Below are 72,089 nucleotides of genomic sequence, written 5' to 3'. Positions count from 1 at the left end.
ACGCTCAATGCTTAAGTCAGTGTCAAGACACGAGCGCGCGTTTTCACCCTCTATGTGGCGCTTATCGCGACAATGCCGCGACGTGTGGCAAACCAACTCGCGTCCCTTATATAGACTTTTGTTTGGGATGGCACAATAGCGCTAGTCTCCCGTCACATCTTACACCTTCCCAGGAGCAGGGGAGGCCTTGGCCTGCCGTGCATACCGACAGTGGCTCGAGTACTCGCGTTAAGGCTGGTAGAGAGGCTATTAGTTGACCAGTCTAACCCTAGTTGCAAGCTCATTCTGTACTGGATGAGTACGGCGCGTCATGTGCTTACACCCGAACATTATCTCGGTCCACAGGCGGACGAACGTCTGTCATTTTACCGCGAGATGGACGAGGCAAACCCGACTCTCGACGCTGACTTGTCAGATGCTAATGTAGGCGACCTACAAGCCGTACGAATCAGCGAACTGGCTACCGTTGGCAGGGTTTCAGCTGATGAGCAACGAGAGACCGCTGTCCCCAAATAACGAGCATGGGCAGCTTGACGGTTGCCAAATGAAGTGCGAGATTTTGACTGGCTTAGACGCTGAGGCGTCCTAGGCAGGATAGAGCGCCTTGCCAGATGGGGTATTGCACCCAATAACCAGTGTGCCAACTTCGGTGCTCCTGATAGCCTCTCGCATGTTTTTTTTTCGAATGTGTAGTTGTGAAACAATGTGGCGGCTCGCCAATTTGATGATTGTAACGTCGGGATAAATCCCGGCGTCAGGCGCTGGCACCACACTTTCGAACACCTTGTGTTCACAGCGGTTCTGTTTGTGTGTGGTGTCGCAGTTGCTTTTCTGAAGCGCGCCGCACTCCCGCCTGCGCAATGTACCGAGTCTTGAGAGGCTGCGCCTAGTCATCTGGAAGTATCTGCCTGGAAAGTTAGAAACGGATGGCGAGGCGCTATTTCTGTGGATCTGGCACACGCGCTTTTATGTTGTAAGGGGGAGCTGACTTGATATTCCTGTCGTAATTTATTAGAACACCCCCCCCCCTTTGTATTGTTTTCCCCACTCTGGGGAATCATGTTGAGTTTATTATGTATAAGTACCCTTATAGTGTTTGTATAGTGCTTCGGTCTGCGAATAATGTGCGTTTTTGTATGTATGTATGTATGTATGTATGTATGTATGTATGTATGTATGTATGTATGTATGTATGTATGTATGTATGTATGTATGTATGTATGTATGTATGTATGTATGTATGTATGTATGTATGTATGTATGTATGTATGTACAAATAAATTCTCTTTGCGTGCCTTTACCTGACACACGTGCTTCTATATTGTACAGGGGTCAGAGTTGAGATGTCTGTCATACTTTGTTAGAACCATCCCCCTCCCCGGTTCAATTGTTTTCTGCTCTCTGAGATATTGAGGTTGTTATGCATACACGTAACCTATAATGTTTTGTATAGTGCTTTGGTCCGTAAGGAATGTGCGTTTTCGTATGTATGTATGTATGTATGCAAGCAATACTGAAATGATAAATCAACATGATTAAAGTAGGATAAAGCTTCTGGATGGTCTTGGTCTGCTAGATGCGTAACCAAACTCTTAGCAGATAACTTTAACATACTGCTGTATTTATTTGTTATCATAAAAACTCTATTCAGTTGCAGTAATGAAATGCACAACGAATAATAAAAGCAAAGCGCTTAAAGAGTTTTCTTGCCGTTACATTGCTACTCAAACCTGTTTTTCGCACTAGCGCGTGTTTTTGAGTGTAGCATAAAGAGGCTGTTTAGACGGTGTTTTAATATGAGGTTAACAATTCCTCGCTATGTTGCCCAACCACTTTAGGTTACGTACCTCGAATCATGAGGAAGTGTATTGCCCTATAAGATTTAATCATCTGTCATTACGTTTCTCATTGTAATTCCTTTTGAGCTTGTCTTCTGCGGGTATTGGTGAACACAGAATAACTATTAATATCTGATTGTTGCTAGTATCGCATCTTCCGCTGTCCTCCCATGTATGTACTACAGTGCGTGTGTGGTATATACAAGTGGAAGACAATAAATTCGCTCTACTCATCAGGTCCTACCAAACGGTAGCAGGCTTTAAAGACAGCGGTCGACTGCGACCTGCCTGACCTCAATATTTTTGAGGTGCGCGCAATGCAAGTCAGCGAGATGGTTGCCTCCTCGCGTCTAAACCGCGACGACCAGCTCGCACTGCCGTCAACAATTGGCGTCGATGGGCGATGAGCCATGTGCCTTCCGAGGTCCGCTATTTCGAGTGGCGCCGGCGATGAGGCGTGTTACCCACGCGAAAACGCCTCGTCATGTGGCATGTCGTGCCGAATGGCCAATGCCCAAACTGCGGCCGCACGGAAAACATGAGACACTCTTCGAATGTCCAGTCGCGCTGGTCATGTGGCGCTAAGTGAAAAGAATGTTCTCTGCAGACGGTGGCCCTGGCGCCAGGCCACCAAGCAGATGTTTTGCGCGGCTAGTAGTCGCCTGTGTATATTTTGTGCTGTGGAAGAGGCGTCGCCTTGCTGAAGTCCGTAGACAACCAGCCAGGGCCATGTACCCAGCGTTGAAGTGACTGCGTCCTCTATTCTGGAAGTACCTCTCTGATCAACTGGACAGAGATGGAGAGGCGCTGTTTCTGCAGCGCTGGCACACCCGTTTCTTCGTCGTTCGGAACAGCAGGCTTGTTATGCCAGCTTTTCCATACTAACCCCTCCCCCACCCCCCTTTGTTACGTACCTCGAATCATGAGTAATTGTATTGCCATATAAGATTTAATCATCTATCATTAAGTCTCTCATAGTAATTCCTTTTGAGCTTGTGTTCTCTAGGTATTGATGAACACGAAATAACTGTTAATATGTGATTGTTGCTAGTATCGCACCTTTCGTTGTCCTCCCATGTATGTACTATAGTGCGTGTGTGTGTATATATAAGTACCAATGTGTGTGGAAGACCAGAAATTCCCTCTACTTTCCATGTGCACTGATACTCAAAACGTTTTTTAGCGTAGCATAAAGAGGCAGTTTAGGCGGTGTTTTAATATATGCTCATAAATTTGTTGCTCTACAGAACTCAACAAGGTTGACGACTGGGCAAGTTGGTAAGAGTTCACTTAGAGCTCGTATTTAACCAGCCTTTGGCTGGCTAAATATGAGCTCTACAGAATATACTTTGCATTTGCACTGATACTCAAACAGGCTTTTTGCACTAGTGCATGTGTTTTAGAGTAGCATCAAGAGGCAGTTTAGGTGGCTTTTTCATGTCTGCTTAACAATTTGTTGCTCTCCAGGACTATCTTTGCCTGAAGTACTTAAGCAATCATGAAATGATAAGGCAGCCTGATTGAAGTAGGATATAGTGATATAGCCTTTTAATGCTGTGCCAGATGCCTAACTAAAATTTTGGCAGATATTTTTAGACTTCATCATATTTATTTTTTCGATAGAAGCTGTATGCAGAAGACGTAAAGAAAAGTACTGGGGAATAACCACTGCAAAAAGCTTAAAGCCATTTCTTACCATTGCACTGATATTCAAAACTGTTTTTCACTAGCGCGTGTTTTCGACCGTGGCAACAAGAGGCCGTTTAGGCAGTGCTTTCATATCTGCTTAACAATTTGTTGATTTGCCGCGCTAGTTTTCTAGTATAATATGGAAATAAAACTTTTGATAAAGACCTTTATATTGAAATTGGATTGTTCGAATTTTGTAATGTACATCAATTGTATAATTTTGCAAAATTGTAAAATATTGTTTACCGTGCTAAGATTGTACAGCATTGCGGAATCCTACTGAATTGTAATGTGCTAGACCTATAGCTAGCACATCTGTGTCTTTATCAGTTCAGGAACGTTTTGTATGTTAGTGGAAATTGTTTTGTGGAAATAAAACCTATCTTTGTAATTACATGTCTGAAGTCCTTAGGCAAAGCGGAAGTGATAGGTAGCATGAATGAAGTAGGATATAATTATACCGGTTGGAACAATTGCAAATTTGAACACCTTCTTGGTTTCTGTGCACAACTGTACTGATCTGTCGGAATAGTCAAATGATAAGGCAGCGTGATTAGTGCTGCCTATAGTTTTTATTTTTTATTTATCTCTTGTTTAGTTCTCATAGTGACAAATTAGAGAAGTGTGGTTAAGTCTAGGTAAGAATGGTTGTGCTAGAGTTCGAATTAGGGGGCAATTTTGTAAAGAAAATGCCGGAATGTATCTACAGGCTGCATTTCAGCTTTTGGTCATCAGTGTTTCGTCCCTCGAGGCATAGGGACGTTCCAGTTGCATGGTTATTATAAGATGATTTTCATTAATTCTCGTGCGTCGTTGTAGAAAGTCCTACAAAGAAATATTAGGTGTGATTATGCTTTTTATATTATTGCCTCCGATAAAGACATTGCGAATGTATACGATCGTTGGGCTTCTCTGAGAAAACTAGTCCTATTAGGCCAATGACGTGCCCACCGCAATTCAGTTTGAGTAGGGTAAGAAGGCCAATTGTCAAAGAGTAGACAATATTCCACTAATTCGATACTGGTGCTTGAACGACTTTTGTTTTGCTTTTGCATATCCCCTTCTATACTGCCACCTAATTTACCATATTGCTACCAATATGAGTATTGTTATTAACAGACCGCAAGCCACTGCCAGATCAGCTTGCATTTATCACCACTTAGACCCACTGTCAACAGTTATTAATTATATATATTATTCATGCGCCACTCGCTGGCACGTACTCTCAGATACAGTTGGAGCGTGTAGGGGTAGCTGTTTCTATCCGAAATTAGACGCCCTTCACTTGTGCAACAATCTTAGCTGGAACCGAACTGCCTGTAGTAAGACAGAGAAGTGGCCGTTTATTTCCCTGCTTTCACCGACTCATGCAAAAAAAAAATGGTTAAAGTTAGCAAAGAAAATAAACTTTATACAGCAGGGCCCAATACAGAGTAATTTACACTAATACTTATAAAACACTTACATTAAGCTCCCTAAAAGCAAGCCATGAAACGAAAGCGGCTCTAATACAAAGAGCAAAATTGGTCCCCGCTCATTGTTGCAGACCGTCGTCCGGAGAATTGCGCTGTTGTCCTCCCGTACGCTCGCGCCGCTGCCTTGCAGAAACGCGGGTTGAACTCAGGAAACGAGCAGTAGCACTTGACTCACTACAACACGAGCTGGCATCTCCGCTGGTATGTCATAGCTGTCTCAGAGTAATGAGATGAGGGGTATGCCATGTGCACGTGAAAAGCAGTCATTTCCTAGGTTCTGTAACCATCTACGCGAAGCAGCACGCGCTTCCCTCCCACCGGCTTAAAAAAGATGTGCTCCGAATTCCTGACAACGACATGTCGATGTAACCAGCATGAACAATGGCCGTTACTTTGTCACCTGAGTGCTCCTGTGCGGTCCTGCGCGGTGGTACCGGAGCACACGATTACAGCAAAGTTTCTTCACAACCTGCAGCTTGTTTATGCCAACAGAACATGCGCCAGTACGCAGTATTCCTGCAGTGGGATAATACAGGCATAGCACAGAAAGACTACCAATTATTAAGTACACACATTGTTATTGCTACTACTGTCATCATTATGAATAAATTTAGCATCATTATTACCGATACCGCTATTATTGTCACTTTCTGCAAATGCATTGCAACTCTTATCCCTGCTTTCTAATGTACCGTCCTTCATCGCTACTCTCCTCGTTATAGCTAATTGCCGTACTAATTCCATCGCTACTATCAAGCATATGCTAGAAAAGAAATTACTTATATCACGCGCCTGGCGCGCAATGCTGGTTTCCGCGTTAGGTTGGTGATCGAGGTATAGTGGTTTGATACCTGTTGGATAGTTTCTTTCTTATGGGTAAATTTGTGCACACATTTCACTTCCGTCCACTTCAACTATGAGCCAAAAAAGTTTGGTTTGGTTTACGGGATTTAAACCATCAAAGCGACACAGCCTACGGGAGGCGCCATTCTGAAGGGCTCCGAAAATTTCTACTCGCGCGTTTTTCAAGCGTGCACTGACTTCACGCAGAATACGGGTGTCTTGTTTTTTGCCTCAACCAAAAAGCGGCCGCTATTCGATGCCTCATGTTTCGGGACAGCAGTCGAAGTGCCCTAACAACTTCAGTTGCCACTGAGGAGCGCCCAGAAGAATCTTGCGCCTTTAAATAACAAAACATTAATATCGGGATCGCAGAATAGAAAGTAGATTATGTTTTTAGGAAAAAGTTCTTTGTTTTCACCTTTTTACAGGTTCAGGCCACATTCCAACCGCATATCTATTTAGGATACCTAACTATTTTTCATTCTGGAATGGGTACCTTTTACTGATAATGAAGTCCAGAAGGAGCTCTATTCCTTGCAAACACACTTGCTTAGCTTCCTACTCCCTCTCACCACAGGTGAAAGATGAGATGACAACACAACAACAACAACACTTAACAACACAATCCGCTATCTAAAACGGTTTTCCGTATGAAGCTCCAGACCATATACTATGATGCAAAACTAATCTAGATGTTTGTTATTGATAACATTGTTACACTTTGTCTTCGTCTTCGCTTAACATATGTTACGCGAAGACGAAGACAAAGTGTAACAATGGTAATAACTTGTTTGAAATCAGCAAGATATCTTGTTCCCTTACCTTAAGAAATTTGTCTCACTTCGCAGTAATTATACTTTCTAAATCGTGGATAACTGATGCCTGTGACGTTTTGTAATGAAACAATAGACAATATGTTCAGAGAAAATAGGAGGTGCTAAGGTGTTCCTCTGTGTCTTTTTATTAGCGATAAACTTTGTTGTCAAAATATCGGTTACCTAAATACTATTACGGGAGGCTATGGAGTACGGTGTGTAAGAAATGATAACTTTCTTATTTCTTTATTATATCGTCCACGTTTTCTGCATCACGCGAATTCTCGATGATATGGAGCAGCTATACAAGTATGGAATTGCAATAATTACTGCGCGTTTAGGCGGCGATATGGAACACGGATATGGAACAAAACACTCCAGTTAAAATAGGCTGTTAGTTCGCGAACAATATATGCTAGTCAACGTAAGTACTGAACCAGATTCTATTACATTTTCATCAGTTCTGTATCAATAGTAATGTTTATCCCGAATGTTTAGTGTCTGCAGGAATGATGCGTACAGCGCTCACTAATCAGCTTCCGCCTTATGTAACGTGTAGTCAGAAATTCACGTTGACTTATAAGAAAGAACATATAAGCACCAATCTAATCAGTGTATTTTTGCACTAAGACGTAATTAATTTCGGACGCAAATCCTGTCTGAAACTACGAGTAAGATGTTTCACGTGGTATTGGGAATGAAGCATTCAGTTGTTGAAGAATATATTTACGTCCATTTGTAAGCGCGGCTTCCCACATATAGTGCAAACAACAAAAAGGCTCGAAACAGTTGAATGACTTCAGCTACGCTGGAAATGAGTTCTGAAAATTTGTTTTTGATACTGCGAAAACCAGTGAATAAAACATTCTTCCCGTCTCTAAATATAAGCGTTATAAATTAAGTTCTATGCTGAAAAAAGTCTGGAATACTTACTGGAACAATACGTTGGATGGCGGAAGCCATCAGTAAAATTATGTATTAAACTGAGAAAACCGCTAAATCATGCATCGAAGAATGCACTTTAGCTTTGTCGGTTGATGGGGTCATGTAATCCGAGAGAGAAGTGGCGAATTATTTCAAAGAATTTCAATTATTTCGAAGAATTTTATTGTTACAATTCTAGACAGTGCACATGACCACACTGAAATTTAAAACATTTGAAGCTCTATGGTTCATAACATTTTTTTACTCGTTTTCATCAATGTAATTGCAGTTTTAGGTCTTAGAAAATGAGAAATAGTGAAGATACATATATTTAAACATATTCATTTTTTCATGCACTCGCCATACGCCAACTTACATATTCAACTCAGTCTTATGCCCTACACTAACCTGCATATTCAATCTCTCTAGGAGATCTCGAATTTTCCTCACGGCAAAAAAGAAAGCTAAAGTGGTCCAGGTCCACAAAAGTACGGGAAATATTCTTGCCAATTACAGGCCAGTGCATATTCTCCCAGTTGTCTATAAGGGTTTAAAAAAAGTATTATGTTGTTACTAGTGGAAATCACGCAAAGATGGGTAACACCACTCTGAAATCGATGGGCACCGCTTAGCCGCACAACTCAACAGTGAGCGACGTCTTCGACCACACAACCAGACACTTCTTTCTTCACTTGCTGAATGCCAGCATGATACACCCTATTACATTCCCCCCGCAGCAGGAGCACATCCCAGTGCGTTCTAGGTAAACGAAGCAGGGCGTGAATAATATGACTAGAGTCGTGTCAAATGCACAATGTCGGAAGCTTGTGATGCAGAAGACTTCGGGTTCATTGGTTCGATTTATTATGTGACGTCGGTGACTCGGCGCAAGATACGGTAGGGGCCTGTGTAGCGGGGTAGAAGTTTTTCGGTTACCTGCCGTCGTTGCCCATTACGCTAAAGCCTGACGCGGATGACAGCGATGCTAAACGCAGTAGCGAGTTTCGTTTACTGGCGCTACTGCGGCCAGGCGACGCAAATCGGGTGCTTCACGTTAGTGGGGAGCAGTACCGATTGTTTGATGACTGCTCTGCGCAAGTAGTAGATTTTTTCTGGTATTTCAGCAGGACGGGATCATGGGGCGATAATGAGGACACCTCGCAGGCCAGTGACTCTACGCGCAGTGGATTAAATTGTGACTGGCCTCACTGCAATGAAAGCACAGCGGGCAGTTGTTGAACATCCTCCAGGCGTCGCATTTCCTATAGCTGCAAGGCCATTTGTAGGCTTGGAGAGCTGTGGCCACAGAGCGAGGTTCAGAAGGAGCTTGTTCACGTCTTAGGCAGTTTGGAGGGTCGCGTTGGGGTTCAGGATGCAGTGCGGCAGCGGCAGCGGCCTAGTTAACGGCTTGGTATTGTTGAATTGTATTTGTCAACGTATGCAATTCCCAAGCATCTGCTGCACTTCATCAAGGACAATGTCCGTGATGAAGTGCACGCAGGGCTGTTGGGACAAAAGGTAAACATAGGCGTACGTAAGGTCCCGCAAGAAATGTATAATGGTCGCCATATCCAGGGAAGCTGCGCTGAGTTGTATAGAGCCAATTCTACCGCCGAAGCCAGGCGTTGAGGGTCAATAATGTCTTAAACGGGGTTAGTTCATTTTTGGTATTAATTAAAGGAGGGGGCTAACTTGACAAAACAAACAAAAGGAATGAAAAAAAATTACACGACACTGCGCTTTGTGTCTCGTGTCGTGTAATTATTTGATTCCGCTTGGTTAATTAAAGACTGTTACGCACGAATGAGGTCTGATATTAAAAAAGCTTTTCATTCACCGTATTTTGAGGTTGACTGTTTCCTGTGGTAAATTATTTTGTGAATTACCATTCACTGACATGAATGAAAACGATGATTGTCTTGCTTTTCTGTTCAATAAATTGCATGGTTATGAACTTGCCGCTCATTCACGCGTTTTTCTTTTCGCGAGTTACCTCATTTTTCTTGGGCGTTAGTCATTATTTATAAGCTCTGAAATTGAAGAATACAGTCCCGTGGAAGGCATTTTAGCTATCAAACAGTAGTTACGGCATCCCGAGCAAACATTTGAAGTTTGCTTCTATTCTCTTCTCATTTCTTATCTCGTGCAGCATGTGCATTTTCGCACATAATAAAAACCGTTAATTTTCTCCGCGAAATAAGTGAAACAAATTAAAGACCGAAAATTGCTGCCTAAATATTTGGCGCAGCTTGACAAGTATGCGTTCGCTTTTAGTCTGTTTTTTTCTCCAGTTTCTGTGTAATATTTTTTTTTTATATTTATCTTATGAATACTGCATGTTGTATTAAAGACGGCCCGCCTTGATTTCGTGGCAAATATATGTTTCTGTGCCTAGAAGCTTTAAGCTGAGTCTGTACTTGTAATTAGATCGTGTGGTAATTTTTGCTCTCGGCTTCTTTTGTTAAGACATGTTAAACCCAAAATGCTTAGTACTTAGACGCTAAGGTTACTTTCTTAGATCCCAATATGATTTGTTTAATTGTTACAGCCGTGCAGTACGTTCGGTAGAGTGGGGTCAAAGGGTAATATGGGAGGTTTCGCAGCAGTCACATACACTGTTACGTTTAATGAAATTTCGTAATTACAAAAATTACGCTGCTGTGACGAGTTTTGTTTAATTTCCTCTGGATTCGGCGATACGTTTCGCGCGGCTGTGACGTCGTTATTATGCATGGCACCACGATGTTGCAAAGCTGACATTCAGAAGGTTGCAAAGGCAGTGAATTGATGCTAGTTTTTTTACCCTTTCGCCTGTTCTTGCAGTATTAGGTCTTAAACACGTGAGTGGAATATTCCAAGTTAACATGCCACGCTTTTTAGTTCCTTTAGTGCTTTCAAGGCGCCATCCAGCACAGTTCAGGCAATGCTTTATAAACAAAAGAAAACTTCGTAAGTAAAGTGCATCAGAACCCTGCGTTTCCTGGTTTCCGGTAAGAAGTGAGCATAAATCCTGGCGCCGCGCGCAAACACGATGCCGATACTGTACCATGCACAGCGTACCACCTTACTCGGCAGCAAAAAACATGACACGTGGTGGCAGTGTGCGCTCCGTTGTTGCGAAATTGAGCGAACATAACAGCATTGGTCAAGGCCGCTAGTAAACACGTCTCATAACTCACGCAAATCGACGTATGTTTTGCAATAGGCATTTGGGCCGTTTACAGACCGTAAATGTGCCGTTAAGTTAAGAGTAAAAATCATCCTCAATTGCATTCCCGCTACCACCTGTATAAGCTTGGTTCTTCTTAGGGTAAAATGTTACCCCAGACCTTTCGTTCTAAATCGAGCCTCGGTAGGCAGCATGTTAGAGGACAAGTCATTTGCTCTGGTTTGGGTGGGTTCGGGCTGGGGGGGGGGGGGGGGCGGGGGAGTGGTTCCTGGACGACTACAAAAACCTACAAGTGCTTCGCGCAAAGCAGATACAATCTCTGAACATTTATTGCAGTTGTGTCGACTTTATGTTGTTCCCAGGATGGGGCAAGCTGGTTAAAAAACAACTTCACTGACACATGATAGTGATTGGTGAAAATTGGAATGTCCGAGGAAAACCTCATCACGTCGCAACTATTTATGCGAGTAGAGAGGACCACAGGAAAATAAAACCTGTCGAGTCGGCTTATGAGCGAGCCGCTTCGCCATGTGGCAACGAACTCGTCATTATATATTGCAGCCTATGCTTCCCAGAAATCAAATAGGCGTATACGCTCCTTTAGTGGGCGAGCTCCGAAGTATGATATTCACTGTTTTCGGCCACTGATGTCTGTGTACGGGTCCCCCGAACCACGACAACCCCGAAAAGAAAACTAGTGTAAATGCTGGACAAGAAATTATCAGGAAAACGAAAACTCACAGGAAAATGAATTCGTTCGAAAACATTTAATATGTTCACAGTTAACAGTTGAAATCGCAACGTTAACAGTTTAAATCAACTGTTAACGATAGTCCATCGTATCCAAAGTGACAGTGAGTCCTTTTATGAAAAACAGGCGACTAGAACAGAATTTCGACTGCACACATAAAAGAATCTGCTAACGTAAAAAAGGCACAAACACTAAAATCGGAACTAAACAATTGAACCTCTCAAGGGCAACTGAAATTCCACTCTCGAAGAAAAAGAAGATCAACGTTGCGTGCCCTGCAAAGTTCATGATCTCCCCCATGCTTGCTTGGCTTCTAAGCCACCGGAACATTCATACAGAAGATGTACTGCCCCTGTTGTAAGAATGGCCACGACTAATATTTTAAAACGAAAGAAAAGGAAAAAAATAACTGCCATTGTGACTACTGGGAGTTGTACCTTGACTTTATCAGAGCACTGGGGAGATTGTGGGGTACCGCTCTCTGAGGAGCTGTCAGTGTCCCACGAAGCAGGACGTATTCGTTTCGTAGCCTGCTGTCCATTGTCCGGTGTGCTATCACCGTTGATCGGACCGGTGACCTTGTGAAGTGGGTTTTGCAGGTTCATCCTACCTCTTGGCTGGCAGGTCTGCTCATTCAGGAACTCGCCATAATCGACAGCATTGGCGGGTGTGGTCTACTGTTTGAAGGTCCTTGTCTTGGGTTAGAGTTCCCAGAGCTTGAGATGGCTGCGTCCTCATTGAGAGGCAAGCTGGGTTCACGTGCTAACAAGAGCATATCTACAAAATTGTGTGAAGATTCGCGCATCTCATTGGGGAAGGTATAAAAAGAAGAGACACCAAATTGCGTGGCATTCCGTTTCTCATTCCGCAACTCCACCATCGAGCTTGCGTTTGTTGTTACGGTGTCGGTATTTGAGCCGGTCAGAGTGTCTTTTCTCGGTAGCGGAGCTGGAGCTGGCGCCACACAATCTCAGGAGTGCATTGTTTACTTGTAGCTGCTGCCGCAATGACTTCGATTGTGCCCAATCGGTTGTGGCATGGTCCCCTGCACACCCTTGGCACGGTTCTGCTCATCCTTCTGTGTTGTGGCAGAAGACGTTGCAGCGTGAACAGCGGCGTGTCGCGATCTCCTTTCCAATGTGGCCTTCAAAGAGACTCCTCGAGATACTATCTGCGCCCCTAGGTAGTCGCAGATTACTTTGAAACCTTGGACAAACAAGTTTGGGACGGGCTTATTCGTCACCACTTTAGGTACTCGGATACCAGTGCCGATACCTGTTCGACCCTTGAAGGCTAGTTTATGAATTGTACGTTTCCATGGAATCAGGGCGCCACTTCGGGCGATACATCTCCTACCCGCAGTTACACTGTCACGGCTGACAAATGTTTATGGACATTCGTTCACTAGAGGTACAGAAACAACGTTCACCAAAATAGGGCCTCGGTTCTGCATACTGAAATTAGCACTGCTCTAGCAGCATCAGCTGAAACCTTTACACCTCCCACATGATGGAGGAAGTTGACTGCGGGAGAACCGGTTATGACTTCTAGAGCGTCTGAAGAAGCAGTGAGCCATGTTTGGTGGTGTGGCGAATGATATGCAGATGCTGCTCTGCAGACCTGGAACCTAGGGTGTTCGACGCGCACGGCCACCGCCACTACTCCGTGGCGTGAATCGACATCCTTTCAGGGGGTTTATGCCACCAACGCGAGATGAAGCGCCACATTTGCTCTCAGTCCGTGTTCCGCCTGCATAAGTTGCACGTGCGGCGCGGCGTCGTCATAAATGGTATATTGAGAAATACTATGGTATATTTTGTTTTTCGTGGCTCTTGGATCGAATCTTAAAGTTCTTGCGAAATATCCTCCTCTTATAACATTTCACATGCTTTGCTGTAATTCGTTTTAAGGTTCGCTTTCATCTTTCATAACACTGCCATTTATATAAATGATGCATGGTGCCAACCTGGGTGCAAACAATTATTAAGTTAGGTACCTGACTTTCTACAGCTGGTTGCAACCCAGATTTGAAAGAGTGCCCAATTATTATTCAGTTAGGTATCTGACATTTTACAGCTGGTTGCAATCCAACTGTAAAAGAGTACATGCCCATCAAGCACGGCAGAGACCCACAAACTATTCGAGCTCACCTATTGTGAAGGCGCTGCATCCAATCGCCTAGCACATGCCAGCCACCTACATTGTCGCCTCGACATCATTAAACTCTCTATGCATCAATGCCGCAAACCACATTATTGTTGGTTACAGCAGCGTCATTGCAGTATCCTAACGAAGGTTGCTATAGGAAGATTCTTGTATATTATTTCAATGTATATTTTACTAACTACAAGATGCTTGAAGTGAATGGGTTTCGGCAACGACGCGTATGCTGCCTATTTTGTGCCATGCTTTTCCATTTAAGCAATCAGGCGACAATGTAGGTGGCTGGCATGTGCTAGGCGATTGGATGCAGCGCCTTCACAATAGGTGAGCTCGAATAGTTTGTGGGTCTCTGCCGTGCTTGATGGGCATGTACTCTTTTACAGTTGGATTGCAACCAGCTGTAAAATGTAGTAGGGTCTTGTAGTATTGTCTGTGTTTTGATGTTAGTTTTTACAGATATCATACGTCAAAAAGCGGAAACGGCCATTTCTTATCACAAAGGTTACATTTAGGTGTGGTTGACGGATTTGTGATATCGATAGTGTGGAAAGAAGTAGTTGTTCTATTAGCCAGCCCACACTTTGCAGCCAGGCACTGTTCCCCTCTCAGCCCTATCTCTGAACCCGCGTATGCCTAGCCAACCCAAACCAAGTGCCTCTAAAGCGTTTCTCTGTTCATTGCTTACTTACCCAGGGGTCACTCATCGATGTTATATTACTATAAAATGCACGCTTTTTGAGTAAGCAGTAGAGAATTGGTCGTTGTGCAGGGCGAACCTGCAGCTTGTATATCATTGTTGGAAATAGTGTTGGTCAGTTTTTATAGTATATAGTGTGTATATGAGTATGTAACCTCAGTTTTTGGAGTTTCAATAAACTTATCTTCAATGTCTTTGCCTGAAGTACTTATACAGTAATGAAAAGATAAGTCAAAGTAATTGAACTAGGATATAGTCTCTTAATCATGTGCTGGATTCCTAACTAAACTTTCGGTGAAAATGTTATAAAGTTTATCTTATTTATTTTTTTACGATAGACGCTGCATGCAGTGGGCGGAATGAAATGTACTGGCGAATAACGTACTACTGCTAGAGGCTTAAAGCAATTTCATGCCATCAAATCATACAAAACTATTTTTGAACTAGCGTGTGCTACTGTACGCGGCATGAAGAGGCAGTTGTGGCGGTGCTTTCGTATCTACTTAATCATTTCCCCTCTCTCCAGACTGCTTCCGCAATTGGTGAACTGCACGGCCGGATTAGCGTTGCCGTTACTCTGCCCGACAAAAACCAGATCATCGAGCATCAAGGCGGGCCCTGGATTCCGCCCACCGGATCGTCCAGGGGGTCCGCCTGTCAGCAACCCGCCCAGGCACCACTGCGTTTCGCCGTGGGAGCCAGGGCTCCGCTCCGCCATCTTGATGGCGTACGCCACCCCGCCTCCGAAAGCGAATTGCTTCATTTTAGAAGCACCAGAGGGCAGCACGGTCGACGAAATCATCGATGCCCTTGAATCCGAGAGCGGCGTAGCCGGAGACAAGTCCCTCCAACATATCGGAGGAGCCAAGTTCGCTTTAGCGGCGTCTTCTGATAGCGCAACATCGAAGATCAAGACCAAAGGAAGCATTCTCATCAACGGTGTTTCAGTCCCAATAGCAAGTGTTGGCCGCGAAATCGTCCACATGTCTATTTTCCGAGTGCCTCTGTCGGTGGCCGATGCAACGATTGATGCAGTGATTTCAGCGTACGGTAACGTCCAGAATGTACACGAACCGGTCTTTAAAGAACGCCCCGGCGTTGGCACAGGAATCAGAGTAGTCAAAAAAGAAATGAAGGAGCCCATCCCCAATTTCCTTTCAGTTCAAGGTCGCACGGTGATTTGTGATTATCGGGGCGTTCAGAAGGTGTGTTCCAAGTGCCGCCTGTCAGGCCACATCGGAAGAGACTGCCACACTCCCCGCTGTTCAAGATGCGGTATTTTCGGACATGCCACGGAGGGGTGCGAAGAACCGTACCGCAGGTGCGGTGGACATCACGCAACTGTTGACTGCGTGAGGGCCAAGGTCTTTTGCGGCAGCAGCGGCCTCCGAGGAACACAGAGCGCGCCCTCCAGCAGTAGAGCGACCAGAAGTCACACCGGGGGATGACTCAGTAGCAGCTTCCGACACGGAAGAACTCACCATAGCCGAGAAAACCGACGATGAAGTTTCTGGCATCAATAAGGGCACCATAGGTTCGCTACAAGACTTCCCAGAACTTCCTTCCACATCATCTGACGAGTCGAGCGGAGACGCCAGCCGGGGTATAGAGCAGCCGGGTGACGCCGCTTCAACATCCAGTGACTCAACATTCCACTCCAGTGCAAGCAACACTTCGCACCTCACCGAGTTTCAACGTAACCCGGTTGCACGTGGCTCCCAAGCGACAGGAGGCGACGGCTCGACGGGTCGACACAGGATGCCACAAAGTGTTCCATAGAACATTCGAGTGAACAGACTTGTGACTGACTCTCGGAAAATAGACTTTAAAAACCCACTCAACCTCCTCGTCGGATCACTCACGGGTGACAGCCTCATGGAGCGCGACCACCAGACTGTGAAAAGGGGACATCCCGAGTCGGCAGACAGTGACGACTCGCCCAACTCGAGCAAGCCCAACAAAATTCCCAGTGCCCAGGCGCAGTCTGGGCACAACTGTCCATAGATAACAGTCTTTTATGTCCTTTTTTTTCCCTCCTTAGTTCAGAATATCCGTGTGCGCACTTTCATAATAACAATGGCAGCAATTCATCTTTTAACTCTGAATGCTCAGGGCTTAAGGAACCTGAACAAACAGAGGGAGATTGTAAACTTTGCCCGTGCTCGCAATGTGGATATTCTTTTCTTACAAGAGTGCAATTTTAGTTGTCCATATGATGTTCAATCTTTTTGTGATCGCTTTTGTGTTCATACTTTTTTACACTTACTGATTCACATATGTCTGGTGTTGGAGTTGTTTTCCTTAAACCACATTTTCGTCGTGGTGCCCACTGCGTATGTGGTTTCGATGGTCGCACCTTGGCTGTAGATTTCAATGTGCAAGGCAGACGTGTGCGCGCACTTGTGGTTTATGCTCCATCCCAGCGATCTTCCACCTCTGAGTTTTTCGATTCTTTGGATACTTTTTTGTTGGACAATTATCCCACCTTCATAGTTGGTGATTTCAACTGTGTTGAAGACCCTTACAGGGATGTTAGCGGTAGGAGACAAGGTAGGCCCTATAGCGGGGCCCAAGCCTCAAAACAACTGGTACATAATTTCAAACTGAGAGATGCCTGGATAGAGTTGCACGGTGAAACGTTCGTTGCCACATGGCAACGAGGCAGGAATAAGAGTCGGCTAGACCGCTTTTACTTCCCAGAGAATCTCATTAATTATGTCACTAGTTGTGAAGTCCTTACGTTCCCACCCGATGTCCCGCGCATCTCCGACCATTACCCAGTTTTAGTGACACTCCACTTCAATCACCCTGTCCCACCTAGGGACCAGTCGAAAATGGACATGACATTAGCCCACGACCCTCAAAGTGCAGCTTCCTTGAAAGAAGCCTTAGCAGGAACGTGCAGCCACGCTCCTCAACCGAGTAGCTGGGACGCTCTAAAGACCATACGGCGAACGGAGCTCATTAAAGCAGGTCGAAATAGGAGGGCACGTTTAACTGCCGAAATAAATGATACACTTCGCAGGGCATGCATTGTGCGACGGGGCGTGCCCCTCACGTTCACAATGCATGGCTATCTGAACCAATTGCAAGCCCGCTATGAACTCTTACTTCGACTGAACTCCCGAACCGCGGCGCAGAAATACATCAATGGAAGACCGATCGCAGACCCTTCTGTACTGCGCAGTCTTCGCTGTGGCTCGTTAGAATGTCGAGAGGTGATTCCTTTCGTTCAGTTGCCGCACGGAACAGAGTCTGATCATGCTGATGACATTGAAGCCGTTTTTAGCACGCACTTTACGCACTTATTTACAACAGAGTGCAGAGATTCTGCGAGCCAAAGTACAACCATAAGCGATTTTTGCACAGGCATAGCCCGCATTCCTGATGAGAGTCGAGATAGTCTGTGTGGCCCAGTCACCCTAGAGCAGCTGAACTTTACGCTCCAAGGGATGAATGCCTCTGCTGCCGCAGACCCTGACGGGCTACCACCTAATTTCTACAAAACTTTCTTCACCGAAATACACGCCCACCTGCTATCAATGCTTAATGGACTCCTTACTGATGGGCTTCGGCCAGAATCCTTTCGTGAAAGCAAAGTTATGCTCCTCCTGAAAAGTGGAGGCGTACCATTCGACCCGAAAGAATGGAGGCCCATTTCATTACTCAATTCAGATTATAAAATACTTGCCGCCATACGGGCGAATCGCATATCATCCTGTCTCCCCGAACTGATAAGCAATGTCCAGACATGTTGTGTGCCGGAGCGTACAATTTTTTCTTCTTTAGCTCTAACCCGTGACATCTTCACGTATGCCACACGCACGCAGGTCTCGGGCGTCTTTGTTTTCCTAGACCAAGAAAAAGCGTTCGATCAGGGTAGAGCGAAACTATCTGTTTGAAGTACTAGAATGTTTTGGATTCCCTGCGGATCTGATCAATGTCCTAAGACTCCTGTACACAGACTTGGAAGCCAGTCTCGTGATTAACAATCGAATCACTGAACCCGTCCCCGTGAGCCACGGCATTCGACAAGGATGCCCATTGTCCTCGATCCCGTTTGTCCTTTGCATAGAACCCTTGCTCCACCGGATACAATGTTGCCAGTCAATACGGGGCTTTCCCCTCTCAGGTAACGGCGAGATCAAGGTTGCATCATATGCGGATGACGTATCCCTGTTCATCAGAGATATTGAGTTACAGGGCCTTCCTGCAGCTCTTCCACACATATAGGCACCTGTCGGGAGCGCGTCTCAACCCAGCTAAAAGCCAAGATCTCAGGTTTGGGTCTTTTAGGGGTGACTTCCCAGACGGAGTGCAGTTTGTAGATGGTGTCAAAGTCCTGGGCGTCCCGTTTTTGGCGTCCGGAGAAGTAGCCCGCACCACCTGGAAGGAAATAAAACTCAAAGCTGAAAAGCGAACAGAAATAGCCAAAACCTTTCACCTATTGTTCTCAGAGCGCGCATACCTGATCAAAACTTCCATCATAGCATCTCTTTTCTATGTTGCCAAGGTCGCACGTCCTCCTGTCGAGTCCTTCAGAGTTTAGCCACCCTGTGTGGCTCACTTTTCTCGGATGGCCATGCGGAAAGCGTGGCAAGAGTTTTTGTTCGACTCCCTACCAACATGGGAGGCTTCAGCATCCCAGATCTTGATGTCATCTGTCGTGCATTGGCTTTGAAAATCGTGTGGGACCTGATTTCTGACACAATGTATCGAGGCAGCGAGCTGTCCTCATACCTAATGGGTATGTCGCATCGTTTCTTTGATCTTCCTGTTCGGAAGGGCCCGGCGGCCGAGAGACCGCCACCCTTATACATGTATGTAATTAACTTATTGCATTTCTTTAATAACACGATGCCTGAATGTGACTCTAGAGAAATGACTGCGAGCGAGCTTTGTGAAGGTGTAGAGCTCCAAGCTCTTGACGATGACCAATGCAGGAAAATGCGCAAAAGAAGGCGGATAAATCGCACCGTGTTTCCCTCCCAGCAGATGTAAGCTTTACTTGGCTCCGTGAATGGAAAGCGCTACCTACGGCCGATCGTCTTGCGGCGTGAGGCGTGGCGCCCTCCGCCTCATGCCCGCAATGGGGTCGAACCGAAACTTTAAATCACGCCGTCTACGAATGTCAGGTTGCGCGCATTTTTTGGCGCCTTGCAACCCGCATTTTTCAGACACACATTCAGTGGCAAAGCCGTCACCGAGATGCCTTTGCCGAACTCATGTGCATTGGCGCTTTCCTACTTTGGAAGCGGAGAGGATATGCGCGTCTGCGGGGACGCCCGCAGAGAGCCATATTCCCTCTGCTCCACCGTTTCAGAACTCTTTTACTGAGGCATCTAAATGAAGAACTTGTAATGCTCGGGGAGGAGGCCTTCCTCCTGCATTGGTCAACGCGCTTCATTTCCATTGTTAATGGAAAAGTGACCGCGTCCATCCTTCCTTACTAGGAAGGTGGACGAGTGTTTGCGTGTATTTTGTCTACTTGCATATCCTCTCCTTGCGTTGTACGCAAGATGCTGCATAATGTCAGCATGTGTAAAACATCAGAAGGATGTAATAACCAAATAGCACATTTGTATGCCGAATGCTCATTGCATTCTTGTAACATTTTTGTAAGTGCCCTTTATTGCTGTGTCAAAAGACCATCATGAAGCCTTGTCCTGTAGCAGAACCTTCAGTACCAATAAAATTCTCTTAAACACACGTCTGCTGTTAAGCATTAGCTACGATTAATAGGTACTAACAGTGAGGAGCGCTTGCTGTGCCAGACTTTGCTGGGGAGGCTGCTGCGCACCAAAGTGTTCCTACATTCCCCACGAAGGACCCGCCTGTCCGGCGCCACGTTCCTATCACGGCTGCCCGGGCTTTGGAACGCGTCACGGAACGAAAAACCCCGGCACTGCGCCCGTCCAAGGGGCAGTGCTTCACATTCACGATGTCGGAACTTGTTCCGACAGACAGCCTCATCGACACTATCGAGGAGGTTTTTGGAGTAGGGGCTGCAGTACCTGCAGCACCTTGGAGGTCTTCGTTTCGTGGGTGCGGTGTCCTTCATGGCGCAAGCGAGTAAAATGGTGACGAGAGGCGTCCTGCGTCTCACCGGAAAAGAAATGCCGCTGGAGCAGATGGCAGCTCCAGTGGTTTATGTGATGGTTTACCGTCTTTCCCCGTGCGTCAGCGACGGGGCTTTCGCTGCGGCGCTTTCCCCGTACGGAAAAGTCCGATCCGTCTCAAAAGTAGCGTTCTAGTCTCGAAGCCACGTCCGGAACGAGACGCGGCTGGTCAAGTTGGAAATGACGCCGTCACCCCCCAACTTCCTGGTGGTAACTGGGACCCGCGTGATGCTGGAGTAATGAGGAACGAAACGCGTGTGTTCCAGGTGCGGCGTTGAGGGCCACATTGGCGCTACTTCTTCGGCGGGGCGTTGCGGTTGTTGCAGTCCTGATGGCCATGATAGTGCGAGTTGCCGCTCTGCGTGCAAGCGCTTTGGCGGCGAACATCCAACGGTGGATTGTGTTCTACAGCGCTCTTATGCAGCGGCTGCCAAGTCGTTCTCGGAGCCTGGCGTACAACACGAAAAGGCCGCGAACCTGGAGCTGTCCGGCGACACCCAGGAGCCCAGCAGGGAAGCAGAGAAGGATGACGATGAGGCCTTGACGACCACGTCTGAGGCCCTCTCTGACGGGGCAACCACGGAGCCCTCCCCCGATAGCGAGCCTGTGACGGAGGTGACAACCTCTCAGAGCAACTCCGAGACTTCCTCAGACGTACCTGGCTCTGACTCCCGAGCATTGGAGTCGCAACCTTTGGCGGGCCAGCACACGCAAGGCGACAAGCTGCAGACGACGCCCGCTCCACATGTGAAGTCGGCAAATCTGGAGGCTCTAGTGAACGCTCCGCGCCTCCTGCACTCGGCGGCTTCCGCCCCCGTCCCCCAAGTAAAGGCCGGAATACATGCAGCGCTTTTTTCCACGATTTTCGCGCGTTGAAAACTGCCGCGCCGACGCGACGCCCAGCTCGAGATACATGGAACGTCGAAGCGGCGCGAGCGCCGCCGCGGATGACTCGATGCGAAAGCAAATACATTAGCGAGCGGAAATAACCGCAGAGCGAGGTACGTGAGAGAAGCGACGCTGTCCCTTGTGTTAAAATCGCGATAGGGCGCACTCCAACGCTACTGTGCTAAAAGTAGAAAGCGTACACAGGTCGTACAAGGATTGGGCTCGCTCGAATGAACGAAGATACCTTGGAATGCCCTCTCGGATACCAGCGGCATGGTTTTCTTTTTTCATTATAAATTTCGCTTCAGGAAGAAAACAAATACCTTACGATTCGAGAGTATGTCGTATACTCACAAAAAAGCGACGTTCCGTGCTCGATTAAGCGTTTATTTTTACGATAATCACATTTCTGCGGCCAAACTGCCGCACACCTCGTCAGCCATGGCGGCCATGTTGACAGCGGCCGCTCAAACCGGATATGATAGCTTTCCGCGCTCCTATTGGCTCGCGTCGGCAGTAGCTTCCGGTTCGAGAGGACTCCTCCTCCGAGGAAACCTCCGTATATTTATTCTTCCAGCCAATATGTCGCCGGTCCTGCATTCTGGCCGCCGACATGCTGCTGCCCCGCATCATAGTCCCCCCTTCAATACCCATGGAGTCTCTTACACGGATGCCTCTTATGTGGCTCCTCGCGGGTCCGAAAGCCAGGTCTTCTTTCATCCTCGTCTATCTACCAGCAACAATACCAGCTGAACTAAGCGTAGCTACGGTATTGCTTTCGCAATCACCAGGCTTAACCAAGCTAAGCCCTCAGCAAAATTTTTATTGCGAAAGCAATACTGCTTGCACTTTAATGTCGTGGCGCCTCCTCACACAGCTGCGCGCCACGTGACCGTGTGACGTCACGACAGACCGAGAGACGGAGCTCCGGCTCGCGCCATCGATGGTGGAGGTGAGGCTTTAAAAGAGCCGGAGCGGTGACGTCACGCCGTTGCCACGTGACCGCGTGACGTCACGACAGACCGAGAGACGGGGACACAGCTAGCCCCATCGATGGCGGAGGTGAGGCTTCACAGGCCGGCTGCGCCGCTGCCGAGAGAAAGCGCTCGCTAGAGCGGGATAAAATGGGGGGCTGCAGCTGCGCTCTGCTCAGTGCGCTATGTCGATGAGGTGAACAAGGCGGGGCTGGAACGATCTGCTGTGGCCAAGTGACGATGCCGTGCCGAAGGAACAGACGAAGAGCCGGAAGAAGTTTACACATACAGGACCGAATCCTGACAAGGCGCTACGCACAGAGTTTGAACGCTTGGAGAAACATCGGTTGTACACGGCATTTAATCGGTGTGAACAACTTGTGTTGAACAGTGAGATTACAGTGGTCACCCTAAATGTGAGATCACTAGTTACACACAAAGCCATAGCTATGGACACACTACTAATGTCTGACCTGTGCTAATCTACTGAAACCGGGTGTTGTGAGATTAACCTACCCCCTGTGCCTGGGTTTAACTGTGTTGGTGGGGCCAGGAGAGACGGCAAAACGAGAAATTCCGGTGCAGCAATATATGTGCGACAGCCACTACAAGCTTCTGTAGTAACCTCGCCGGTGCCGACAGACCGAGGAGAATCACTGTGTACAGCTACATGCTTTGGACCTAGTTAAAGATCTTACAAGAGTCCCTCAATTCATCCAAGCACTTGACAAGAAGTACTGTCTCCAGTTATACCCGTTGCAGCCAAAGACTACCACCAATAGAGTAGCAGTCTAGATTTAGTAATGCATAGGCATTCCGACGACTACGTCATCACCGATGTACAGACCAAAAGCTATTTCTTCACGGATCATCAAAGCGTATTCATCGGATTAAATAAAGCAAACTTATAGTAGACCCATGTTGTGTCCAGAGTGAATCCATGCAGAATACATACGGGGCAACCATGTCCAAACTACCAGCTGAACCAAAGCGTTGCTTTCAAAAATTTTCCAGGCTCTAAAAGAACAGAACCAGTTGTTAGAGGCGCAAGTTGAGGCACTGCAGGAACAAATCATCGCGATAGGCAAAATTTCACAGCCAATGGAGACCGAAATGGCGGTAGCGGAGGTACCGCAGAAGGAACAGAAAAAGACCCCTAGGGACAGTCCTCATGCAGCAAAAAAGAAAAGAGGTCCCGAGCCGCATCTCGAAACCCGCGTCCAAGGATTGGAAAAGTGATTCGCTAAAAAAGAAGACGACAAAATTTTCCAACAACAAGTTATGACCGCGTTACAACGCCTGAACAGTGCTATGGCAGAGATGCGGGTCGAAATGGCTAGGAGAGACGAGAGAATTCAGTTGGTTTGCCAAAAGATTCATAACATTAAAAATGGCTCTGCATCACTGTAGAAATACCATTTGGCAGTGGAACTGCAGGGGCTTCAGTCGCAAACGCGCGGTTTTGGAAACTTTTTTGACCAACATTGACAAACCCGAAGTAATCTCATTGCAGGAGTGCAGTACGCACGCTAGGCTAGCGAGTAACAAATCATACGCGGGACGAGATGACAACACGCGAGTGGTCACCCTTGTCAAAAGGAATGTAACGGTGCTGCAGCATAATACCGGGACAACAAATGTTGACCATATACTAATCGAGATAATCCCACAAAAAAGAAAATTCAAAAGTCTATTCATCCTCAATGTATATAGCCCGCCTTAACCAAAACGTCAATGCAACTTCAATGAGCTATTTGCCAAAACGCGAGTGATCGCGAAAGGAGGACCCCTGTTGATAGTAGGGGACTTTAACGCGCATCACATGGCATGGGGGTATAGATACACGCAGGTAAAAGGACGCGAACTATGGAACAGCATTCAGCAGAATGGCTTATTGCTTCTGACGGATCCCCTGAAACCAACCCTCCAGGGTAACAGCGTTTCGATAGACACATCTCCGGACTTAACTCTAACCGGAGGCTGCATTTACGCCACGTGGTGCAACACAGGTGAAAATTTAGGCAGCGACCATAAAATTATAGAAATCATAGTAGATAACGGCCCACCGGTTGTCCGCACCAAAAAGGCAACGTTGGTGAACTGGGAGGCTTTCCGAAATGGTCGCACAGGTGACGAGGAAGGCACAAGTAACATTGACGATTGGAATAAAAAGGTCATTCAGTCGGTCAACGAAGCAACGGAGGAGGTGGAGGTTGGCGAAGACATTGAAGGAGTAGACCGTCACATGGTCAGGCTCTGGCGTAAGAAGAAGGATCTAGAAACGAGACTCACACAGAAAAGTGGGAATAGGAACTTGCGCAGAGAATTGGCAGTGCTTAAGAAAGAAATTGAAGAATATGCGCTCGTTTTAACGAAGTAAAACTGGGGCAGCATTTGTGAAAAACTGGACAGGAATATCGGGAAGGCAAGTACGTGGCACTTACTTCGGCATCTTCTAGATCCCGACAAATCTAAACTGGAGGCCAGGCAGCAAATTCACAGGCTAATACATACCTTTGATGAGACCGCGGCTACTCTCATAGCCCAAGTCCGAGACTGGTATTTGAACTGTGCAGACGGTATAGGCCAAGAAATGCCTGATTACAAGGGCCAAGAAAACCCGGAGCTAGATAGCCCTATAACGGTTGCCGAAGTCCGGACAGAAATAAATAGACTGAGAACAAAGACTGCTGCAGGTCCAGACAGAGTCAACAATCGAATGCTAAGAAACTTGGACGACGCGTCGATCCGACACCTCGCAGCATTCATGCAGGTGTGTTGGGAGGCCGGTCGGCTGCCGGCGACATGGAAGGCCGCAAACCTCGTATTCCTCCCGAAGCCGCGAAAGCGGCCGGGTTTCGAACACTTGCGTCCGATCTCGCTCACGTCATGCGTGGTGAAACTAATGGAGCATGTTGTTCAGGCCCGGCTGAACCGGTTTTTGGAGGAAACGATATCTATCCGAACACGATGATAGGATTTAGACCGAATTTGACCGCATGCGATGTCATGCTGCAGCTAAAAGAACAGATCATACACAATTAAACAGTAGACACCAGGTAGATCGTTAGTCTAGACGTGTCAAAAGCTTTTGACAACGTGAAGCACTCGGCTATTCTGCAGAATCTCAGTGCATTAGATGTTGGAGTTCGCACGTACAACTACATACGCGACTTCATCAGCCACAGAACGGCAACTATCAGTATGGGGGGACACACAGTAGAAGGTATTCGAGTGGGAAACAAAGCCACACCACAGGGATCGGTGTTGTCCCCGACGCTGTTTAATATCGCCATGATTGGTCTCCCCGCAAAACTAGAGGAAATTCAAGGGCTACACCATACATTATATGCAGATGACCTGACTCTGTGGATGTGCAGCGGCAGTGACGGTGAAATTGATCAGACACTCCAGCGGGCAATCGAAGTTATAGAAAGATACTTAGAACCGATCGGGCTCAGATGTTCGGCCGAGAAATCGGAAGCGCTCGTTCTCACGTCAATGCGATCGCCCCATCGTCGGCGTATAAAGCAGGATAACCCTGAAATAACACTCAGGATCAACGGTAACGTTATACCAACGGTGGCAACCATTAGAGTTCTGGGATTACGAATTCAGGCCAACGGCAGGAACTCGGAAATGATACAGAGGCTAGACGCTAGAATCAGTCAAACCTGTAGACTCCTGAAGCGGATCGCAAACAAACATGCGGGCATGAAAGAAGCTAACCTCCTTAGGATAGTCTACGTGGCGCCGTATTTACGGCTTCACAAGGCAAAAAAGGAGAAACTTGCCGTTCTCATTCGTAAAGGGATAAAAACGGCACTAGGTTTACCACCCAACACATCGACAAACAAGATTATGAGACTAGGGGTCTCCAACACCCTCGAAGAGCTCATTGAAGCTGCAAGGACTTCACAATACCAGAGACTGTTGCGCAGTCGTACTGGTCGGAGCATTTTGGAAAAACTGGGGTATGAGCCGCAAGCATGCTCCAGACGTACAGAAAAAGTACCTAGACAGGTTAGGGACAAATTAAAAATACCTCCGCTCCCCAAAAACATGCACGCCGTTTACCATGAGAGCCGGAGGAGCGATAGAGCAACAGCGCTGCAAGTCCGTTTTGAGGGAAGACAGGACGTCTTATATACAGATGCCGCACAATGCGCGAACGGTAGGGGACGTGTTTCAGTAGCAACTAGAGAAGACGGGGGCTCGGTAGTTTGCTGCAGCACCCGAAATTCGACCACAACGGAGGCGGAAGAGGTGGCCATCGCGCTAGCTCTAACACAACAACAGGTCCAAATTATAGATACAGACTCGAAATCAGCGATTAGAAACTTTGACGCAGGCTGCATTTCGGCCATAGCAGCAAGAGTGTTGGCCAGTGGTTCATCACCGGCAGAGCAGGTCGCGCTCATTTGGACACCGGCGCACCAGGGATTGAGGGGGACCGAGAATGCGCACGTACTGGCCCGAGGATTAGCTACATTCCGGGATCCCAGTGACGACTTATGCGCAACCCCGTACCCCTTGCGCGATGAGGAGCCCCTGCAGTTCGACGATGACCTTAACACCTACCAAGATATCCTAAATCATTACACATTAGGCAGATCAGCACTACCAAAAGCGTGTAAGCAACTCAACGAAAGCGAGGAGGTTATGTGGCGTAAACTACAGACTGGAGTGTTCCCGAACCCCCAGCTTTACAGCAAGTGGCACCCAGAAATTTTTAGCCCCAGGTGCAAACGTTGCGATGGCATAGCGGACATGATCCATATGATATGGACGTGTCCTAGATTTGGAGAACCTGACCGAGCAGATGGGTCCTCGGAGGCACTACTTCTCAAGCAGGACAAAAAAGGGCAACGAGAAGTCATCCGTTTTGCCCTGGCCGCTGCTAAGATCCAAGGGATCCAGGTCGACGGCTGAGGGGGAGGACATGGTTGGGAAAGAGCTTCGCCTCGGATCCTCACCAACCTTTTGACGACTGCAATAAATGTTATTTCTCTCTCTGAGTCTCGTCTCAGCTGCCGTAGAGGACGGACGTGTTTTCATGCACTCCGCTCTTCGCGCCCGCTCGAGGACCGTTACGCACCACGTAGGCAGCTCTTCACCTGCCGCAATTTTATTGGACAGTGCTCCCGGACTGGCCGAAGCCGATTTGTGTGCAGGTGGGTCATCCACCGACCACTCTAGTGGACTTTTGAATCGCCAGGTGTACGGGAACGCTAGGTTGTGTTAAGCCTAGCGTCCCCCGACGCGTCGCGGTGGCTCCACGCGCGCCCGTTCAGCCACAAAGGATGGAGTACCACGTCGACGGTGAATATATTTCACCGGAACAGCCCTCGGAAAAGGGCTGGGAACGAGTTCTGGGACACCATGAGAAATACAGCCACATTGGACGCAGGAAATCCTCCCGCGGCCGGAACGCGGGAAGCAGAGATGCCGAGATGGACCCGTCAAAAGTCAACGTGGCCAAAGGCGAGTCCGAAATTTCCTCCGCTGGCAGCAAGCCACCTCTTCGCCCTCGCAGCGCAGCCCTTCCCCGCCTTCCGGCAGACTACCACAAAGTAGTCGTAAGGCCAAGAGGCTTCGAGCTTCAGGCTTACAGCCCCCGGGCAGTCCACCAGGCAATCGCCGCATCAGTGAATCTCGACCCTATATTGGTGCTGAGGGAAGATTGTGTTTGAGTGAACCCTTAGAACAACACGATCACTGTCTCCACCAAGGATCCCAACCGCATGAGAAGCTATCGCCACTTGCAGTCCGTCAAACTGGAAGGCAAGGAATTTCCAACTATGGCATATGTTCCGTCACCCGACGAGTCGTCCAGAGGCATTATCTACGGAGCCTATCACCCGGGAGAGACGCCCGATGAAGTACTGGACGCTGTAGTAAGTCGCAACCCGGACTTGCCAATAATTTCTGTACGAAGAATTGGAAAAGCTCGTTCAGTTTTAATTACATTCGCCGGAAAACATGTTCCCTATGAATTTTACTACGGTTCAGCATTGTTACACTGCTATAAATTCCGAGAACAAGTCGAAACATGCCTGAATTGCCGCACAATGGGGCATCGCGCTGACGTCTGCAGCAAGCCGCCGCAGCAGCTGTGTCATAGCTGTGGTGAACAACACCCGCCCCCGAGCCCTGGCCAGCCCCTTCAGTGCACTCCTAAGTGCATCGTGTGTGGGGGCGCTCATGCAACAGGGAGCAAGAAGTGCAAGTACCGCTACGTGGATCAAGTCAAGCCCTCAGCGCCGAAGAATCCGAATTCCAAGGTCGGACAACGACGTGAGTCAAGACCAAGGCAACGTCAAAACAAGAACAGTGGACAAGGAGAGCAGTACAGCACCCGTGATCGTTCCAGCTCATTTCCACCTCTCCGCGAAAGGTCGCAGTCCACACCCCGAGGAAGAAGTAACAGCAAGGGACACGAAGACACCAAGCCGGATAACAGGTGGGCTGGCGTGCCGGGGTCTCCCAGGATAAAAGCCAGAAGCAGGAAAAAGGTAAAATTGACTCTCCTTTGGATGAAATTCTTCAGGCTATTCGTAACATAAATAAGCGCCTAGATGCTATGGATCAGCGGATAGCAGCCAATCAGGCCACCATTGCAAATTCACTCCCCAATCCGCCTAAATTTTCAACCGGTAACCCGCGTCCTACGACCATGGACGAACAAATCATGGACACTACGGGCAGCAGCAATGCGCTCAAACGCTCCGCTACCTCTGATAGGGAACCCCAAGCAAAAAAGATGGCGGAATCCCCTTCAGACAAGGACCTCCCATCTAATCCTTTAACAATGCAAAAAGTCGATGCCAATTGTAAACGCTACGTCAAAGAGCTTGAAGATAAAGTTGAAATCATGTTTCGAAACTTCCATTGGCAAATCATGAAACGATTAGAATCCATTCTACCCCTCCACACCTCGCCCCCGGCACAGGTTACTCAACCCACACATGTTATTCAACCCCCCCCCCCCGCCTAATATTAAAAACCATTAACCAAAATGGCTCCGCGAAGCCGGGAAATTGAGGTATGGCAGCGGAACTGCAGGGGGTATCGAAACAAAAAAGCCAACATGCAGTTCCATATTCAAGCCCTCCAAAAACCTCCAGACGTTATTGCCCTGCAAGAAACAAACGCAATCGTAAAATTACCAGGCTATAAGGTTTTCCAATCTCCGATAGATGAACGCAGAGGGCGACTGCCTGCCACTGCAACTCTCATTCAGAGAAATATGGTAGCGATACAACACAACATAGACGGAACAACAGTACCTCATACACTCATCGAAATCCTTCCGCAGGGTAAGGAAAACATAAGCTGTTTTGTCCTCAATGTATACAGCTCGCCCAAAGACAAAGGCACCGAGATCCCAGGTCTCTTTCAGAAGGTCGTTAGAGCAGCAGGGAGAGCTCAACTTCTAATCGCCGGTGACTTTAACGCCCAACATACCGCATGGGGATACAGAAAATGCAGTACCAAAGAAACCAAAATTTGGATTGCAGCACAAAACCTTGGCCTCTCTTTTCTCAATGACGCGCAAATTGCCACAAGAATAGGTAATAGTGTCAGTATCGATACATCTCCAGATCTCACGCTATCTAAAAACATTGCGATATTCGGTGGTGCAACACGGGTGTCCCACTTGGCAGTGACCATTATATTATCTCAACCGCTTTCCAAATCGAAGCCAACAAGCCCCCCAAAACGACCATCAAAATTACGGATTGGGACAAATTTCGCAAAATTCGGGAGCAAACCGCTTCAACCGATATCTCTAACTAGGAGAAATGGATCTCTGATCTTACCTCAGATGTAGAACATGCCACTTCATTGGCACCTGCGTCTGCAGAGCAACGTACCACGGACAATAAATTACTCCACATGTGGAAAGCGCATGCCAGCCTTCTTAGACGCTGGAAAACACAGCGCAACAACAGGACACTACGTGTAAAAATTGCTCACTTAGAAAGGAAGATTGAGCAGTACTCTCTTGAATTAGAAAAGCAACAGTGGGACCAAATCTGCGACAGCATGAATGGACAGCTAGGCACCAAAAAGACGTGGCTCCTACTTAGGCATCTTCTAGACCCCAGTAACCCTAAATTGGCTCAAAAAGACCAATTGGCTCGACTTGTACACCAGTATCCGGGTACACAGGACGCACTCATTAATGAACTCCAGCAACGATATGTAAACACCACAGACAATGGACCGCTGCCAGACTACATTGGGTTGGATAATGCGTACCTCGACAGGGACATCGAGGATGCAGAAGTCTGGCAAACGCTGGGTCAACTGCGCACAGGCACAGCACCTGGAACGGACGGAATAACCAATAAGGTTCTCCGAAATCTGGACCCTAAGTCGATCCTCGTCCTAACTGAATTCCTTAACCATCATTGGCAATCAGGCACCCTCCCACAAAGCTGGAAACATGCCAAAATTACTTTCATACTTAAACATGGCAAAAAGCTAGTGCTGGAACATTTGAGGCCCATCTCCCTGACCTCTTGCCTGGGAAAACTATTTGAGCACATTATCCTTACTCCAGAACTACGTTGAGGACAACGGTCTCCTCCCGTACACAATGATTGGTTTCAGGGCAAACTTATCTACCCAGGATGTTATGATTCGTCTCAAAAGGGATATAATCGACAGGGACAAAAACAAACATACCAGAGCCGTCCTGGGCCTTGACTTAAACAAGGCCTTTGACAACGTCTCACACAGAATCATCATTGATAATCTAAGCAGTATTAATCCAGGCATCAGAACATACAATTATATCAAATCATTTTTGTTTAAACGTACAGCCGTCATAACACTAGGAAACATAACATCCGCCCCAATAACGTTAGGAACACAAGGTACACCGCAAGGCTCGGTCCTTTCCCCATTTCTCTTCAATTTGGCACTCATCCGCCTCCCAGGTATGCTAGCCGAAATTCCAAATTTGCACCACACCTTCTATGCTGATGATATCACCCTCTGGACCAATAAAGGTAACGAGGGCGAAATCGAGGACTCTTCAATTGGCAGTTGACCAGGTAGAAAATTACGCCGCACAAGCAGGACTCACTTGCTCAAAGCCTAGATCTGAACTCCTCGTCATTCGAGGTAAGGGGAGAGGTAGGCGAGCACATCAAGATTCTATTCTCATTAGTGTTAAGGTTAACGGACAACCCATAACAGAAGTCCAGATACTGAGGGTGTTGGGCCTCTTCATCCAGAGTAATGGCAACAATGCGGAGACGATTAACAGGTATTCTGCCACTACCCATCAGACAATCCGTCTGATTAAACGAATCGCCAACATGAGAAGGGGCATGAAAGAGAAAGACCTGTGCAGATTAGTGAAGGCATTTGTTATCAGTCGCTTCACCTACTCAGTACCCTACCTACAGCTTTATGCCGCAGAGAAGACCAAGCTGGAGTGCCTCACCAGACAAGCATTCAAAGCGGCACTAGGGCTTCCTCATTGCACATCTACAGAAAAATTTCTTCAACTCGGCATTCACAACACACTCTAGGAACTTTGCGCGGCCCACATCACCGCACAGATGGCGCGGCTGACAAAAACTAATACAGGCAGGAGCATCCTTGGCGCACTGGACGCAAATTCAGAGCCAGAAATAGATGAACCGAGAGATCTACCCACACCAATCAGGAAGCGGCTCACCATTAAGCCTCTGTCCAAAAACATGCATCCTATACACCACGAGGGTAGGAGGATGGCCAGGGCCCTGGCTCTTCATAAGACTCATAAGCACCAACCGGGTGTTATCTACGTTGATGCGGCTGAGTATGCAGTTCCAAAAAGAGCATTTGCAGTGGCAGGGGTTACGGGAACACACGCTACATTCTCGGCCTCCCTGCGTGTACGCACATCCGCAATGGCTGAGGAGGCAGCTATCGCTTTAGCCATTACAAATTCAGAGGCAGATATTATCATCAGCGACTGCAAGGCTGCCATATACAATTTCGCCCGAGGTAGAATTGCACAATCTACTCTAAATATTCTTAATAAGATTCCCTTCCCAGATAGGGACATTGAATTGATTTGGGTACCGGCACATTCTCGCAACCCTGGAAACGAGGCGGCTCACCAGACAGCCCGAGGTTTAGTCGGCCGGGCGGTGACCACCTCCGCTCTTGGGACAGCCAAGGATAATCTTATATCATTTCATGATTTAACAAACCACTTCCGCCTTGAACGAAGGAAGTTTCCGCCCCCGCACAAGCGTCTAAGCAAAGAACACGAAATTACCTGGAGGAGACTCCAAACAAACTCCTTTCCAAACCCGGTAGTTCTCTCACATAATTTCCCCAGCCAATTTTCTCCCGACTGCACACTGTGCGATGAAAGAGCTACCCTCAACCATATACTCTAGGGATGAAAGGAGGACCCCCCACCTCCAGAATTAGGAGAAATCCTGCATCCAGATGACTGGGAGACCCTGCTGCGCAGCTCGGACCCGTGCATACAAGACCGGATCCTCAAGCGCGCCAACGAGGTCGCTAACAGGCTTGACCTGCTGGCCATCTAGTAGGGCAATATAACTCGGCCCGGCCCTATATAACTATCCGGCTAAATAAAGGTTTCTTCTCTCTCTTTCTCTAATTCTCTCTCTCTCCAGGCTTAAGCAAGCTAAGCGACAACCTATTTTTTCTTCTCAATTTTCTCTTCTGTGAGCACGAGGCAGCGGAGGTGGCTCAGCTACAGAGCCAGTAGCAGGCCTGTGCATTTTCGTTTCCTTCTTCCTACAGCCACAACCGCTCTCGCCACCGCTTCGGCAGTGGACAACGTCTGTTATTATGGCGCGCGTCTTTCTCTCCCTCTTCCTTTTCTTTTTTTTCAGTTTTCCCTTCTTTCTCCCTCCCAAGTACTGATCGAGCCCAATGCTGCTTAGCTTCGGTGGGAGACAGAAGAGAAAAGAGAGAAGGAAGTGCTGTTGTTGTGGCTGTAGAAGGAAAATAAAATGCACAGGCCTGCTGCTCAGTAGCTGAGCCACCTCCGCTGCCGCGTGCAGACATGAGAGATTGGTTGGTAAGTTTAAAGGAAGGGAAATGCGCAGTATCTGTCACACTTGCTCGGTAGACACCTGAACCGCGCCGTTTGGGAAGGGAGGACGGTGGGAGTGATAGCGGAAAAAGAGAAAGTGGAGCCGTAGTGGAGGGCTACGGAGTAATTTCGACCACCTTGCGCTGACATCGCGCAGCACACGGACGCCACTTCATTTCGCCTCCATCGAAGAGCAGCCGCCGTGGTCGGGTTGGAACGCGGGAGATCTGGCACAGCGGTCGGGCGTCTTACCACTGCACCAACCCGGCGGGGCTGACCTACCTGATTTATTAAAAAAACTTATTTATTTTATAGGAAGGGAAAGGCGTGGTAACTGTCTCACTTGTTTTCTGTGGACACCGCAACCGCGCCGTAAGGAAAGGGAGGAAGGTGGGAGTGAAAGTGTAAAGAGAGAAAGAGGAGCCGTAGTGGCGGGCTACGGAGTAATTTCGACCACCTGGGGATCAACATGCCCTGACATCGCACAGCACACGGACGCCTCTTCGTTTCGCCTCCTTCCAAACTCAGCCGCCGATGTCGGGCTCGAACCCGGGTACTTCGGCACAGTAATCGGGCGTCTTACCACTGCACCACCCCGGCGGGATGACCTACCTGTCCCAGGCCCATCAGGGGACCAGGAGGAGAAGAAAAGGGATAGGGAGAGAAAGACGCGCGCGGCAGCAACAGCTGTCGAGTACCCGGGTTCGAACCCGACCTCGACGGCTGCGTTTCGATGGAGGCGAAACGAAGAAGCGTCTGTGTGCTGTGGGATCTCAGCGCACGTTAAAGATTCCCAGGTGGTCGAAAATACTCCGCAGCCCTCCACTACGACTCCTATTTCTTTCTTTTCGCTTTCACTCCCACCTTCCTCCAGTCTCTAAAGGCTCGGTTGAGGTGTCCGCAGAAAACAAGGAGACAGTTACCGTGCCTTCCCCTTCCTATTAATCAATCAATCAATCTCGTCTGTCTGCACGAGGCAGAGGAGATGGCTCAGCTACAGAGCCACTATCAGGCCGTGTGTATTCTTTTCCTTCTTCCTACAGCCACAACCCCTTTGCCCATTGTGGGGTTCCTAGCCGTCATTGCACCCGCCACGTTTCGGTGGTGGACGACGGCTGTTGTTGCGGCGCGCGTCTTCCCCCCCCCCCCCCCTTCCTTTTATTTCTTCTTTATTTTTTCTTCTTTCTGCACGAGGCAGCGGAGGTGGCTCAGTTACAGAGCCAATAGCAAGCCCGTGCATTTTTTTTTTCTTCTACCTACAGCCACAACAACATTTTTACGCATTAGTACTCTCCTGATTGGGCTGGTACATGTAGGTCCCCACCGATTGCGGCGGGAGCTTGCCTGCCACCGAATGTTTATCTGTTGTAGGCCGTCATTGCACCCGCCGTGGGGGACGGCTGTTGTTGCGGCGCGCGTCTTTCTCTTCCTTTTCTTTCTTCTCCATTTTCTCTTCGGTCTGCACGAGACAGCGGAGGCGGCTCGGCGACTGAGCCAGTAGCAGGCCCATGCATTTTCTTTTTCTTCTTCCTACAACCACAACATTTTATATCTGCTTAACAATTAGTTGCTTTTGCATTATTTTTACCTGAAGTACTTAACCCCATGCGGTCGAAATATCCGGAGTCCTCCACTATGGCGTCTCTTATAGCCTGAGTTGCTTTGGGGCGTTAAACCCTGCAAACCTTAAGCAATAACTGATATGACAAGGTAACATGACTGAACTAGGGTATAGCCTCTGGATGCTGTGCTGAATGTCGAACTAAAAATTTGGTGGGAAATTTTTAAACTTATTGTGTTTATTTTCTACGATAGAAGTTTTATGCAGTGGGAGAAATGCAATATAATGGCAAATAAAAACTGCTAGTGACAAAGCTATTTCTTGCCATTGCACTAATCCTTAAAACTACTACCTAGACAAGTGCATGTTTTTGAGCGTGACATAAAGAGGCGGTTCAGGCGGTGTTTTATATCTGCTTAACAATCTGTTGCTTTGCATGTACCTATGCGTTAATGAACGTAATGCAATAGAAGTAGGATATAGCCTCTAAATGGTGCGCTAGATGTGGAAATAAAATGTTGGCAGAAAATCCATAAATTTTTCGTGTTTATGTTTTACGATAGAAGCTGTTTGCTGTAGTCATAAATAAATGTACTGGCGAATAACCGCTGGAAGAAGCTTAAACCTTTCTTGCCAGTCATGGATCTGCAGAGAACGCTCAAGCCGAAAGCACGAACCAGACGCCAGCCGTACACAGACGGACGCACATTTATTAGACCCACACACACATACTAACACGCAAACAAAATTACCAAGAACTAACGTAACATCCAAAGACTATACTGATAGACGAAATGCTTCAAACTAAGAGAAGGCGGTCCCTTTTCGACCTTACATTTCGAAGCGGGCAACGCGTTTCGTGGATCCACGTAATGACGTCGGCGATGAGGCGGCGTTAGGCTTGCAATGTTTCGTTGGCCGCAACGGACAACCTTCCATTGAAGCGTGGGCTGAAACAACGTTGGCGCTCTCGGCGGCGTTGAGGTGAACCACCTGGGCGATTCAGGTGGACGGGTGGTACGAGCTTTGGAGGTGCCCCTAGACGTAGCAGATGGCTGAGTAGTCGCTCACTCCCCGGAAACAGTTCGAGAATAGCAGGGAGTCTACGGTGCAGTGCCGTACATCATGATGCTTCCGGTACAGTAGCCGGCGTTGCTCACTCCCAGCCAAGGCGTCCCTCACTTCCTGGAGCCTTCCCTCATCTGGCTTCCACCCCAATGCCTCCCCATATCGCGCCTTTATATAACCTCCGCATTGTTACATGTCAGCCTTATCGTCGTCTTCAGCGTCTTCTGTTCACCAGTCAGCGCTTGCCATGTCACCGACTATTTCTTCTTAATCCTTCATTGGTCCACGTAATCCTTTTCGCCATCGTCGTCATCTTTGCTTTCGCAAAAGGCCTCTGTATTTGGCCTCTTACATGTGACAAGGGCCACCATCTGAAGAGTTTTTCCTTAAATACTGCTTACAGTTTCGCTGCCGTTACGATTTTCAGCAAACCGGATATTTTCTCCAGCCTGTCCGGACTCAGCACTTACAACACCAGAGTTGTCTTGAACGGGCCCGAAGCACACCACAGACACAATACATCAAAATTGTCATTGTCTTCATAGAGTGCAATCACAATACTGTCGTTGTCTCTACAATGTCCTTAACAAACATATCAACGCGCACAGCGCATTTCATTGCATAAACAGACATCAACAAACCGGGAAAAGAAGCACACGAAAAACGTAACTCTAGTCTAAATAATCCTGTTCGGCTCTACTCATGAAATCTGCGCCAATGTTGTCTGTGCCTTTAATATACTCCACATGAAATTCGTACTCTGGAAAGGTTAGGCTCCACCTCATGACTTTGATTTTTGATTTGTTTGATTTATAGAAAGGGAAACGCGCAGTAAGTTTTCTGCAGACACCTCAACCGTGCCGTAAGGGAAGGGAGGAAGGTGGGAGTGGAAGTGGAAGTGGAAAGGGAGAAAGAGGAGCCCTATTGGAGGGCTACGGAGTATTTTCGGGCGTCTTACCTCTGCACCACCCCGGCGGGGCCCTCATGACTTTGCTATTGTTCATTTTGGATTTGGTTAGATATTCGAGCGCCTGATGATCAGTTTGAATTCGAAAGTGTCTCCCGTAAAGATGAATATCAAATTTCCTCCCTTTCCTTACGGCGCGGTTCAGGTGTCCACAGAGCAAGTGTGACAGATACTGCGCCTTTCCCTTCCTATGAACCAACCTAAACCAACCTAAAAATTTCTTCACTGCCCATGCCACCGCCAAACATTCCTTTTTAATGGTGGAGTAGTGGCGTTCACAAGCAGGTAATCTTTTACTAGCAAAGAATACCGGATGTAATTTGTGATTCTCTTCTTGCAAGAGCACTGCTCCCAATGCTCTGTCGAACATGTCAGTGCGAAGAACGAACTCTCTAAGTTCAGAGCAAGCAGAACAGGCGGCTTTGCCATATTCTGTTTTAAAGTCACGAAGGCGTATTTGTGTTCAGGTGTCAAATTCAGCTTATTACAGACACCCTGCCTAGTGAGCTCTACAAGTGGATAAAATATGTGAGCATAATTCGCAATAAACTTCCTGTAGTACCCAGGTTAGGATTAAGAGATAGCCAGCGCGCAGGGTGGGTCAGAGAAATAACTCAAGTTACTGACATCCTAGTGGAAATAAAGAAAAAGAAATGGGCATGGGCAGGACATGTACTGAGAAGAGAGGATAACCGATGGTCGCTTAGGGTAACAAACTGAATTCCAAGGGAAGGAAAGCGTACCAGGGTGCAGCAGAAAGTTATGTGGGCTGATGAGGTTAAGAAGTTCGCAGGGGTCAAGTGGAAGCAGCTAGCACAGAACCGGGTTAATTGGAAAAATATGGGAGAGGCTTTCGCCCTGCAGTGGGTATAGTCAGGCTGATGATGAGCACCCAGTTAAACCAACAAACGACAGTACATCTTTCTTAGTACTAGGTGTCTGTGCTGCTTGTACTGTCCCCAATACATCGTCCTTCGACGTGATGCGGCCCATCCCTAGCTTGTGCCCGAGAAAAAAGATAGCTCAAAGCCTATTTCGCAATTTGTCGCTTTTACCGTCAGCCTGGCTTCTGTCAAAGAGCCTCTCTAGCGTAACTACGTGTTCTTGCCATGTATCGGTTGCCACCAGGATATCATCTATATAATTTTCCACATTTTCGAGCCCACCCAAAATGTTCCTCATCAATTTCGTGAAAAAAGCCTTGTCAGTCTTCAATCCAAAGGGCATGAACTTAAAGAGAAACAATGCCGCTGCACAAAAGAACGTTGTTTTCTATTCGGTTATTCCTCCATCGGATTTGCCAATACCCTTTAGCTAAATCAAGTTTAGAAAAAACGTTTTGTTGGCTACCTTAGCGAACACCACGTCTGCTTTTGGAATAGGTTCAGCATCGAGTACTGTAATTAAGCCGAAGAAAGTCCACACAAAATCTTTTGATGCCATCGTTTTTCTTCTGTGTCACTCGGTAGGGTCCTTTCCATTGCATTAGTAACTTGTTGCTTTCCGTGGGCAGTAGGATCAGAACTCTGTCTTCTGGAGTGAGATTCCTACTGGTGCCTTCCCTGTCATAGTATCCTTTATAGCGTTCTCGCGCCCTCTCGAAACCTTGATGTGTCATCCTACATGTCTCCTCCAGCTTGTCTCCCACGTCAAGCACATATGTGTATATCGTCTTAAATTCTGCAATCTCTTTATTTGCCTACAGATCCTTTAGTATTGTCAAGGGACCCCTAACGGTTCTCCCATCCAACATCTCGGAGGGAGCGATACCAAGATTAGCTTGCGGTACTTCGCGGTAAGCAAATAAAAGAGATGGAAGGTATCTATTCCAATCGGTTGGTATTTCCTAAAACATTTTCTTAATCATATTTTTTTGAGTGTGCCATTGAATTGCTCTAATAGACCATTACACATGGGGTGGTATGACGTTGTTAGTAAATGTCTTATAGACAGAAAGCGGTGAAGCTGTTTCATCCAGTCCAACCAGAAGTTTGATCCACCATCACTTAAAATCTTGTTGGGAATCCCATAGCGAGCGAACTTCTTCGAAAAACATTTAGCAACTTAGATACTGTCGATAATTTTCAATGGAACGTCGTCAGGATAACGAGTAGCCATGTGGACCAATGTAAGCCATATCGATTGCCTTTAGAAGATCTTGGAGACATTGGCCCCACTATGTCAATAGCCACACTTTGAAACGGTAGGCCGATAAATGGCATCTTGCCCAGTGGTGCGGGTCTATAACGCTACTCGTTAGGATTGTGCGTTGGCAAACATCACACGACCTAGCAAAGCGTTTAACGTCGCTTTGGACGCCTGGCCAAAAGAATTCCTCGGTGATTCTGGACATCGTCTTCTGAACCCTTGGTGTCTGGCCATGATGGTGTCAGTCCTAAGTGTAAACCGTCACTGGCAACTCTTTTTGTAACACACGCTGTTGGACATGCTTTCCTGAGCAAAATATGCATTTCTTGTGAAGAAGACCGTCTAGCAATTGAAACTAAAACGAGGTAAGACTCCGTCTCCTTTTCTGCCTTTCCCCTACTATCTCGAAGCAGGCTTGGAAATTCGAATCTTTTCTTAGCTTAATTGCCTTTTCTCCCGGTGTTACTTTCAGACAAATCGCAACGGTAGTAGAGAGCGGCCGCTGCGTCGCTCTGGCTGTCTCTAGCCCTCGTGTCTCTACTGCCGACGAAAACTTGGCTACACCATCCCCTTGCTAGCCAGTCGTGCGCCTTAGCTCGTTTTAGTGCTACCCAACACCGATCATCATTCACTCCGGATCAGGGTCATTGACGCTTCTTGCACCCGGAATGTTTCCCGAAATGCGATCGTAGATTGGTTGCTCTACGCATTTTGCCAATAGCTCTCCGGTATAATAAGGGTTGACACTAGAATCCTGGCTCCCGGTAGGCACCTAATTGTGCTATCCACCAGGGTGACAGCGGACGCTTCCCTTGCTAGTTCTTCATCCGTCACTACGCTTCTCCGAAATAAATCTGTATTGGCTCCACTGTCAAGTACAAATGAATGACGGTTCCCTATTTGTCCGCCAAGCACTGGTATTTCTGTTTTCGACCTAGGCGTTCAACTCTCCACTTCATGGCTCAGTGGCGTTTGCTTCTCTTTGAGCTGTGAAACTTAAGCTGGTGTGATTTTTTTCTTTGCATCTACAACACATGCTGCTCGGTCCTGCGTTCCAAATCGGCATTCTTCCACAGTATGCCCTCTCCTGTTGCATATTCGATACACAACCTGCGTCCTCCGGGCCGCACTACTAGATCTAGTCAGCCGCACATTGTCCCACCTAGTTTCAGAGGAATCATCTGATTAAAACGCCCAGCCAAAGGGTCTTGGTTTTGCGGAATTTAATTCTGAAGCGTCCTGGTTTTCTTCCTTCCCCTAACCCTTATTCCTGAGACCTTGAGCTTCGAGAAATTGGTCTGCATTCTCGGCGATCGCTTCTAATTAACATAATTTTTTTTCTTTCAGGATTAGCGCTATGTTTGGTCTGCAGCATACTAGGAACTGCTTTGTCACTATTTTGTCATGCACGCCTTCAAAACTCTTTTCTGTGTTCGACATATCAAACCGCCTGTAAACGTTTGGTTTGGTTTCATTTGTGGGGTTTAACGTCCAAGGCAACTCAGGCTATGAGAGACGCCGTAGTGGAGGACTTCGAAAATTTCGACCACCTGGGGTTCTTTAACATGCACTGACATTGCACAGCACACGGGCGCCTTACTTTTGGCTTCCATCGAAAAGTTGGCGAGCAGACAAGAAAGCTGTAGAATCCTCTGGTTTCGCGGTGCAGAATCTCCCGCGAAACCCCTCTGCTGTTAGTCTGAATCTTTAGAGAAGTGCCTTCTTGACTATCATAATGCATGGATTCAGACGCAGGCATTCTAACAAATACATTGAGCGCTTCCCTGACTAAACACATACTCAACGCGGTTGCCCAATCACAGCGCTCCCAACCTTGTCCTAAAGATTTCTACTCGAATCTGCAGATAGGCTTCCAAGGCATCTCTTGTGTCATCAAAAGGAATCTTCTTCGGACAAACTCGTCAATCTAGGCGCTCCTATTCCTACCTCGGAGCCCCGACCGGCATCCGTGCTCCCCTCGCGTTCTCCAATCAACTGCTGCTGTTTCCACAGCGAAAATCCCTTCTCTCGTTCAATTCTTATTTCACGTTCCTCTGACGCCCGACTACTGTGCTGGACTACCCGGGAGCGAACACGACCTCGGCGGCTGCGTTTCGATGGAGGCGAAAAGAGGCGTCCGTGTGCTGTGCGATGTCAGCGCACGTTAAAGATCTCCAGGTGGCCGAAATTACTCCGTAGCCCTCCACTATGGCTCCTCTTTCTCTATTTCCACTTTTACTCCCAACCACCTTCCTCCCTTTCCTTATGGCGCGGTTGTGTCAACAGAAAACAAGTGAGACAGTTACCGCGCCTTTCCCTATATGTAAATCAATCTGCTTCCTTCGCTTCTATGTCTATGTATAACTTTATTAGGGAGCCGGCAAACGACGGGTTGAAGCGTCGCGACGCTGGCCAAGCGTTTACCCGGGGTTAAGCCCTACTCTGCACTACCTCATTTGACCCGTTTGTGGTGGGTGTGAGGCTTGTGCTTCTTAACTCACGCGCTACTCGTCTAACATCGCGTTTCTCTGCTTCCCTCGGTCCCGACGGAGTGGTGCAGTGGTAAGACCCTACTGTATAATGGGCGACCTGCGCATGCGGCGCTGCGCCAGCGCCGGCGATTTGCTTTTGCTTGTGTGTTTTTTTTAGTATTCCAAACCGCCACCGCAAACAGTGGCGCTCGTGCTCACCCCCCCCCCCCCCCCCCCTGTGGCCGACCGCATGTGTTTCAGCGAGAGCACGTGAAGAGAGGAACGCACGTGCGTGTCGATTAGTGCCTGGCGGTCACTTTGTCTGGCCATATTTTGGTTGCAAGAACTTATTTGAGTCATTCCCATGCCCCGCCGGGGTGGTGCAGTGGTAAGACGCCCGACTACTGTGCCGGAGTACCCGGGCTCGATCCCGACCTCGGCGGCTGCGTTTCGATGGAGGCGAAACGAAGAGGCGTCCGTGTGCTGTGCGATGTCAGCGCACGTTAAAGATCCCCAGGTGGTCCAAATTACTCCGTAGCCCTCCACTACGGGTCCTCTTTCTCTCTATCCACTTTCTCTCCCACCTTCCTCCCTTCCCTTACGGCGCGGTTCAGGTGTCCACAGCTACAAGTGTGACAGATACTGCGCCTTTCCTTTCCTGTGAACCAATCAATCAATCAATCAATCTCAGCCCCGTGGAGGCCGGCTGTCGCGTTTGCGGCGTTTTCACGCGCGATGGTATACTGTTGCGTGCCGCTGTGCAAGTCGAGTGGCCGGGCATCAAGTGGAATTTCATTCCATGAGTTCCCTGTGACTGACATTCGCAACCAGTGGCTGAGAAACATCTTCACTTCACTTCACTTCACTTTATTTCCTTAAAGGCAAGGCGAAGGTAAGCCACTAAGCTGCACCTAGCTTTGAAACATGCTTTTAATGAGCATTTCAAGCGACGTCTCCCGCCGAGTGGCGATCTAGCTTCCGAGCGCTCATGCCACAACTTACTGTAGGCCGTGGCTCATGCGCTCCAATAGTCGAGTTTGCGTTGCATTGAGTGGTACTGAGAACATACCCGAATTAAGTAATGTATGCCTATTTCCACGATGTCCCTCTTTTTTTTTCTCAGGGCCAGGGAAACAGCCCTGGGTGCCAAATGACCGAAGCAAGGTCTGTAGCTTTCACTTCAGGCCCGAAAATTATCGGGAAGGAGTGAAGCTGCGGATTTTAAAACCCAATGCCATTCCAACGGTTTTTCCGGCATTTCCTACATACTTGCAGCCGTTACAAAAACAGACGCGACGCCCGCTGAAACGGAAATTGCCTCCATCAGCTCCTTCTGTGAGCAAGTCTGATGGGCTTGCGAAAAAAAGCAGGTAAATACAAATATTTTGTCGCACTTTTTGTATCTGTCTAGCTGTAAAAACAGCATAAAATATGCTTAACTGTATAGCTGTCTGTTGCAGCTGTTGTAATAAAACTCGTTTGTTTGCTGCATTTCAGGCAAATGAGTGTATGCTTGACACAGCTGCAGCAGAAGAACTAACCAGTGATGATGGGAACAGCGGTGCTGTAGCTGTTCACAAATCTGGGAGTTCTGGATCTGCAGAACAACCTCTGCCAGGAGCTTTAATGGAGCCTTCTGAAATGTCTTTGCTAGACCCAATCCAAGAAGTCTCCTCTGGCCAGTTTTTGCTTCCCACCTTTCAGTTAGCTCCAGAAGAAGCACCGATAAGTGGCCTATTGTCATCAAAGCCGGCAGCTAAGGGAACACAAACAAGGCTCTCGGTTTCACGAGTTGCAAAATTGTTCAGGCAGGTGGCAACCCTCCCAAGAAAATGCAGACGGCTTGTAGAGAAAAATGCAAAGCTTCAAGAGGAGCTCTCATTGCTCAGGCATGAAAAGAGAAAAACTGAGGGAGTAATGAAGAAAATGAACTTCACGGTTCTTCAGGTACGGTATCTGTTATTGGATTATCAATCAAAATTACTGTTGATTGAAATTTTGCCTTTCACAATCTTGGACTCTTTCAGGAAAGCGTGCAGCAAAATGATGCAAGAGCCCTTTTCATTCAAGAGCAGCTGGTTTTTTTGACTTGTCAAAAGGCCGATGGCAGGAAGAAACTATACGCCAGTGTGTACTCTGGCATGCCAAATCTCCGTCGTGTTACCAGCTGCTGAGAGAGTCTGGCGTGCTGAAATTACCTTGCAGGTCGACACTGAAAAGGTACATCGGTGCTTGCACAGGAGAGGTAGTCTCTTCACATATAAAGCAGCGGCTCCAAGTAGAAGCAAAACTGCACTCAGATTAAGTAATATACTCTGCTGCACATCAAGAAATCATTTATGTATGTTTTTACATTACTCTCTGCAGGCACGATGTGGTTCCCTTATCATGGATGAGATGTCTATTAAACAGGCTACTATATACCAAAAGCAATCAGATGTTGTCCACGGTCTGGTCAACTTGGGAGGTGCTGAAGTTGATTGCAACCTAGAAGATGAATTGGCAACCCACCTCCTATGTTTTATTTTCGTTGGTCTATCCACTCATTACAGGTATGTTGAGCTTTTAGCTGTGCTAAAAGATATAAAATTCATGATGTCTATCAAATTTGCACCTATTATATTCTTTTGCAGAATGCCGGTTGGGTATTATTTTACGAAGGCCCTAACTGGAAGACAACTAGAGATGCTTGCCCTTAAAGTAATGGCATCTGTCGAAGAGGCAGGCTTTCAGGTGGTGAGGCTAGTTGGAGACAATCATCAGGCAAACTGCAAATTTTTTTCTAGCTTGTCAGGTGGCCCTATCAAGCCTGTCATAACGTGAGTGGTCATTCACTGTTGCCTTATGTAATGCATGTGTTGCTGTGAATATTTGTGCTAAGTCTTCTGTCATGTTTGCATTCTGGTGATTGTGTATGGGATTTATAATGTTGCTTTAAGGTGACATAATAGTCATTACGAACATTTTTCTAGGCATCCTCTAGATGAAAGCCGGCAGCTCTACTTGTCATTTGACTGCTGTCATATCCTAAAAAATATCAGGTCGCAGTTTCTTGATGAAAAGAGAATTTTCCAAAACAAAGGGAAGCTGATCCTGCCAGATTACTTAAGGTAACAAACAATGCTTTTTTGCTTTGTAAAGTTTGTAGTATTATGCTAACCCTTTACTTTTTCGCAGGTTGCTCCACAAGGTGCAAGAGCGGCAGGGTGCTTTTAAAATGGTGCGGGGCCTGACAAAGAAGCACCTCTGGCCAAGTAACTTCGAGAAAATTAATGTCAGTAGAGCTATTGACCTTTTCTCCCCACAGGTAAAATATGCATTGATTAATTTTCTTGTGTGAACGTTGTATATACCAGTGTAAATATAAATGGCAGTCACAGTCTGTAGGACAGCTTAAAAGCTATAAACTGTTTGCATCTCTTTAATATTTCCAGTTTTAGCTTATCCAACCTTCAGAAGTCAGCTTAGATGCTCACTACTGTTTTTTTTTTCTTTGTTTTTTTAAGGTCATTTCAGTCCTAAGGTTTCTGCAGCAGCATGGACATCGCCTTGGCGCTCCTGGGTTTTAGGGTTGCTTGCCCACAGTAGTATTCATGGAGATAGTTTACAAATGGTTTTCAGTGCACAGCACCAAGAGCACCCCATTTTACACCGTCAGCAGGGATGCTTGGAGGATGCCCTTCTACAGCGCAAGTGATGAAAGGTATATGCACTACGGTTGAAATATCTAAAAGCAATTATCTTTCAAAAGTCTCAATTTGCAAAAATGCTGGTATACTTGAAGAAAGCATCCACATAAAAAGTGCATGCGAAACCTAATACTCATGTTCTCTTTTTAAAACCCTTTTGTAATTTTTTTTCCATACTGCAAACAAAAAAAAATAACTCGGTGCCACTTTCTTGCATCATGAATCATTTTTTTTTTACTTGCAGGCTTCTAAGGCTGGAGGCAGAATGCCTAGATTATTTTGCCTCGTGGAAGCAAGGTACCATTCACAAGCTGGACTTTCTCACTGCAGAAACTCACGAGGCACTACCCATAACAACAGCATCCACTGTTATGTGCACACAACACCTGCTAAATGCAAGATTTCACTTTGTGCTGACAGGGAAGTTTTCCAGTGATGACGTAGAGTCGCTGTTTTCTGCTATTAGGCAGCTAAATGGCAGCAATGACCAAACTGATGCCTACACAGCATTGTCGGCGCTGCAGAAGATTTTGGTCACTGGCATCATTCATTCGTCAGCCAGTGGCAATGTCGGAAGTGTGGTGGGAAAGCTAGGGGCAGCATCACATCGGCCTGCTCATACATTGAGCAAGGCCACTGCAGGAAAGGACATTAGAAAGCTTTTGCTCCCCTACCTGTCTGCATTGGAACGATACCCAAGTATACATTTTGTCCTCATCAATACATTGTGGAGCAAACGATGAAAACATAGCTAAGAATTTACTTGTAACGGTTTGCATGTTTGTAAAACAGCATAACAGTGAAGCATATATGTTTTGACCATGGTTTTGACCGAAATTCCAAAAGTGCACAATGTGCTATTAGGCATTTTCTGAAACATGTCTCAAGTAGCTTTTTATTTAACTACATGTTGACCTGCAGTCAATGCCAAGGTCACTGTAACGTACACTTATTCAACAAAATCACTAACCAGTTTACCGTTTCTTGTAACTGCTATCAAGCCTGTTATTACCTATTTCTTACACCAAGCCACACTTTATTCTCAGGTCTGCCGCAGCAGAGCTTGAGGTCAAGCACTTTAGCTCTGATTGCTGGCTTTTTGGTGAGGGCAGTACAAGACAGCATTGAATGCATGGGATGCATTGATAAGCTATGTGCCCCAACTTCCATTTCAACAACAACTGCCCTGATTGCAGGAATCGACAGGGGAGGGCTCTCCTACCCCACTTTGGCCTTTGTGGGTTTTGTTTCCCTTCTGGAGGGAGCTGCCTCTAAAGCAGCTGAAGTACTGATGAAAGGGCCACAGCCTCTAAAGAAGTTCAGAGAAGTTGTGCTTCCTTGCATTGTTAAAAATCCGTTGTTCATGTGCCCTGTCAACTTCACAGAGGCCCACAGAATGGAACTCGCCAGTCTTGTAGAAGAAGTTCATGAGGGCCTTCTTAACCAATTTTGCGGGACTTCTCACCGAGGGCAACGCAATAAGGAAGATGTTGATTAAGAAGCCTGTCTCGCGAAAAGTTCTAAAAGTATGATGTGCCACAATAAAGTGCCCTTGACATTTTTCAGGCTGAGACTCGTCATCATTTCTTAAAGCGGCGTAAATAAATGCGCCAATAACAGCACATTTTAGGATTACTGCATGGGCTGGAATTAAAACTACTTACGTTATGCCACGCTCTCAACGGCACCTCATTTCAGTGAACGTGCCGAACGCAGCAAAGGAACGCGTACTGCGTTCATTGCGTCCCGCTCGGGACGAGCGAAACCAACGGGAGAATATAGTGCGGGGCGCTCAGGCCTCGGCTAACATAGAAAGTGCGTACTAGACTATATTGCCAGCACAACATTAACCAGCTTTCCACCAGACAATGAGAAAAAAAAGTTCAAAGTGATTATACCGTTTCAATCATAGCAGCGCGCCGTGCCCTCAAAGTCTTCAAATTTCATTGCACTGCATAGCGAATATAGCAAATGTTTGGGGTTTTCGCGTGTATCGCCGCGCATTTTTCTAGCCGAACCCTATCTATAATGAGAAATGGCGATTTAACTGCAGCTCCAGCGCAAATTTTTGCCATCATTGCCGTACTCCTGAAGGCAGAGCCGGAGCCGCCAGAGCGTTGCTGTGAGGGTGAGCACTGGCGACCTCTACCGGCACGCTTGGTCCCTATTCAAGTATCACGTGGTATTTCCTCGGCCGCGCGCTGCCGTAGGCGACCGCGGGATGCGCAGGTCGCCCATTATATAGTAGGTCGTGGGTAAGACGCCCGACCACTGCCCGGAGTGCTCGGGTTCGAACCCGATCTCGGCGGCTGCTTTTCGATAAAGGCGAAACGAAGAGGCGTCTGTGTGCTGTGCGATGTCAGCGCACGTTAAGGTGCATCCACACGACGGACCACGGACTAGGCCGCGGACCGGTCACGTGGGTTGGACCGCGGATGATCTGATCGGCGAAGACATCCACACGGTGTGCCCAGAGAGCAGACGACAGCGCGGTCCGGGAGGAGTACTCTCCACCCCGCGTCTCGCCGATGTCCTTGCAGTGCACTGCTTTTGAGAGTACTCGTCAAAATGGAGGCCGAGTGCAATCGGCAGCTGGCTACGTTCGCGCTAGCAATAGCTATTGACGACGAAGAAGACTTGCGTGCTTGCAAACGGCGATGCTGGCAGAAAGACTGGATGTACCGAAAGAATCTCGGTGTTCAGAGCCAGCTCTAGAAAGAGCTGCTTTTCTCAGACTTAGGCGAGTACCGGCGACTTCTCCGCGTCATGCCGGAGCAGTTTATGCAGCTGTTGTCGCGCGTCGGACCCAGGATTGCGCGACAGGAGACTGTGATGCGCTCACCGATTTCGCCGACGACAAGACTGCAAGTCACTCTTCGCTACCCGGCTTGCGTCTTGTTAGTAACGTTTACTGTGAATTATTATTCCATGGCTGTGCCGCTAGGTCTGCAAAGCTTAGCATCCTATGGCACACGCGCAAAACACACGCAGGAAGCTTAACGCTAACATATTTGGAACGCTAAAAGCAAACTTGTCATCTTCATGCGCTTACACTAGTTACACCTGCAGCTAGCTCTAAAGTACACTTAGAATGTAGTTCATCATAATAGAAAGTTGGGTAGTTGAAGGCTGTTCATGATGAATAAGTGGGCGCTAATTTAGGCAAAAACCTTCTAGACTATGGAAAGTCCTCGGAGTGGTCTCTTCGGAGTATCTGACTTGGAACGACACCATTGAATATCTTGTTTCAGCACATACTCTCACATAGTCATTGCTAACAGGAAATAATAAAAAAAAAAGATGAGAACAATCCAGTGACAACTTGGAGCACTCTTTTTTTTCTAGCTGAGTGTTATACATTGGCATTTGCATTCGACAGTAGCAGCAGTAGCACATCGACGACGCTTGTCTTGAAAAGGGCCTGACGCATTTCTTCCACTTCGCAGTTTTACGGCTGCGCCTCCGCTCGAGCTCAACCCTTGACGCATGGCTCCACTGCGGCTGTGCTGCGCCTGAAAAAGTTCCTGCCGGCGCCGGAGCAGGGTTACCAAGATTGCGGATCATATCTGCGTCTAACATCCACCGTATCTGGCTTGCTCCCATTGGCCCCAGCTACGACATTCGAACTCCCGAGGTTTCTTCGGCGATACTGGGAAGCACCGCTCCGAATTCGCATTCGGCATTAGCAGCAGTAGCATATCGACGACGCTTGTCTTGAAAAGTGCCTGATGCATTTCTTCCACTTTGCAGGTTGGTGGCTTTGCTTCTTTTATTATTTTTTGTTTGTTTGCATCTGCTGCTGCTGCCGGGTGCAACTGCTTAGTGATAGCTATGTTTAACCCTACGGGACTAGAGGACCCAGACCTGTGTCTTGCCATGCTGCTATCCCGCCCAAAGACCCATTTGTAACCTGCGTAACGTGTGAATTCGACTACCACATCGGAAAAGCATCTTCAGGTCTAACAGCCAAAGTCTACAAAAATAAAAAGGCTGATAGCAGCATTACACAGTGGAAATGTCGGACATGTGTAGTGGCGTCAGAGCGCACTGCGCGGCAGTTTAGCCAACAAAGTTGTTCAGATGACTCTTCCCCGGTGAATAGCTATCCAAATAACAAACAGCAGGAGCTCTCCCAACAGGGACTAATGGCTATCGTATCAGATATGCAAAAAAAAACTATGCCGTCTGATGCCTTTAGTTGAGATGATGAATGCAAGCGAATAGTAACTGATGTACAAGAGTGTATTGGACTCATGTCTGATAAGTATGATGAAGTGCTCCAGCGTCAAACCAAGCAGGACTGTGAACTAACAGACATCAAGGCGCGTCTTGCAGCAGTCGAAGACTTCGGCAGTTCGAAGGTGATATTAGATTTAAAGGATCAAGTGAACTAACTTGAACAGTATGGCACACGGCACAATCTCGAGATACATGGGCTCAAATCGGAAGAAAATAAAAACCTTTTGTCTAAAATCAATGAGCTGGCTGCTTCCCTTAGTCTCTGTTCTCTTGAAATGGACGATATTGACGGCATCACCGTCTTTCCGCAAAAAAGGGGCGTGAGGCTCCATCCTTCTAAGGTTCCTTTCTAGAAAAAGAAAAGAGAACTGGAAGGACAAGGGTAAGCAAGTCTTCGATAGTGGTTCAGATATCCGCTTCTACGATAACCTTACCCGACGAAACAAGCATCTTTTGTGGCTGGCACGCACAAGGGCAAAGCAAATGAGTTATCGCTTCACATGGCAGAAGAACGGAAAGGTGATGGTCCGCAAGCGCCCCGGAGGACCCACTTTGCGCATTGCATGTGAGGCAGATTTGTGCAACATCAAGGAAACGACTCGGGCTGAAAGCGATGAATTGAAGGAGTGAACCTTAATCCATTTAGTTTCTTCTGCTTTATCTCTGGCAGTATGGACTACGGAGAACCTTCAGAAAACTACAGCTATTACGCGAAAGATGATTTTAACAGCAAAGTAATGGGATTACCTTCCCACCCAAATAAGACATTTTCTTTATTTTGCTTAAACTCGTAAAGTCTTCGAAACAAAGGAGACGCCGGTGACACTTATCTCAATTCACTTGCCCATAAATTTGATGATTTAGCATATACAGAAACGTGGTTCACTGATTCACTTGATGTTGTTCAATTTAAAAAATATTCTGAGTGTCTTTGTTCACAGACAGCAAAAAAGGGGGAGGTGCATCTCTCTATTTTCGTGATGGTGTATCACATGCCTGTCTACAGACATTTTCCGTTGTTGATTATGATTTTGAAGTACTTGTTGCCGAATCTTGTGATGTTCTTATAATTGTCGTTTACCGACCACCGTCTGGGAACGTTGAACGGTTTTTTTCTTACCTCGACAGTGTACTTCACTCGCTTACAGGACATAGCCAATCTGTTGTCGTCCTGGGTGATTTTAACGTAGATATATTAACTGAGAGTACTGTATCTAAGAACTTTATTGCAATTATGTCCACCTACAGTTGCACAAATGTTATAAACCTGCCTTCAAGATCACCGCAGGTACCGGTACTGCTCTTGATTTATGCTTCACTAACTTTTTACCGAACGAGTTCAAGTCGGGTGTGATGGCATGCGACGTCAATGACCATCTTCCATTTTTTTATCTTTCTGCCCCATTCGAGGAAAACTTTTCCTAGAAACCCAGTTAATTATTTTTATCGAAAAATTAATGGCGAAGCAATAAATTGCTTTCAACCTACGATCTCAGAAGTGGACTGGTCAAATGTTTTTATTGAAATGGATCCTAGTCACTCTTACGATGTCTTTGAAGAAAAATTTCAAAATGCCTATAATGCCGCCTTTCCTTTTGTTCGCAGCTCTAAATACAAAAAGTCTAAAACGCCGTGGGTCACAAAAGAGCTGTACAAAAGAATAAGACAGAAACACAATCTCTTTGCTGAATTTTTATAGTGTAGGGACATGAATATACTGAAACTGTACAAAACCGTAAGGAATAAACTCAACACCAATTTGAAAACCGCAAAACAGGAATATTTCGCAAAAGCGTTTGCTAATAAACATGCCCTAAATCAAATATGGAGGTCATACAACAATTTATTATCTAAACGATCTCACGATCTCAACCAACTCCAGTAGAAATTGTGGTAGATGGCGTTCACCTGAGAGGTCGTCCCTTATCAGACATGTTCAACAAACACTCTTGACGGTTGGTGAAAATCAGGCCGCACAAACGACTTGCACTGATCTAACGTCATTTCTTTAAGTCAGTCTAAAAGGTTCAATGTTGCTCTCCCCAACAACAACAGCCGAAATTTATAGGTATATGATGTGTCTGAAAAATAATTGTTCCGTTAGTGCTGATAACATTAAGGGTCAGGTAGTGAAAGCTGTATCCGATATTATCGCACCTTTGTTGTCACATATATGCAACCAAATGCTCAAAGAAGGCAAGTTTCGAGAAAAATTAAAGATTGCGAGAGTTTGCGTGATACATAAGACAGGAAGCTATAACGATCCTAATAATAATCGCCCAATATCCGTTCTGCCTGTCTTCGCGAAAATTGCCGAACAAGTTATCAACACCCGCCTTATTTCGCACCTCGCTAAGACCGGAGCAGTTGCCAAAGAACACTTTGGATTTCAGAAGGACAAATCTACGGAAAAAGCTTTACTTCTCATAAAAGACAAAATAATCTATAGTATCGAAAACAGAATGTTTACACTTGGGCTATTTTTAGACTTTAGAAAAGCCTTCGACTCAGTTTGTCACGAAATTTTACTGCGCAAACTAGAATTCTACGGGGTACGAGGCTCAGCCCTCAGTCTTCTTGGGAGCTACATGTCATCCAGAGTGCACCTTCCAATGATCAACGACATACCTTCCAGCTACGGCCTTATACGCACTAGTGTGCCACAAGGCTCAATACCGGGTCCCATTCTATTCCTAGTTCACATAAATGATAATGATATCCCTCCTTGCTCCGAAACATTTTTATACGCCGACGACACGAATATTTTCTTTACTGATGTGAGTTTACAAGCTATAGAGAGTAAAGCAAATATCTGGTTAGAAAATCTCTCATTATGGTTGCGGGCCAATAGGTTAGAATTAAACATCACGAAAACGAAGTATGTAATATTCAGAGATAAAAATAAAGTCATAGGAGATGAGCCAACTGTACTATTGCCGCGAAACCTTCAAAACAGTATTTGTTGTTTTTTAACAGCCGCCGGCATACAGGCTTATCACTCCGATTCTGGACCGCGTATCATTTCCGTAATCTTTGTTTGTTAATGCTCGATGTCGCGAGTCACACCTTTATCAGTTTTGTTGTAGCGCAAGATGCACCGAGATCTATCTCGAAGGTTCCGGCCACTTGGTTGTCTTTCCACAATGTTCCAGCCCGTGCTGGTAGCTGTTTGCGACGTTATCTAGATTGTTCTGTGCAGCCTTTAAATTGAGGGTTGCGGAGTGTGACGGGCATTCTTTGGTCGACGATCGACGAGCACGTTTGTTTCTATCGCCGCCGCCGAGTTGCTTAGTTCTTTTGCGAGCGCAAGTCAGCCCAAATAAAGAGTTTCTTTAGTGCAATCATCGACCCCTGCATTTGCGTCCTCGACCTCGTCACCACTACGTGACATCTGGTGGAGGTGCTGCCTTTGATCCTTCAAGCGAAGACCCAAGCCGTGTTCCTGTCGCCCTGGAAGACCAGCCTACATGTCACCGAGCCAGCCGCCGACTTCAAGGCTTACAACCCGAACACGGTCTGCTGCCTGACCCCATTCGATCTCGGAAGGCATCGACGCTGACAATGGCCCAGCCTACAGCACCGGTTGTTTTCGTCCAACCCCGTGAGCCCCCCTGCTTCCATGGACTACCGGATGAAGATGCGGGAGATTGGATGGACCTTTTCGACCGTGTGGCAGATTTCAACGGCTGGAATGACGCCGCGAAACTTAGGCAAGTCTACTTTGTTCTTCAAGGGCATGCCCGAGTTTGGTTCGAAAATCATGAGGCAACTAGGAAGGATTGGGAGACTTTCAAGGAAGCGTTTCTGACTGCCTTTTCAAGCATCGTCCGAAAGGAAAGAGCACAGGCCCTCCTTCAGTCAAGACTGCAACTTCCTAACGAGTCTGTCCTGGCGTACGTTGAGGAGATGAAGCGCCTCTTTCGCCGCGCCGACCCTAACATGACTGTAGGTGAGAGAGTCAAACTTTTAATGCGAGGCGTCAAAGAATCGCTTTTTGGAAATCTTGTCCGAAACCCGCCAAAAACAGTGGCGGAATTTGAAACGGAAGCGTCAGCCATCGAGAAGACGTTGTACACCCGGATGCGCCACTACGAGCGGCCACTTTAGCCAGACTACTCAAGCCACTACCCCAGCGCATCTGCAAGTGGAGAGAACCTTCGTGACCTCATCCGGGAGATCGTGCGAGAGGAGCTCCACCGAATGCAGCCATCATCGCAACAACCCCAGGTGGCGACGCTCGCGGACGTCGTCCGTGAAGAAGTCCAGCAGGCGCTGGGCGTTCCTGGAGCGACGGCTGAGACTGTTCCAGCCCAAGAGGCAACAGCGATGAACTACGCTGGTGCATTACGTCGCCCTCCTCCCCGACCTGATGACTTTTCGAGCCCTCGCCGCTACCGGCCTGTTCCTGAAAACCGCCCCTTGGCTCCCGCCCGCCAAGCCTACCAACGACCAACAAGCCCCAGGAAGTGCGACGCATGGAGGACAGCGAACAACCGGCCATTATGCTTCCACTGCGGTGAGGCCGGCCACATTCTGCGGCACTGCCCGTACCAACGAATCGGTCTCCGCGGATTTGCAGTCGACGCTCCACGACCACGCCCAGGTGAACGACCGCAAGAAATCGACAACTATATGCGTAGCGGTGAGATTGCGCCACCAAGCCGTCGATTCAGGTCTCCATCGCCGTACAGGGCCCGCTTTGCGTCGCCAGGACGCAACTATGATGATAGTGTGCGCGGAAGGTCCCCAAGCCCCCGTAGGGGAAACTAAAGGCAGCAACCTTTGGAGGTGAGGTTGCTCAACGGTGAAAAGACGAAGATCCTCCGCCGCCGACGACCACTAACGACGACGCAACCATTTCATCGCCGCTCCACACGACGACATCGACGACAGCACGACCAGAGTGCAAGCAGACACCGCCGCCCGGCGAAGTAACAACGGTATGCCCCGGCCATGACCTGAAGAAACGACGAAGCCGAGATCGGACACTAAGGCCCACGTGCAATGCGAGGACGCGAACAAGTGACCTTGAAGTTGATGTCGACGGTCGCAGAATCACTGCCCTAGTAGACACCGGAGCTGACTATTCAGTCATTAGTGGACCGTTAGCCTCTCAGCTAAGAAAAGTTACCACCGCTTGGGATGGCCCGCTGATTCGCACAGCAGGTGGCAACCTGATTACTCCATCGGGACGATGTACTGCAAGAATAACCGCAAATGGGCGTACTTACCCCACCAGCTTTGTGGTCTTGCAGCAGTGCTCCCGCGACGTGATTTTAGGCATGGACTTTCTAAATTAACATAGGGCTATCATCGACCTGCGATCCAAGCTCATCAAGCTCCCTGCAGACAAAGCCATTCCTGCTACGACGACGTCGATGCAACACATCCCTCTAAACGTCCTCGACGAAGAATTCAACGTCCCGCCCCGATCAATCATCGCAGTCTGCGTAGGTAGCGCCAACATCGAAACCGCTGAAGGCACTGTCGAAGGAAATATCCAATTGCTCTTAGAACGAGGTGTCGGCATCGCAAGAGGCATCACGAAATTCCGGAGAGGTCAAGCTCAGGTGCTGGTAACAAACTTCACCGAAGAATACAGGCATCTCAACAAGGGCACGACGATCGCCTTTCTCGACGAATTAGCGGACCTCAAAGATGTATTCTCCCTCCACGACCAAACGCTGGAAGACGCACCGGACCTATTCCGTCAGCCCACATTTGACATCAACCCGGCATTGACCCACAACAGGAAAGACCAAATTCTCAGTCTTTTTCGAAGCTACGGGGAGTGCTTCTCATCGTCATCGAAGGTACGACAAACACCACTGGCCAAGCATCGCATAATAACGGGCGAACACGCCCGACCAGTGCGCCAAAGCCCTTATCGTGTATCGCCGCGAGAACGCCAGGCCATTCGCGATCAAGTTGAGGAAATGCTGCGTGATGACGTAATCCAGCCATCGAACAGCCCCTGGGCGGCACCAGTCGTTTGGTCAAGAAGAAAGACAGCACACTTCGCTTCTGCGTTGATTACCGCCGCTTGAATAGGATAACGAAGAAGGATGTCTACCCGCTTCCCCGCATCGACGACACTCTCGACCGGCTCTGCAATGCAAGGTACTTCTCATCGATGGACCTGAAGAGCGGATATTGGCAAATTGAGGTCGACGAAAGAGATCGCGAGAAGACCGCATTCATCACACCGGACGGCCTTTTGAATTTAAGGTGATGCCATTTGGCCTCTGCTCCGCACCAGCCACGTTTCAACGCGTAATGGACATAGTCCTGGCAGGCTTGAAGTGGCAAATTTGTTTGGTATATTTGGACGACGTTGTTGTCTTCTCGTCAAACTTTGACGACCACCTAAAACGACTGCAGACAGTGCTGGAAGCCATCAAGTCATCGGGGCTAACGCTAAAAGCAGAGAAGTGTCATTTCGCCTACGAAGAACTCCGATTCCTAGGTCACATCGTTAGCAAGGACGATTCGCCCAGACCCGGAGAAAACAGCTGCAATCGCACAATTCCCACCGCCTGCCGACAAGAAAGCTGTGCGCCGATTCCTTGGGCTGTGCGCTTATTATCGACGATTTGTCATAAACTTTTCGCGGATCGCCGAGCCGTTGACGCAGTTTACAAAGGCTGACGTACCTTTTAAATAGGAAGCGCCGCAAGGAGAAGCCTTCGACGAACTTAAGCGCCGCCTGCAATGCCCTCCTGTGCTTGGCCACTTTGATGAAAACGCCGAGACCGAAATTCACACCGACGCGAGCAGTGTACGCCTAGGAGCCATTCTCGTCCAGAAGACTGCCGGACAGGAAAAAGTAATCGCCTACGCTAGCAGGTCTCTCACAAAAGCCGAAGTAAATTACTCGACGACCGAGAGGGAGTGCCTTGCGATCATCTGGGCCACTTCTAAGTTTCGTCCATACCTATAAGGCCGACCATTCAAGGTTGTAAGCGACCATCACGCGCTCTGCTGGCTGGCAAACTTGAAAGATCCTTCCGGCCGCCTTGCCAGATGGAGCCTACGACTTCAAGAATTTGACATGACTGTAGTCTATAAGTCGGGCCGGAAGCATTCCGACGCAGACTGCTTATCCCGCGCTCCCGTCGATTCTCTCCCGAAGGACGATGAAGATGACGCCTTTTTGGGACCGGTAAGCGCCGCAGTTTCGCAGAACAACAGCGATCAGGCCCTGAGCTGAAAGCGCTAGCCGATTACTTGGAAGGAAAGACCGCTTCCCCTCCTGGTGTGTTCAGGTGACATTTATCATCGTTCACGTTAAGCAATGGCCTCCTCGTGAAGAAGAACTTTGCACCCAACAAGACCGCGCAGCTTCTTGTAGCGCCTAAAACCCTTCGGCAAGAAATTCTGCACGCGTTGCACGACGAGCCCACAGCAGGCCACCTCAGGTTTGCGCGCACGTTGCGTCGAATCCAGAAGAAGTATTACTGGCCGCGACTGCCTGCCGAAGTTTTCCACTACGTGAAGACGTGTCGTGAGTGCCAACGACGCAAGACGCCGCCGATCAGACCAGCAGGACTACTAAACCCGATTCCGCCCCCAATCCTGCCCTTTCAACAAACTGGGATGGATCTCCTCGGCCCCTTTCTATCTTCGTCTATGGGTAACAAGTGGATCATCATGGCCACTGACTACCTTACCCGTTACGCCGAAGCAAGAGCACAACCAAATGACCGCGGCAGAAGTCGCCAAATTTTTTGTCGAACAAATTCTCTTGCGACACGGCGCCCCAGAAGGGCTCATCATGGACAGGGGAATGGCGTTTACGGCAGAGTTGACGCAAGCCATCCTGGAATACAGTCACACAAGCTATCGACGAACAACTGCGTACCATCCCCAGACCAATGGCCTTACGCAGCGCCTGAACAAAACGATCGCGGACATGATCGCTATGTACGTCGACGCTGAACGCAAGACGTGGGACGCCATCTTGCCGTACGTGATCTTCTCGTAAAACACGGCAGTCCAGGAGACGACCAGAGCGACCCTGTTTAAGCTTGTGTATGGCAGGGAGCCCACGACGACGCTCGACGCAATGCTGCCGCACGTAACCAACGAGGACAACCTTGACTTTGCCGCCTACCTGCAGCGTGCAGAGGAAGCCCGACGACTCGCACGGCTGCGCATTAAGGACCAACAGCGCAGCGACAGCAGACGATACAATTTACGACGACGCCACGCAGAGTACAATCCAGGAGATCAAGTGTGGGTTTGGACACCAATTCGCCGTCGCGGATTAAGTGAAAAGTTGTTGCGTCGATACTTTGGGCCGTACAAAATCCTTCACCGCGTCGGACCACTGGACTATGAAGTCATTCCCGACGGAACGTCAGCATCACAACGGCGTCGCGCACGCCCAGAAATTGTACATGTTGTGCGGCTGAAGCCATATTACGCGCGTTAAAGAATCTGTGGTGTTTAAACTTTGCAGAGTTTATGATTAAGTTTCTTTGTTGTGGAACATTGAGGCGATGTTTTTTAAGGGGGGAGTAATGCCGCGAAACCTTCAAAACAGTATTTGTTGTTTTTTAACAGCCGCCGGCATACAGGCTTATCACTCTGATTCTGGACCGCTGGAAAACAACTTTATTTCAGTTTAATTCAATCGCATCTTCACTATTGTCTGCTGGTATGGGGCGATACAACAACGGCTAATTTAAATGCTTTGTTTCTGCTACAGAAAAAGGCCATTTGAGCAACTGCTAACCTAGCTTACTTATAAAGCACGGAACAGTGGTGGAACAGCTTTGGGCCAATAACTATTTTTCAGTTAAAAACTCTTCGGCTAGCGCTTGAAACGTACAATACAAATCATTCTGAACCTCAGTTTTCAGTGACGCCAGAACTACCTCAAAATCAATATCACCTTCGGCATTTGGAAATAAGAACACCAAAAGCAAGAACGAATTACGGGTTTAAAACGATTAGATATCAAATGACTGCCCTTTTAAATGAAAACAGAAATATCCATCACCTCTTGTACCAATGTAAAAGTAAAAAAAATCACAAGAGAAAGGTGATTGCACTGCTGACTGCATGACGTTTTGGTACATCTTGTGATATACTGTCTATTCATATCAGTGAACATGATTCTTTTTCTTTCTTTCCTTTCATAACGTCCAGTATTTCATCATTGTTTCTTTTCAAGAAGTCTTAATTTACTGTAACATACTCTGCACAGTTTTTCGTTCTTGTATGTTCATCGTAGATTGCTGTACCAGCAGTCGTGGCTTGTTATGGTTTCATGTTGTTGTTTTTTCTTATTTATTCAGAACACCTTAGGTTCAGGTATTGTTATTTTTGAAATGGATTTTGTTTCATGTGCTTGTGGAAACTGATGTCATGATGACCGCTACCCATATTGTATTTGCTTGTTTTGTATACATGCGTCAAATGCAATTTGCTTCCTCCAGAGAGGAAGGCCCACGTCAGGCGTCGTACCTTTTGGCCTCCTTCCTGAAGCGTAAAAAATGAAATGCACTTCAAATAAATACATACAAAAAAAAATTTCGATTGACGCTCCACATTTTCTAACAAATGCCTTTTCATTTTCTAGGAGAGAGCCACTACTCACTGAGCCGACAGCTTCGGCTGAGACATTCGACAGTTAACTAGATTGTCCCAGAAACCTGTGACGCTATTCATCACGAGCTGAAAAAAGACTACTTGAATACCCCCAAAACATAAGCCTGGCAAGTGGTGATGAAAGGGTTCAGGGAGAGATGGCAATTTCTAAACCGCCTAGGTGCCATGGATGGCAAACATGTTGTTATTCAGAAGCCACCACAATCGGGGTCCATATATTTCAGCTACAAAAAATCATTCAGTATAGTCCTGTTTGCTGTGATGGACGCAGCGTACAAATTTATATATCTTGACGTGGGAGCTCCAGGGTCACAAGGCGATGCTGGTGTTTGGCAGACAACACCACACCAATAAGCTATGAAAGACGAGAGGACCAATTTGCCTTAATTGGTCAAGGTGGCAGCTACACCGGATATTTGTCTGCCACCTGGCTTCGTAGGTGATGATGCCTTTCCTATAGGCAAGAGCCTCATGAAGCCATATGGAGGCATCCTCTTGTCAGCTGACCAGAGAGTCTTCAATTACAGGTAAGCTCCGAGGTACATGCTATGAATTTTTGAGAGTGCCAGTGTATTCCAAGCTGGAGCCTAAAATAGCTAAAACAGAAACCTTGGAATTTTCGCAGTGCCGCAAATTGTCAAAATACCTGGCAAACAGGACTCTCCGACACAATCTTAACAGCCAAAATCAATCAGTAGGTACTATACATAATGCACACACTAACGAAATAAACACACCACTTATTAGATTACCGTGTGTTTCACTGTGAAACCATTAATCTAAGGGTGAAAATATTTATTGCATTGTGCGTCTTGTGTCAATGAAGGTGTAGCATGCATGATTGCCCGAAATGATGCATCTCGCCTTTAACCATTTACTGTGAAAAGCAGAATGCCGTCACGTATTTCATCTGGTGCATTTTGATTTATAACGTAAAAGGGAACGTTCTTGGCCAGAGTAATATGCAGCACTCTGATTCTAACTCAAGCATTACATAGGATAGGAATGCTTCTTCCATGTCCATGGTATACCAGCAGTCATCGTCATATATGTATGTAATACCCCCTGCAGAGGGTTTTAAGGAAATGAAACGACTGAAATGCCATTGAATTTTCTCTAATGCGAGACAGCTATGACTGTCTGTGCATGCTGTGGATTACAATGGTTGTGATTACTCTTCCTGTGGTGTCGTTTCAATTTTTTCCGCTTACCCTGCCCAAGCCGGGCAGTCCCGTCTTTTATCAAAATGAACCAAATAGCCCACAAGACTGTTCTACGACTAGTGCAGGACCTTTCTTTTAAGTCGTCCACCTTCATTTTGCTTTATGGCATAATTTGTGTTTTACAGGCTGTCCAGAGCTCGGAGGGTCGCCGAAAACGCCTTTGGGTTTTTGGCAAATCGTTTTCAGTGCCTGCACACAGTAATTGAAGCAAGACCGGACAGAGTTGTACCTGTCGTCTTTGCAGCTTGCGCCCTGCACAATTTTCCCATGAGATGCAAACTCCATTGGAACAGTGTGTGGAAGATGCTAGTGGCCACGACCACACATTTTTTGGCTTGCAACAGACAACACGTGGACGACCCAATGCATTTGGGGCTGCTGTGCGTGAGCAGCTGTGCTCATACTTTAAGGACAGAGGTGCAGTGCTGTGGCTGCAAGACTCTGGTCACCTCAATAGCCACCTCACAGATAGAGTCTGCTGAAGAAAAAATCCGGACAGATGACATTTTTTAATGAGCAACATAAAGGCGTGCAGTGTCATGGTAGCAAGGCCACTGATATTGGCCACTTCAGCACATAGTGTTTTAAATAAATAAATACGCATTCAGCATGACGACCTTCATTCACCTGCATTCAGGTGCCTCTCGATGACTTCAAGAGTTTCTTTTTGACATTTCCCTTGTCTGGTGGTGGTCGTCCGCGTCATTATTGCATCAGCATAATTAGCAAAATGTGTTGTTGCATCAGGGACAGGTGGCTTTTGTAATGAATTGTCCATGGTCTCGAGAGCCGTCTGCCGTTAACTAAAAATTGCATTTGATGCAGCATTTCCTCTACCCTGCCTCGGTTGTTTTGCTGGTGGAGTGGGTGCGCTATGTCCACTGTGCTGTGGTATAGCTGCATCTGTGCCGCTTGAACCTGGTTCTAACTGCAGAGGCTCCATGTCACTTTCTGCATCACGCTCGTCTGGCGTCTGGCATGCGGCGGGGCTTGATGTTGCTAGAAGATACTCTACAGGATATAATACAAGCACATAACATCAAGGTTACTTGCCAAACAGCCGTGAATACAAAAAATAAATCATTTCTATCCAGGAAAACTTTGCGGTTTTCGGAATGACGCTGGGTTACTTGCTAAATGAAAAAGAAGCATTGCTAACTTAAAAAAAAGTGCATGCATGCATGAGCAGATGCTCTACATCCTGAATACAAACCAAGTGAAAAAGGGTTGAGGGTAAGCCTTAGGGCTCAAGTTAGGAACAAAAAGCAGTTATTCTAGAATAAAAAAATGTAAAATGCGGAGCCTTTTAATGAATGAATAGCTGGTAGACTGCACAGAAACGTTTGAGAACTTTTCACGCGATTATAAAAACAAATGTGCACTAAATCTTTTTTGAACATGTGCAGAACATGTAAATTTCAGCAAGCGTTTTCTGCACAGTAATGTAGTGGCGGTGCTATAATATTAGGAAATGTACTTGCCATTTCTGCCTCTTCTGAAAATGCTTCAGAGGCATACCGGTGCCTCGGGCGTGGCACAGCATCAAGAAATTTTAAACAGCGAAAGAATTTCCATTTCACGCTATTGCTGTCCCCTGGTGCTTGGCCACTTTTCTTTTTATCAACTTATTCTTCTCTTTGCGGTATGTCCACCGCTCGTTTAAGAAGACTGTTTTTAGCCCTTCTGTTACGAAAAAAATGTATATATAAAAATAAAAATGTTTCCTTTAATGAAGCGTATACTTCGCTATATATGTATATATATATATATATATATATATATATATATATATATATATATTGCACTCCATGAAAAAACACAATAAACGTGGCGGTCTGTGCACGGCATGTAGAAACTGGACACAATTCACGCGCTGAGCTTGCTCTACGTAATAATGGCGCTGTATTTATAGAGCTGTAGCCGCGTAAGAAGACATAACTTCAGCGCACTAAACCACACGCGTGAAAAACAGACAAGGAAAATGGTCATGCACAAACTAGCCCCATATTCGTCATCCGTCTGAGCAAGAAGCCTAACTGTACACAAAGAGGTACAAAACACGTTTTACTTACCCACATTGTATGGCCAGTACGCAGGGCATTCAGATGACATGCGCTTGCAAATGTTCATCCACAAGAGTTCTTTCTTCGGACAACTCATTAAGTCGTCTCTGCTGTTGTCCCACAAGGTAGCAAATTGTTGCACGAGCGCCAAAAAGTAAAATGTGGCGTCATCTGACCAGGATGCCATGGTTGCAGCAGCACGTGAAAAACAGCTGATCGCCAGCTACCGAGCGAGACAGGCCAGCGCTGTACCGTTGCCAGACCCAATGAGTGCAAATCCTCCAAAAATCCGAGGGCCCCCGCTAGAAAAAATGCACCATGTAACGTATCCTCCTCTAAGTGTTTTACGTACCCTTCAGTCTGTTGTCAGCTCATGTTTTTTTGGCAGGGCGCATGGAACTAGTATGCCGTGTAGCACTCGACCAGTCGCGTTCGAAGGGTGGGCTCACCTTCCCTTCTATGTATGTCTGCTGCCTGCTGCTGGCTCTGCGCTACCTTCGTCGTTTGCTGCAAGATGGGTTCCCAGCGTAGGTGCTCGCCTACTATTTTTAGGCACAAGTGTTAGGGAGCCTGTCCCTGGTATACAGCTCAACAGGGGTTCACAGGCTTTCCGGATGCCGGATTTTATTCGTGTATGGTGAAATTTCGGCGCCACCTCGTCATGTCTGCCCGGATTTAGACATCCTGACGAACAGAGTAGTAGAGTCAATGCGAACCTTACTTCTTCCGCTAGTGCCTGCTGAACGCTGGTGAAGGGCGGATTTCATTTCGTGGCCACGACTCACAGCATCGTTTATGCCAGGGCATTTACGTGACTTTATGTGGCTCTTGGAGGTGGGGTTTTGCCCACACGAGACCGGCTGCAACGATGAGGCATTGTGCGGACAGCGCATAGCCCCACCTGCCCACTGCAGAAATCCAATCGTCACATGGCCCAGCAATGCGTCGTTTCGCGTGTTTTTGCAGGGCAGTTCATGTTGGTTTCAGAAGTCTTTCCATCAATCGATTTCAGATAAATGGTAGATGTCCTCGTGGCCGCTTCGCATGATTTCTAATTGTAGCTGGTGCTTTAGCGTTTGCGCAATCATAGTGAGGCTGCCGCCTCAAGCCGGCGCCGATGTGCGGTTTTTCCCTTCCTAGCGCGTATTCGAAAGGAGATAGCTTTCTGGCTGAGGAACGTTTCTACCTTGGGGAGCAAGAGGTTCTTCACCAATGGTCTTGCCCTTTTGTTTCCGTGTCGAATGAACGTGTCTGGGTGAAGTTCAGTCCACTATGGTACTTATAATATTGATACATGGCAAGGTAAGGCCAAGAGATTAGTCCGAGATGACACCGCACACAGCACACAGAAACACAGCAGCGTCAAACCGGGCACCAATATAATTTAAACATCTACGTCAGTTGACAACTGTATATATCCCAAAAACCATGTGTAATACACCCTCTGCATGTGATTGCGCTATATGTTTGTACCTATATTTATTATGAAATATTGTACATGGTATATATTTACAATGTCATTCAGAATTGTATATATTGTTACGGACGACAAGGAAGAAGAAGTAGGCAGTGGCGCGGGCAGGAGCGCTCGCGCTTGGCCCGCCGCGTACATTCATTAAACGTCATCTACCATCGTCATCGGTCATGTTCTGTCTCCTGTCTTCATCGGCTTGCCGCTTCGTAACATTTGGTTGGAGGTGTGGCGTATGACATCCCATTATCGCCTTGGAGAAACGAGGCCATCTTCAAGCCGGGACCATCACCGAGGGCCCAGGGACATCACCGAGCAGCTTCGCCTCAGCCCTTCAAGCCCAGACCTGAACAACTACCACCGCCCAGCCCCCAGCCCGGACCTGAAGACAAGGAGAACAGACCCGAAAGACCCAAATGACCCGAAGGAACCGATGGACACGAACACGCAACCCCCGCCCAAGCTGCCCGACGTGACCTCGAGCCATCGGTCCCATGGACTCTGGTGACGGATGTTTGACAACTCCAAGGGAGGCGGATCACCCACGCATCAGACATCGTACCGGCAAGCCGTTCTATTCTTCCTTCTTCCTCTTCTTCTTCAAGCATCCAGACACGCCCATCATTACGCTATAAAATCATTAACATCGCTAAACTTCCTCGTCCACGATCGGGACGATCGCTTGGTGGCCCCGGGTCATGTTACGGACGACAAGGAAAAAGAAGCGGGCAGTGGCGCGGGCAGGAGCGCTCGCGCTAGGCCCGCCGCGAACATTCATTAAATGTCATCTACCATCATCATCGGCCATGTTCTGTCTCCTGTCTTCATCGGCTTGCCGCTTCGTAACAATATCATAACTATCAGCCAACTAATAATTTTGGGGGGAATGTAAATAGTGAATTATGAAGTATTTTGATGTATTTCCTCGACATACGATGACCGCAATGGTTTAGGGTGGCGCTGGTGAACACTCAAGGCTCGTATACAGACAACGTTTATATCCAAGAAAGTAGCAGGGGAGACAGCGGCCGATGTAGCTCAGTTGGAAGAGCACCGGACGCGATATTCGGAGGTCGTGGGTACAGTTTCCACCATCGGCACGTTGTTTTTCTTCTACTCTGTGTTTATTTACCTTTCCCCTAAACAGATTACATTTCTAATTTATGTGATTATCAAAGTAAAAATTAAAAAAAAAAAACGAAGTACAATCCGCGATGCTTTCATTGCGGTGTCGCCGACTGTTGTCTTCTTTCCTTCATATAATATAACGAGCACCCTCATTTCCCCTTCATTTATCTGCTTCTATAGCTTACGGGGGTCTCTGTTCTGGTGGTCTTGAGGCCATAGGTAGCGTAAAAGGATTACAGCTTAACTTTCGCCCTCACTCTTGATCACGTTCTACTTGACGCTGACGGTAACACAGGACGTTCCACGTCTACCGCTATGGTTGAGGGTGGCAATGGTGAACACTCTCAAGGGATGCCTGCGATAAGCTGCGTTAAAAGAGCGACGATACTGCCGATGTTGCTAATGAAATGACGGAAATAAGAACACAGACCGACAAAAATGTGAAACTGCAAAAATTATTAGGCTTCTACGCCTTGTTTTTAAGCATGCACAACGCCACTCATTCAGAAAACAACTCTGGAAACATACGACTCATTCATCATAGGTTACAGCGTACGAGACAATGGCCCTCAAAAATCGCGTATTCTTCATAGGAAAGCATTGCTTCCCAGTGTGTGATGGACCGCTGAGCGAACTTGCATCTCGCATGGCTTAGGCGAACTTGGCGATTTTATCCGACACCTATGCGGCCCCCTGTATCCCCACCGAAGTAATGCGATGTGCATTAACTTCGGAAAGCAAGCCCGAATAACAACATGGAAACACTAATTAGAAAGGAAATAGCTTCATTAGCTCCCATAACGAGGGAAAATGGAGCTTTATTTAAAGGCAAGCGGCAGGCCTCTAAATGTAGGAATATGGAGCGCAGAAACTGCAGATACATAAAAGTTCAGGTGAGCTCAGTGACCATTTTGCAGTTCAACATTAGTGTGTAATGCCCTACGTGTGGGTTTTTCGTTCTGTGATTCATGCACTCTAACCGGTTCATGGTCAATCAGGCGAAATTTTAACGTTGGTTGAAGCAAATATGTGGGGAAAGCAAGCCGTGATGATTTTAACGCGGTCACTCTTTCGGATGGGCGCATTCCACCACCTATTGATGACACGAGGTGGTATCGTTGTTGACACCGAAGCAATGATCAGGTAGCGTTCTTTCACGTAATAGAGATCGGCATCACGTACTAAACGACGCAAGCCTTCTCCCCTCTGCATGGACATGGCGCGGTAACAAGGCTTCTAGTAACGCGACCGCCCTAATTACGCGCTGCGCTGGTAACCTAAGCAGTCTCCGTAGTGTCAATCGACACCTTGGAAGCCTGTGACGAGACATAAGGCATCTGGGTATGCGTAGCGAGGTATTCCGGAAAAGCAGGAAGGTCGGAAGGTTAAGGAGGGTGGGAACGAGGAGGTATTGGCGTCAAAATATGTGACTAAATTATTTATCTACATGCAGTGATGTTTACGAGATACGTATGGGTCACAATGCGTCTGCAGTATTGTGCAGCCTTCTTTTCGGTGGTCACGATGTAAACGAAGCACTGCAGAGACTTAATTCTGCAAAGGCATTGCTTGCTTGGCGTGGCATCGCTGAGCAAGAAAATCACGCGGTGACATGTTACGCACTGGGCTCTGGAAGAAGTTGCCTTCAGATTTTGTCATGCACGGTCTCTAACCGACGTGATGCTCTGTATATCTAGATTATTTCCGTGAGTCTGCCAACACCGCAAAGCAAAACACGTAATGTTAACAACGTCAGTATATTGTACATTGCATGTTAACTTGAGATGGCGCCACTATGTATGGCGGCTACATAAATGCTTCTTATGAATAAAGCTTAATTTTGAAAGCTGACCCCCAAAAGCGTAATGTTTGCATTCTTCCAATGTTTGTGAAAAAGGTTATAATGATTCATAGATGTGCAATGCTATCAAGTGCACAAGCTATCGGCGGCAGTGAGTTTCGCGCTGAGTTCACAGTTAAATAGTCTTCATCATGTCGCAGGTTGCATTAACGATCCCATGGCTGAAAACCAGTAAAACGTGATAAAGTGTAGAACATGCCTGTCGCGTCTCTCGCATGCAAGCAATGTTGTCAGGGGCATCATGTTAACATAATTCCCTCTAGGATACAGATGGACTGGCTTTTACTACCTGAAGTTTCGTTTCCAACTGAGGCACGCCCGCAATGGACTGAAGCCAGCTTTACATAATTGAAGAATACATTTTTACATTTTCAAGACTATTAGGGATATTTACACTGGCGGTGAACAGTCAATGCATTATTCAATCAAAGAGAGGTGAAAACGCAATAGAAGCTGCTATTATGTCAGCTGCAAGGGTCAGCCGTTCGTTATGCTCCATGCGAATTTTTTCAAGTGTGTGTGTGTCCATACCGTACGAGTTGAATTCCTTGTCCTCAGTCTGGATGAGTGCAGACGCGTTGGGGGAAAGCAAGTGACATAGGCGAAGCCTTTTACTTCGCCGTCGACCTGTGTTAAAGCTAGTATGCTTCCATATTTAACATTGTCTATGGCCCACTTATGATCAAGGTGAGGATGACCTTGTAATTTGTTTACATATCCTTGGACCGGATTATACCCCCGTACAGCTGAAGGAAGACAGATTGTGCGGACATGTGCAAAAAGGCTTTTACGCTCTATGCATGTAGAGAGGCGACTTCGTCCCATCTTCTTATGAGCTTTCCCAAAACGAGTCAGTGACATGGGTCACAGGTTGTTCGTATTCATGCTTTGTGGATGAAAGTTACAAGCGTTGTTTTTTTTTTGTTTTGTTCTCGAGGTAGTTGACACGCATGCCATATCTAGTGTCTCCATTCCAGAAAATGGAGGTAGACGTAGTAAGAGAGGTACTCGGAGGTAGGATAGGATAGGATACACTTTATTTCTCTACTTTAGACATTATTGCCGATGGAGGTTTTCTATCTTTTCGTAGATCGCTTGGCTCCGTCTCACAGGGCACCACTGAGTTTTGCTGCTCGCTGGGTATGGATGACCAATCCATGTTGAAGGACTGGGTTGCCGCTGCGGGGCATACTCTACCACTCTTCCGCACTCGGATTTTCTAGTTTGTGGAATGCTTTGTTTCTATCGCATCCTTATGTGATTTGATATAGAGAGGGTATAGCACCACACCATGGAGAAATGTAATACCAGCGTGCCGGCTGTGTGTGCAAGCCAAACATCTGAAAAACTACCAGAAGGGATCCCAACGTGGTAGCGCACAAAGCCTATTTAGAATGGAAATGCCTTCATCTTCGCCTTACTTAATGCAATAATTTCATGCTTTAAACAAACATAAAAGTTTCAAGCAGCGCCCAGGAAAAGCATACCAAATACCATTAGAAAATATTTTTATACGTCGTGTATCATGAAGCAGGACATACTTGTCTATCTGTAAAGCGTTTTTGCGCTGCAGGGGTAGACATTCGGTACCCGAGGTGGGTGCGCTCGGCTAAATTTGCTATCCATGCTGAGTTTTTTGCATAGTGCAATTGCGTTTTTATATGTATGTATGTATGTACATGTGTGTGTGTGTATGTATGTATGTATGTATGTATGTATGTATGTATGTATGTATGTATGTATGTATGTATGTATGTATGTATGCATGCATGCATGCATCCATGCATGCATGTATGTATATATGTATGTATGTATGTATGTATGTATGTATGTATGTATGTATGTATGTATGTATGTATGTATGTATGTATGTATGTATGTATGTATGTATGTATGTATGTATGTATGTATGTATGCATGCATGCATGCATGCATGCATGCATGCATGCATGCATGTATGTATGTATGTATGTATGTATGTATGTATGTATGTATGCATGCATGCATGTATGTATGTATGTATGTATGTATGTATGTATGTATGTATGTATGTATGTATGTATGTATGTATGTATGCATGCATGCATGCATGTATGTATGTATGTATGTATGTATGTATGTATGTATGTATGTATGTATGTATGTATGTATGTATGTATGTATGTATGTATGTATGTATGTATGTATGTATGTATGTATGTATGTATGTATGTATGTATGTATGTATGTATGTATGTATGTATGTATGTATGTCCGTGCGTACGTACGTACGTACGTACGTACGTATGTATGTATGTATGTATGTATGTATGTATGTATGTATGTATGTATGTATGTATGTATGTATGTATGTATGTATGTATGTATGTACACAATAAATGCTCTTTGTTCAACGATTGCAGTCGAACTAATCAATAATTCTATAGGCAGTTGTCCTTTTTTCATTGGAGCTGGAGCTGCAAAGCATATCCTCGTTCTTGGAGTACAACAGCGTTTTTGAAGACAACCACCCTGTCAGGCGGAACCCGGATCCTGCGTACCGCCCGCTCCCCACCGGAGGTCCCGACTGCTGTCCGGAACCGGATTCCTGTCGGGGCTTCCTGCGCCCTGGATCGTGTGATGGAGCAGCCCACGCGACTGACACCGAAGCGGCCTACGTAGATGCGGCAGAACACGGTCACCCCACGGCAAATGTCATCAGTGTGATTTCTTTTATCTTCAATCTCATATTTTCTGCCTCCGTCAAAGCAAAAACGTCGGCAGAAGCCGAAGAGGCAGCCCCAGTGCTAGCCATCTCCCCTTCCACGGCCACACTCATTTTCTGCGATTCTAAACTGGTCATTCAAAATTTTGCAGGAGGAAAAATAGACCGAGTCGCCCATCAAATCTTAACTTTTGGCTCGACAGCTCTCCGACCTATTCACATCGTCTGGGTACCAGGCCATGCAGGCAACCCCGGGAACGAGGCAGCCCACTCAAATGCTCGAGCGGGGCATACCGAAGACTAGGGAAGCCCGCGGGACAGATTTCTCACCTATCATGATCTAACACTTCACACCTGAGAACGACTCTTGTATCCCCTACCTCATAACTCTCTCTCAAAATCCCATCAAATAATCTGGCGACTGCTACAAGCCAAAACCTTTTCCTCCCCAGTTTGGTTGGCCTTGGCACACCCGCGCCGGTACAACTCCATATATGCTCCCTAAGTGGCGCTCCTAGAGTGACTTAAATGTAATCGGACATACTCATTCAAACGTAATACGTAAGCATTAAGTGTGTATATTTTCGAGGTTGTATCACCAGGTGTTAGTCGGTAAGGCTACGTTTGAACGAAGCAAGTGCTAAAAACCTTAATGCTTGCACTATAAAAAATGTTAAAGATCTAGCTAGGTAAAAGTTTTCGGCAAGCAGAGTAACTAGTTAGACCCATTTAGGTTAATAAGACGTCGGAATATGTCGCCAGGAGGTTGTCGGTATGCGTACTTTTTAACGAAACTAGTGATAAGAAAATAAATTGCTGCACTAGATATGTGATACAAAAATCTCGGTGGCGACAAGCTTCTGTGTATGCGGTGTAATTAGTTATTTGCTTATAACCAATCAGGTCAATCGGACGTCGGTCATGTTTTCAAGTTCGTGTAACCAGAAATTTCTCTGTACTATTACGTTCGAAAAAAAATGAGTTGTCGGAAAAAGATTGATTGCGCTAGAAAGGATGAAAACATCTCGCTGGGAAAAACATTCGGTGCACTCGAAATAATTAGGTAATTATTTAGAGCCAATAAGTCAATCAGAAGTCTAAAAAGCTAAGGAAGGTATGATATCCCAGAGAGTCATGTGGTACCCAGCCTCTAATGGGTGTTATGCCATAGCGTAAGAGTCACAAACAGGCAGCCTCTTCTTTTTCGGTGTCTCTTCTTACTTCCAGAAAGAATGTTTACAAATTCACCCAATACAGTTGCCGCAGTGATCTTAAACGTTTTTTGTTTTACACTATCAATCTTGTCATGATCTTTATCCCTGCCCCTTTACTAGCCTCTCAAAGGCGGAGGAGCGCCTTCTACTCTGTCTTTATACTAATACTTTGCTGTGCCTAAAAACGTTTAAACACTTTGACCCTTAGTTCTTACGAAGTTGTCCGCGCTCTGCGGAGAAGTCTTTGGGCATCTACCACCAGGCTTGTGCATGCCCATCTAACCCTGCTATCCTTCCCAAACCAAACCCTATCCTAGAAAACTGGGAGGCGATGGTGCTCGGCTGCCCTAACCTACAGACCTTAAAGGCCGTGGTCGAGCGCACCTGTAAAGAGTGCACAAAATCCGGAAGGCCATGAAATATTTCAAAACTGGCATCACCAGCCTGCCGCCTCTTGCACAATATAAAGTGTGTGCCAGCCCCGGAGAAACTGCGCTTCTTCATTTGCTGCTAGTTCATCGGAAAGATCCTTCCACATGATGAGCCTCAGGTTTATTAGCGCTGGGTACATAGCCCGAGCTGGAGTGCGGCGAGCCTCAGAAAGGCAGTGTCGCTTCCACAAAACAACGTCGCACAAAACACCAGGTTAGTGAAGCTCTCGTGCTGGCGACTTATTTTTGGACCAAAGCGCACCCGAAACCTCCTGCGCACAAGGAGCCACACTGTTCGCGCAAGGAAGAACTAAAACAAAACATGGTTATTGTAAAACCCCTTGATACTTTGAAAGTTACGCCAACGGTTGAACTTTGCCGCCGCCGCGCTACCTCCTCGCCTCCTCCTCGCCCCTTGCGCGCCCCTTCGCTGAAGGCCGGCTCTCCGCCCGATTTCCTGAGCGACGATTGGTCTCCCTGCCGTTGCCCTTGGAAACCGACGCGCGTCCAGCGTTTTCCTTGTGTTTTCTTTTTCCTTTGCGCCATTTTTCTCCTAGTCTCGGTGAGCGAATATTGCGCGCTGTGCTTTTATTGCAGCGTGCAAGCTCTATGCCGTGCTGTTGCGCGTACAACTGCAGCAAGCGGCCTGAAGATGGTTATGCGGTATTCATGATATCTCAAGGCAAGCGTGACGGCTTGCGCACGAGTCAATGGATTCACAAGATTAGTCGAAAGACGTTTATTCCTAGAAACAACAGAGTTGTTTGCGACGTCGGGTGCCTTTCTCCCCGTAATAACGCGTCATCTGACG

Source organism: Amblyomma maculatum, chromosome 8, assembly GCF_055883805.1.
Source record: "Amblyomma maculatum isolate TAMU_Amacu chromosome 8, ASM5588380v1, whole genome shotgun sequence".
NCBI lineage: Eukaryota > Metazoa > Arthropoda > Arachnida > Ixodida > Ixodidae > Amblyomma > Amblyomma maculatum.
The sequence above is the reverse complement of the archived record's forward strand: the minus strand, read 5'-3'. Positions refer to the sequence as shown.